The sequence below is a fragment of the Triticum aestivum genome, chromosome 7D, assembly GCF_018294505.1.
Source record: "Triticum aestivum cultivar Chinese Spring chromosome 7D, IWGSC CS RefSeq v2.1, whole genome shotgun sequence".
Lineage (NCBI taxonomy): Eukaryota > Viridiplantae > Streptophyta > Magnoliopsida > Poales > Poaceae > Triticum > Triticum aestivum.
The window spans coordinates 414,645,531-414,717,619 of NC_057814.1; the positions used below are offsets into that span (position 1 = coordinate 414,645,531).

At 45.0% G+C, this 72,089-nt stretch overlaps 1 protein-coding gene, 1 long non-coding RNA gene and 1 pseudogene across 4 annotated transcripts in view; 2 read left to right on the plus strand and 1 right to left on the minus strand.

Annotated features, from left to right (window-relative positions):
* Positions 1-1,063: 1,063 nt before the first annotated feature.
* Positions 1,064-2,860, minus strand: LOC123170059 (uncharacterized). Its single transcript, XR_006485029.1, has 3 exons — positions 2,088-2,860; positions 1,435-1,730; positions 1,064-1,343 (listed from the first exon to the last, which is right to left on the minus strand). It is a non-coding gene; the product is annotated as an uncharacterized lncRNA (long non-coding RNA).
* Positions 2,861-18,509: 15,649 nt separating this feature from the next.
* On the plus strand, positions 18,510-58,724 carry LOC123171138 (cationic peroxidase 1-like; annotated as a pseudogene).
* A 12,922-nt stretch (positions 58,725-71,646) lies between these two features.
* LOC123168636 (uncharacterized) overlaps positions 71,647-72,089 on the plus strand; it is a 3,309-nt gene continuing 2,866 nt past the window's right edge. Inside the window, exon 1 of one of the 3 annotated variants that reach the window (XM_044586516.1) lies at positions 71,647-72,014. In XM_044586516.1, coding sequence (XP_044442451.1) covers positions 71,662-72,014 — 353 coding nt within the window. In that variant the 5' untranslated portion in view covers positions 71,647-71,661. The remainder of the gene's footprint in view (positions 72,015-72,089) is intronic. The other 2 variants (XR_006484439.1, XR_006484438.1) reach the window with 2 other exon arrangements.

The window sequence follows — 72,089 nt, forward strand, 5'->3', positions numbered from 1 at the left end:
AACTTCATATATCACGAGTGCATTTACCTCCAATCCGTAGCGAGCCAAAGGGGCCCAGTGAACCACCCGTCCAAGTTTGCATTATCGCATCGGTGCATCATACTACATGTCACATCACCGACGCTCGTGCGCACTACATGAGTGCCCCATTGTAACCATCATACAGTACAAAAGAGAGGAATATCCGGAAAGTCTATTCTGAGCTCGAGCTCAGATGGACTCTATCTCAGCCGTGAGCTGGCGCAAAGATTAGCACTACCCCAACTATTTTACTATGTATTTGGAGATGTATGGACGCCTTTTTTCTAGACCCTGGCCCACTCTGCTACGGCATTTAATGCGACGTCCGTCATCCTCGCAGCGGCGGATCAGATGGGCCATCACGTTGTGAGCCACGGCTCAGACGTTAACCACCAGACGGCGGGCGTCCAACCCCGCCCATTTATTTTGCATGGCTATTCTGTGCTGACTCTTCTTGCCTTGCCACACCAAGAGGCGCCAGTCTTCCGGGTTCGTACCCTGTACGTCTATTTTAATCTCCATGCCCCTGCTGCTTTCAGCCATGAAAAATCATAGCTGCAGTCTTTAGATTCAGACTGATGCATACATTTTTAGATGGATAGATTCAAAGATTCAGACTAATGCATACTCCTAAAAGATTCAGACTAATGCATACTCCTAAAAATGGATAGATTCAAAGATTCAGACTAATGCATACTCCTAAACATGAGGCGGTATTTTTAATGCATGCAGAATAATGTACATGTTTAGATGGATATATTCCTAGTTTTTAAAACAATACTGCCTCGAGATTCATAGCCTCATAGTTTCGGTGTCATGACAGATGCATACATTTTTAGATTTTTTTTTCAATTCAAGGCTGGGTGTAGATGCATACCTTCATAGATTCATAAATCAAAAGATTCAGTCTTCCAAATCTATGCTGTCTCTAGTTTCATAGATTCATAGATTCAGTCTTTCAAAGCAGCAGCATTTGTACGGGACCTTCAGGATCCATTTTAACTTACTATTTGCAAACAGATAATGAGACAACCACTCATGGTAAATGCATAATATAATTTGTACTGGACCTTCAGGATCCATTTTAGCTTACTATTTGCAAACAGATAATGAGACAACCACTGATGGTAAATGCATAATATAACTAGTCTTTTGCAAACTCATGGTAAATGCATAATATAACTAAGCAGATAATGAGACAGCCACTCCGGTCTTCTTCGGAACAGCACTTCCTCGATCATGAAGCTTGGGTGCTCACCCTTGTTCCCCTTCATCGAGATCACCTCGTATGCAATCTGCTTCTTAAGATAAGCCAGCTCATACTGCAATACAGTTCAATTCCAGGAGTTAGCACCTATAGAACACAATCAAATTTTTACAACATCACTATTTGTTCTCCAACTATATACTCACCTCACCAATGTGCCTCTCAAGGTACAGGCCATGCAGTACCTCCAGTAGTGCGCGAGATAGACCCGGGTGTCCTCTTGAGATTCAGCCGGCTCTTCCCATATCGGATGACGAAACCTTTCTCCCATGAATACAAATTATAGAAGTAATAAGCCTCACCCAAAGAGTCAAAAGTAGTGCCAATCACTGGTGTGATCACATTCTCAGCCGGGTTGTTGGCATAACTCCTAGCCTTCTCAAACGCGCTGACATAATTTGGGCAGGGTGTTCTGCTCGGTGCGGCAGCCCCAATTCTCAGCCTGTAAAAACAGCCTCCACATATAAACTGTTTGGATTTCAGTAACCAGCATTTTCCATAGATGAAATGCCTCATGGGGCACTAAGCATGATTCCCTGAATATCACTACAAAATCATTATTTCTTCTCATGTGAATTGTATGGGTTCAGTAACTTCACATATTAAACTTACAAAATTCACATATTAACTCCCTCAAATCAGCAATCAGCAATTTTATCATATGAACTGACTTGGTTCGGCAAAGATGGTTCTACTTCCTAACCGAAGCATCACTAGTTGTTCTAATGGTAGGATTTATCCAATTCCAACTATAATGTAAATCCCTAGTATACTGACTGAAATACAATCCAACACTAACCTCTAGTTCCAACCAGGAGATTCATCTTCCTAGTTGACAGCTCTGACGTCGGAGGCGAACTATCCCTCCTCCCCACCAGGGCATCAGTGGCGGCGAAAACCTGAGCACCCGCGCTGTCCACCGCTCATGGCTGCTCCGCCACTTGCTGCTCTTCTACCGTACCATCTCCCCTCGAACAAGGCAGCACAGCGTCCGGCATCAACCAATCTCCTAGTTCCTCAAGGACAGTGGTTCTGACCGCCATATCCTGCTCCTCCAGCATACCGCCTCCCGGCGCCCTCAGCACAGGGGCCGACACCAAGCTCTCTGCTACTTCTTCAAGGACACTGGATCTCGTTCAAGCCAAAACCAAATCCTTTCAGCCACCAAAGCCATGCGGGTAGGATTTGCGACAAATCCGCCAGTCAAGCAAAGATCCACTGCTGAATGGTTGCATCAGAAACTCCATGTAGGATCGCCGCCGCTGCTCCTTTTCTCTCCGCCGGAGACCCCTGTTCCCACAGATGACCGCCGCTTGTAGCCAAAGAACACTCTGGATCCTGCCTGTCCCCACCAGGGCCACGGATCAGATGAGGACGTGCGATTCTGATCCACGTCCCACCTCCACTAGGATGAACGGATGCCCAACTCCACGTTAACTCTGGCCCACCACCAAGCTTTGCTGCGTACGTATTTATCTACAGTGTGCATTTTCCTAGCGACCCTCCAATGCCCGAATAAACAATTGGCTCAGATTCTGATGCGCTAGCGAACGTGCACGATAACGAGCTCATTTGAGCTCGAGCGCAATTACTCCGCTTCCAGGAATATCTCTCTTTTGCTATGCTAGTTCGCGGCCGCACTTCCACCCATACGAGCTCATGACGGCAAAATTTCGTGTTTTGACCCTTTTGGGATACAAATTTAGGATCTGACCCCGGTTTGTAAAAAATTCGGGATTTGACCATTTTTCTTACCGCCAGGGGCTCTGGCGGTAGGGTTAGACAGCCTACCGCCAAGGGCCCTGGCGGTAGGGTACTAATCCACGTCAGCACTCGGAGACAGCCGCCGTCCCCCTCCGTCGCACCCTACCGCCAGGGTATCTGGCGGTAGGCTGTCTAGCCCTACCGCCGGAGCCCCTGGCGGTAGGGTTTAGGGCAGTTATAAGTCGCGGGCCGCTCCACCCCTCCCCCTTCTCCCCCCAACTAGCCGCCCCAAGAACAGAGGAGTTCTTCCTCTCGCCCCCTCTCTCATCTCCTCCACTCCTTCCTCTGATCTTCGTCGTTTCTTCACCGTTTTTGCGGATCGAGATGGCCCGGAAGAAAGCAAATTAAGCTTCTTCGATCCCTTCAATTAGTTTTTGACAAAAAGCTTCCGATTCGTCGCATTATTTGATTCAAATCACTCCCCTTTTTGAACTAGATTTAATTATTTTGAACCCTAGGATTGATTTAGGTTGATTCTAGATGTTATATTTTGTTAGCTATCAACTCTAGTCACTAGTTGGTATGGTTATGTGAAGATGAACCCTAGTTCGTATTATTTTTGAAGGATTTTTTTATATGATGCATGTTGGAGGAATTTATTGTGATATGATGATGCATGTTGATATGCTATGATTCAAGTAGTGGATGTAGTTGGAGAACAAATGTTGAACTCTCAAAATGAACCTAGTGATAATGAATATTGGAGATATTTGTTTTGATATAGGATGCATGTGGATGTTATATGATGCAAGTAGTGGATTGTGTTGGAGTAAAAATGGTTAACCCCTCAAGATGAACCCTAGTTCGTGGTTTTTGTTTTTGATATGATGCATGTTGGATGTTGTTGGAGAAATATGATATGATATGACGCATTTGACCACATCGTGAATCCTATATGTTTAGGTACGAAAGCTTGGAGCAAGCACCTCCAACTCCATCACCGCCCCGCTCCTCCCACTCCTCTCCAGCACATTCCGTCAGAGATGCCGCTCCCGTACATGTACGAGACCTTCCCCGAGCTACTGCAGCCGGTGGGATCTATCTCAGACGAGGTCCTAGAGGCGACGAGGGCAAAGCGGTGGCACAAGAGGGCAGAGCGGATCCTCGACGATGTCACGGCTTGGTCGCAGAGCATGAAGGAGTGGAAGAAAGTGAAGGCAGAGATGGAGGCAGATCCAAGTATCTGCCGTGTTCGCCGGGAAGCGTGCATTGAAGTTGCGCAAAAGCACGCCAACTATCTCTTGAGCAATTTGGGCCGGAGAATCTACTTCAAGAGCACTGCGGAGGAGAGAGCCAGGATGCCGCCCCCAAGTGCATCTGCGTTCGATATCATCAACTGGGGAAGGGCGGAGGCGAAAACTCCAGCGGGCAGGGCAAGGTGGGAGTGCTTGAACGGTCGGATGCCGACCAGCGTTCTGCCTCCGCCTGAACCGGTGGACCCGCTGCCGTTTCTGTCTCCACGGCCCGGGCTAACATACGAGGAGCTCTGAAGATGATGATGTCTGCCCGCTCTTCGAACTTATCTGAAAATCGTCCTATTAGTTTGTCTTGTGTCTTTCAATTATATTCTCGATGAATAATGAAACTATGTGCCTCTTCTAATGCCATTTGTTCATTATCAATTCAGTTTGAACATTAAGCTAACTTCATGCCATTTGTTCTTGTCAATATGAGTATACTTTCATGGTAAAAGAAATGAGTATATACTTTCATGGTAAAAGACATGTCTATATATTTCAAGTTTTATTAATGTGTATGTGATGCCTAAGTTTAATTGTTTGAGATCTGTTTTTTAGCCTCTATATCATTGATGTGATATTGATTTTGAAAAGAAACAAGCAATTAAAGTTGAAATCATAAAACACAGGACCCTACCACCATGGACCCTGGCTGTAAGGTCACACAACCTACCGCCAGGGTACTTCGATATTTCGTTACAGAAACTTTCCGAGAGAAAAACCCAGCCACCACCTCCGCCAAGGGTTCTGGCGGTAGGTTTAGACAGGCTACCGCCAGGGCCCCTGGCGGTAGGTTACTTATCCACGTCAGCTCGGGCAAACGGCCGCCGTCCCCCTCCGTCGCACCCTACCGCCAGGGACCCTGGCGGTAGCCTGTCTAACCCTACCGCCAGATCCCCTGGCGGTATCGAAAGGGTCAAATCCCGAAATTCTTTCCAACAGGGATCAGATCCTGAATTTCTATGTGAAAAGGGTCAAAACACGAAATTTTGCCGCTCATGAGCAGACCAGGCTTGTGAGCAGAGTTTGAACAAACACAACACTTCTGAGCAGAGCCATCAAGTTCATTCTCTGCGCTCTCCTCGCGCTGCTCGTCCTCTTCTCCACCACCGACGGGCAGCTCCACCAGGACTTCTACGCCGCCACTTGCAGTGGCGGAGCTAGACCCAAAACATTGGAGGGGGTGCGAAACACAAAAGATGGAGAGTTCGGGGGGGCAAATGTTGGGGAACGTAGTAATTTCAAAAAAATTCCTACGCACACGCAAGATCATGGTGATGCATAGCAACGAGAGGGGAGAGTGTTGTCCACGTACCCTCGTAGACCGAAAGCGGAAGCGTTAGCACAACGCGGTTGATGTAGTCGTACGTCTTCACGATCCGACCAATCAAGTACCAAACGCACGGCACCTCCGAGTTCAGCACACGTTCAGCCCGATGACGTCCCTCGAACTCCGATCCAGCCGAGTGTTGAGGGAGAGTTTCGTCAGCACGACGGCGTGGTGATGACGATGATGTTCTACCGACGCAGGGCTTCGCCAAGCACCGCTACAGTATTATCGAGGTGGACTATGGTGGAGAGGGGTACCACACACGGCTAAAAGATCAAACGATCAATTGTTGTGTCCTTGGGGTGCCCCCCGCCCCCGTATATAAAGGAGAAAGGGGGGAGGTGCGGCCGGCCAGGAGGAGGCGCGCCAGGAGGAGTCCTACTCCCACCGGGAGTAGGACTCCCTCCCTTCCTTGTTGGACTAGGAGAGGAGAGGGAAGGAGAGAGGGGGAAAGGAAAGGGGGGGGGGCGTCGCCCCCCCTCCTTGTCCAATTCAGACTTGGGGGGAGGGGCGCGCGGCTGCCCCTTGGCCGCCTCTCCTCTTCCACCAATTGGGCCCATGAGGCCCAATAGCCTCCGGGGGGTTCCGGTAACCCCCCGGTACTCCGGTATATATCCGATAACCCCCGGAACCATTCCGGTGTCCGAATATAGTCATCCAATATATCAATCTTCATGTCTCGACCATTTCGAGACTCCTCGTCATGTCCGTGATCACATCCGGGACTCCGAACAACCTTTGGTACATCAAAACATATAAACTCATAATATAACTGTCATCGAAACGTTAAGCGTGCGGACCCTATGGGTTCGAGAACTATGTAGACATGACCGAGACACGTCTCCGGTCAATAACCAATAGCGGAACCTAGATGCTCATATTGGCTCCCACATATTCTACGAAGATCTTTATCGGTCAGACCGCATAACAACATACGTTGTTCCCTTTGTCATCGGTATGTTACTTGCCTGAGATTCGATCGTCGGTATCTCAATACCTAGTTCAATCTCGTTACCGGCAAGTCTCTTTACTTGTTCCGTAATACATCTGTGACGCCCTCGATTCAATTGTACACTAATCATACCCGCAAATGTGTACGATCAAGATCAAGGACTCATGGGAAGATATCACAACACAGCTCTAGACACAAAATAAAATAATACAAGCTTTATATTACAAGCCAGGGGCCTCGAGGGCTCGAATACATAAGCTCGAATACACAAGAGTCAGCGGAAGCAACAATATCTGAGTACAGACATAAGTTAGACAAGTTTGCCTTAAGAAGGCTAGCACAAAAGCATCTACGATCGAAAAGGCAAGGCCTCCTGCCCGGGAGCCTCCTAACTACTCCTGGTCGTCGGCGGCCTCCGTGTAGTAGTAGGCACCCTCGGGGTAGTAGTAGTCGTCAAAGATGGCATCTGGCTCCTGGACTCCACCATCTGATTGCAACATCCGAGAAGAATGGAAAGAGGTGGAAAAGGGGAGCAAAGCAACCGTGAGTACTCATCCAAAGTACTCGCAAGCAAGGATCTACACTACATATGCAACATTATCACAGGAAGGATGTATATGTGGACTGGGCTGCAGAAATGCCAGAATAGAGGGGAGAGCCTAGTCCTATCGAAGACTAGCATCTTCTGGAAACCACCATCTTGCAGCAATGTGAGGGAGTAGAGTAGCATAAAGTAAAGTAGTAGAAGTGTTATCAACCTCAGCCAGAGATCCTTTCTCGACTCCCTGCGAGAAAGCAATCCCAGAGCCATACTATCTAGTTATCACCTCATATCCATGTCTCATCTCAAGTATCCAGTTCTAGTTGTATCGATCGGGATACAACTCCAAGTGTCCGTTACCGTAGGACAGGCTATCGATAGATGTTTTCTTCCCTGCAGGGGTGCACCAACTTACCCACCACGCTCGATTAACTCCGGCCGGACACACTTTCCTGGGTCATGCCCGGCCTCGGCCAAACAATACGCCGCAACCCGACCTAGGCTTAATAGAGAGGTCAAGCACGCCGGACTAAACCTATGCCCCCAGGGGTCATGGGCCATCGCCCCGGGAACTCCTGCACGTTGCGTGGGCGGCCGGTGAGCAGACCTAGCTACCTCCTTAAAAAAGGCGGGAGCTTACCAGTCCAACCCGGCGCGCGCCGCTCAGTCGCATGATGTCTATTAAGCCTCGGCTGATGCATACGACGCAGAACGCCCATACTATGCCCACGTGATGGTTAGTGCTATCAGGCCAGAGGCCCCTCAGATCAAATATCCAAATCGTAGTGGATTAGGAACGCGCGGTAACAAACAGAGACTCACGAAAGATGTGACCCCGTCGCCCCGTCTCGAGGACTTGCGGCAAGGGCTAGGAATGTCCGGCCACGCCTCGTAATTATCTCGCGGGCACCTTCCAGGTCAACCCGACTCCACATCACTCGCAATTATGCTCGCGCGGGTACCCCTCAGGGTCGACCCGTCTTTAGTAACATGGTTCAGTGTAAAGTCATAGTAACCATAGTAACCGTGTGTCCAAACATCAAGGGGAAAACCCGAGGAATCACCCCCAGTGAATTCCACTCGATGTAATCATCAAGGTGAACGTAAGAGGGACCACCCTCGAGGTTCACACTTGAGGGGTTGCACAACAGAGTCGTATCGGAAGTGGTTAAGGCGGAATCACCCTCGATGACCACGACCGAATAACTACACTAGCGGGTTAAAATCAGAAGTGCTGATAAGGCCTCACCCTCGGCACTCGATAGTAACCCAGTAGTGTCGAGCAACTAAGGGGAAGTGATGTGCGGTGTCGGGGCCTGGTCTTCGATCCCGTTGATCGGGTCTTCGATGATGAAGCAAGGGCAACAAGGACAAGGTGGGGGTCACTGGTGGATCACTGACCAACCTATACTAAGCAGTTTAGGATAAGCAGGTAGGTAACAATAAGCAGGTTACAATAAACATGCTATGCATCCGAATAGGAGCACACAATAACAATAGCAAAATCTAATGCAAGCATGAGAGAATGGAATGGGCGATATCGGGATGATCAAAGGGGGGGGCTTGCCTGATTGCTCTGGCAAGGAGGGGGTCGTCGTCGACGTAGTCGATCACAGGGGCAGCATCGGTCTCGGGGTCTACCGGAGAGAATAGGGGGGGGACAGTAAATACATAGCAAGCAAGTGCATAACAGGACAACAGGCATAGCTAGACGTGTTCTAACGCGGTGCTACACGATACCGGCGAAGGGGGATAACATCCGGGAAATTTTTCCCAGTTCCGGACCTGCGTCAGACAGATGACCGGAGGGGAAATGTTCCATGTTCGCTATGCCATGAACATGTGGTGGGCGAACGGACCACGTATTTGGATTCTTCTCGTCGTTCTGAGCAACTTTCATGTATACAACTTTTTCATCCGAAATATGGATAATTTTATATGATTTTTCAAAGTTTATTTGAATTTTTGGAATTATTATATTTAGCTTGAACCGAATTGACTAAGTCAATTTTGGCTAGTCAAAGGGCAGTTGTGGCCCACATGTCATAGACTATTTACCTAAACAAATAAATAAATCTAACTTATTTAAAGGGGCTTACGTGTCATCTACTAGTATTAGACTAACTTAGCAGAACGCACGCACCTAGTAGTACTAAATCTAAGCAAGGGCCTGGCCACTACTGGGCATAGCCCAGCCGGCCACATGCACGGCGCACTCACAGACCACGCTGCACACACACACACACACCACGCTGCTCTCAGCACACACGGGCGCACACGGCCATGTCCAGCTGCACGGACACACACTATGCAGAACACACACACACTACACTCATAGCTCGGCCATGGCCGGCCGTAGCAGCGGCGGCAGCGAGCAGCGGCAGCGACAGACAGTAGCGGCAGCAACAGGAGCGACGCAGAAGGCGGCGGCGGCAGCAACAAACAGCAGCGACGGCACAAGGGGCAGCCAGCAGCAGTACAAGCAGCAAACAGTGGCGGTAGAGCGGCAGTGTAGGCGTAGGCGGGCACGGACGGCCAGGGGCGCGGCAGTAGAAGGAGCAGTAGCAGCTAGCGCGGGCAGAGGAGCAACGGCACAACAGCAACAGCATCATAGCGGCAGCAGCATCAGCAAACAACATAGCGGCAGTAGCATCATCAAAGCAGCAGCATGAGCGCGTACGCGGACGCCGAGATTCGGCCATGACGGAGGGTGGCGTGCATGGGTACAAATCGAAGCAGAGACATGGGGGAATCGAAGGGGATGCTCACCCTTGTGTTTGTGGTTGAGGTCAGCGAGCGCGGGGTGACCGGGATGCGTCGAATTTGACGACGAGAGGCGGCGGTCGTGGCGAGGGGACGACGGCGATGCAGAGTGTATGGGCCGCCCCGACTCGGTTTGGTGCTCAGGACGGACAAAGCAGGCCACACCGGACCTCCTTGATGTGCTGCCGAGCAACGGAAACGACGGTGGCCGCGATGATGACGGCGACGGCGAGGTGGGGCGGAGGAGGCCGACGAGGCCGAGCGTGAGGGAGGAAGATGGGGGCGAGAGGAGGAGGGCGCTAGGGTTTCGAGGGGGCGCCCGGTGGGGCTTTGTAGGCAGGGGCAGGGGACGGATGGCCGCCACGCATGGCCATCGCCGGCGGATGGCCGCCACAGCCCCCCTTGTCCCCTGTAGCGAGAGGAACAGGACAAGCGGGGGTGGGCTGGGTCTTTTGTGTAGCTAGTTGGGCCAAATGCCCAGTAGCACCTCTCTCTCTTTTCTGCTTCCTATTTTTTATAACTCTGTTTTGCATATTAATTTGTTAGCAAAAGAGTTTTGTAAAAAGTGTAGATGGCCACATAATTAGTATTGCAATATTTTGAGACCACACACAATGTTTCGCATCATTTGGAAAATTATAAATATTTGCTTATTTTGAAAAAGCCAATTTAAATGCTTTGGGCCACTTATTAATTTCCTAGGAATTTATTTGTGAGTCAAACCAAGTTGGTTTCAACATGGCATTCATCAGGGAAATTGTATAGAAATATTCGAACATTTTAGTTTTATAGCTTGAGGAGAAATAATTTTGACTTTTTTTTAAATTTGAATTTGAGGTAGGTTTGGGACAAAGTGATGATTAGCAAAATTTAATTATGATGATGTGGCACCATTAATAGGAGTTTACTGTAGCATGACACTGGAGGTGTTACAACATCATCCAACAACTAACTCATTAGTTGCAATGCTTGCAAGGCTTAAGTGATGTGGATTACCGAGAGGGCCCAGAGATACCTCTCCGACAATCGGAGTGACAAATCCTAATCTCGAAATACGCCAACCCAACAAGTACCTTTGGAGACACCTGTAGAGCACCTTTATAATCACCCAGTTACGTTGTGACGTTTGGTAGCACACAAAGTGTTCCTCCGGTAAACGGGAGTTGCATAATCTCATAGTCATAGGAACATGTATAAGTCATGAAGAAAGCAATAGCAACATACTAAACGATCGAGTGCTAAGCTAACGGAATGGGTCAAGTCAATCACATCATTCTCCTAATGATGTGATCCCGTTAATCAAATGACAACTCATGTCTATGGCTAGGAAACATAACCATCTTTGATCAACGAGCTAGTCAAGTAGAGGCATACTAGTGACACTCTGTTTGTCTATGTATTCACACAAGTATTATGTTTCCGGTTAATACAATTCTAGCATGAATAATAAACATTTATCATGATATAAGGAAATAAATAATAACTTTATTATTGCCTCTAGGGCATATTTCCTTCAGTCTCCCACTTGCACTAGAGTCAATAATCTAGATTACACAGTAATGATTCTAACACCCATGGAGCCTTGGTGCTGATCATGTTTTGCTCGTGGAAGAGGCTTAGTCAACGGGTCTGCAACATTCAGATCCGTATGTATCTTGCAAATTTCTATGTCTCCCACCTGGACTAAATCCCAGATGGAATTGAAGTGTCTCTTGATGTGCTTGGTTCTCTTGTGAAATCTGGATTCCTTCGCCAAGGCAATTGCACCAGTATTGTCACAAAAGATTTTCATTTGACCCGATGCACTAGGTATGACACCTAGATCGGATATGAACTCCTTCATCCAGACTCCTTCATTTGCTGCTTCCGAAGCAGCTATGTATTCCGCTTCACAAGTAGATCCCGCCACGACGCTTTGTTTAGAACTGCACCAACTGACAGCTCCACCGTTCAATAAAAACACGTATCTGGTTTGCGATTTAGAATCATTCGGATCAGTGTCAAAGCCTGAATCGACGTAACCATTTACGACGAGCTCTTTGTCACCTCCATAAACGAGAAACATATCCTTAGTCCTTTTCAGGTATTTCAGGATGTTCTTGACCGCTGTCCAGTGATGCACTCCTGGATTACTTTGGTACCCCCCTGCTAGACTTATAGCAAGGCACACATCAGGTCTAGTACACAGCATTGCATACATGATAGAGCCTATGGCTGAAGCATAGGGAACATCTTTCATCTTCTCTCTATCTTCTGCAGTGGTCTGGCATTGAGTCTTACTCAACTTCACACCTTGTAACACAGGCAAGAACCCTTTCTTTGCTTGATCCATTTTGAACTTCTTCAAAACTTTGTCAAGGTATGTGCTTTGTGAAAGTCCAATTAAGCGTCTTGATCTATCTCTATAGATCTTGATGCCCAATATATACGCAGCTTCACCGAGGTCTTTCATTGAAAAACTCTTATTCAAGTATCCCTTTATGCTATTCAGAAATTCTATATCATTTCCAATCAGCAATATGTCATCCACATATAATATTAGAAATGCTACAGAGCTCCCACTCACTTTCTTGTAAATACAGGCTTCTCCAAAAGTCTGTACAAAACCAAATGCTTTGATCACACTATCAAAGCGTTTATTCCAACTCCGAGAGGCTTGCACCAGTCCATAAATGGATCGCTGGAGCTTGCACACTTTGTTAGCTCCCTTTGGATCGACAAAACCTTCCGGTTGCATCATATGCAACTCTTCTTCCAGAAATCCATTCAGGAATGCAGTTTTGACATCCATTTGCCAAATTTCATAATCATAAAATGCGGCAATTGCTAACATGATTCGGACAGACTTAAGCGTCGCTACGGGTGAGAAGGTCTCATCGTAGTCAATCCCTTGAACTTGTCGAAAACTTTTTGCAATAAGTCAAGCTTTATAGACAGTAACATTGCTGTCAGCGTCAGTCTTCTTCTTGAAGATCCATTTATTCTCAATGGCTTGGTGATCATCGGGCAAGTCAACCAAAGTCCATACTTTGTTCTCATACATGGATCCCATCTCAGATTTCATGGCCTCAAGCCATTTTGCGGAATCTGGGCTCACCATCGCTTCTTCATAGTTTGTAGGTTCGTCATGGTCTAGTAACATAACCTCCAGAACAGGATTACCGTACCACTCTGGTGCGGATCTTACTCTGGTTGACCTACGAGGTTCAGTAACAACTTGATCTGAAGTTCCATGATCATCATCATTAACTTCCTCACTAACTGGTGTAGGCATCGCAGAAACCGGTTTCTGCGATGAACTACTTTCCAATAAGGGAGCAGGTACAATTACCTCATCAAGTTCTACTTTCCTCCCACTCACTTCTTTCGAGAGAAACTCCTTCTCCAGAAAGATTCCGAATTTAGAACCAAAAGTTTTGCCTTCGGATCTGTGATAGAAGGTGTACCCAACAGTCTCCTTTGGGTATCCTATGACGACACATTTCTCCGATTTGGGTTCGAGCTTATCAAGTTGAAGTTTTTTCACATAAGCATCGCAGCCCCAAACTTTAAGAAACGACAACTTTGGTTTCTTGCCAAACCACAGTTCATAAGGCGTCGTCTCAACGGATTTTGATGGTGCCCTATTTAACGTGAATGCGGCCGTCTCTAAAGCATAACCCCAAAACGATAGCGGTAAATCAGTAAGAGCCATCATAGATCGCACCATATCTAGTAGAGTACGATTACGACGTTCGGACACACCATTACGCTGTGGTGTTCCGGGTGGCGTGAGTTGCGAAACAATTCCGTATTGTTTCAAATGAAGACCAAACTCATAACTCAAATATTCTCCTCCACGATCAGATCATAGAAACTTTATTTTCCTGTTACGATGATTTTCAACTTCACTCTGAAATTCTTTGAACTTTTCAAATGTTTCAGACTTATATTTCATTAAGTAGATATACCCATATCTGCTTAAATCATCTGTGAAGGTGAGAAAATAATGATATCCGCCACGAGCCTCAACATTCATTGGACCACATACATCTGTATGTATGATTTCCAACAAATCTGTTGCTCTCTCCATAGTTCCGGAGAACGGCGTTTTAGTCATCTTGCCCATGAGGCACGGTTCGCAAGTACCAAGTGATTCATAATCAAGTGGTTCCAAAAGTCCATCAGTATGGAGTTTCTTCATGCGCTTTACACCGATATGACCTAAACGGCAGTGGCACAAATAAGTTGCACTATCATTATCAACTCTGCATCTTTTGGCTTCAATACTATGAATATGTGTATCGCTACTATCGAGATTCAACAAAAATAGACCACTCTTCAAGGGTGCATGACCATAAAAGATATTACTCATATAAATAGAACAACCATTATTCTCTGATTTAAATGAATAACCGTCTCGCATCAAACAAGATCCAGATATAATGTTCATGCTTAACGCTGGCACCAAATAACAATTATTTAGGTCTAAAACTAATCCCGAAGGTAGATGTAGAGGTAGCGTGCCGACCGCGATCACATCGACTTTGGAACCATTTCCCACGCGCATCGTCACCTCGTCCTTAGCCAATCTTCGCTTAATCCGTAGCCCCTGCTTCGAGTTGCAAATATTAGCAACAGAACCAGTATCAAATACCCAGGTGCTACTGCGAGCATTAGTAAGGTACACATCAATAACATGTATATCACATATACCTTTGTTCACCTTGCCATCCTTCTTATCCGCCAAATACTTGGGGCAGTTCCGCTTCCAGTGACCAGTCTGCTTGCAGTAGAAGCACTCAGTCTCAGGCTTAGGTCCAGACTTGGGTTTCTTCTCCTGAACAGCAACTTGCTTGATGTTCTTCTTGAAGTTCCCCTTCTTCTTCCCTTTGCCCTTTTTCTTGAAACTGGTGGTCTTATTGACCATCAACACTTGATGCTCCTTTTTGATTTCTACCTCCGCAGCCTTTAGCATTGCGAAGAGCTCGGGAATCGTCTTATCCATCCCTTGCATGTTATAGTTCATCACGAAGCTCTTGTAGCTTGGTGGCAGTGATTGGAGAATTCTGTCAATGACGCTATCATCCGGAAGATTAACTCCCAGTTGAATCAAGTGATTGCAGTACCCAGACATCTTGAGTATATGCTCACTGACAGAACTATTCTCCTCCATCTTGCAGCTGTAGAACTTATTGGAGACTTCATATCTCTCAATCCGGGCATTTGCTTGAAATATTAACTTCAACTCCTGGAATATCTCATATGCTCCATGACGTTCAAAACGTCGTTGAAGTCCCGGTTCTAAGCCGTAAAGCATGGCACATTGAACTATCGAGTAGTCATCAACACGTGACTGCCAGGCATTCACAATGTCTGCAGTTGCTGGCGCAGGTGGTACACCTAGCGGTGCTTCCAGGACGTAATTCTTCTGTGCAGCAATGAGGATAATCCTCAAGTTACGGACCCAGTCCGTGTAATTGCTACCATCATCTTTCAACTTTGCTTTCTCAAGGAACGCATTAAAATTCAACGGAACAACAGCACGGGCCATCTATCTACAATCAACATAGACAAGCAAGATACTATCAGGTACTAAGTTCATGATAAATTTAAGTTCAATTAATCATATTACTTAAGAACTCCCACTTAGATAGACATCCCTCTAATCCTCTAAGTGATCACGTGATCCATATCAACTAAACCATGTCCGATCATCACGTGAGATGGAGTAGTTTCAACGGTGAACATCACTATGTTGATCATATCTACTATATGATTCACGCTCGACCTTTCGGTCTCCGTGTTCCGAGGCCATATCTGTTATATGCTAGGCTCGTCAAGCTTAACCTGAGTATTCCGCGTGTGCAACTGTTTTGCACCCGTTGTATTTGAACGTAGAGCCTATCACACCCGATCATCACGTGGTGTCTCAGCACGAAGAACTTTCGCAACGGTGCATACTCAGGGAGAACACTTATACTTTGATAATTTAGTGAGGGATCATCTTATAATGCTACCGTCAATCAAAGCAAGATAAGATGCATAAAAGATAAACATCACATGCAATCAATATAAGTGATATGATATGGCCATCATCATCTTGTGCTTGTGATCTCCATCTCCGAAGCACCGTCATGATCACCATCGTCACCAGCGCGACACCTTGATCTTCATCGTAGCATCGTTGTCGTCTCGCCAATCTTATGCTTCTACGACTATCGCTACCGCTTAGTGATAAAGTAAAGCATTACAGGGCGATTGCATTGCATACAATAAAGCAACAACCATATGGCTCCTGCCAGTTGCCGATAACTCGGTTACAAAACATGATCATCTCATACAATAAAATTTAGCATCATGTCTTGACCATATCACATCACAACATGCCCTGCAAAAACAAGTTAGACGTCCTCTACTTTGTTGTTGCAAATTTTACGTGACTGCTACGGGCTTAGCAAGAACCGTTTTTACCTACGCATCAAAACCACAACGATAGTTTCTCAAGTTGGTGCTGTTTTAACCTTCGCAAGGACCGGGCGTAGCCACACTCGGTTCAACTAAAGTTGGAGAAACTGACACCCGCCAGCCACCTGTGTGCAAAGCACGTCGGTAGAACCAGTCTCGCGTAAGCGTACGCGTAATGTCGGTCCGGGCCGCTTCATCCAACAATACCGCCGAACCAAAGTATGACATGCTGGTAAGCAGTATGACTTATATTGCCCACAACTCACTTGTGTTCTACTCGTGCATATAACATCAACGCATAAAACCAGGCTCGGATGCCACTGTTGGGGAACGTATTAATTTCAAAAAAATCCTACGCACACGCAACATCATGGTGATGCATAGCAACGAGAGGGGAGAGTGTTGTCCACGTACCCTCGTAGACCGAAAGCGGAAGCGTTAGTACAATGCGGTTGATGTAGTCGTCCGTCTTCACGATCTGACCGATCAAGTACCGAACGCACGGCACCTCCGAGTTCAGCACACGTTCAGCCCGATGACGTCCCTCGAACTCCGATCCAGCTGAGTGTTGAGGGAGAGTTTCGTCAGCATGACGGCGTGGTGACGATGATGATGTTCTACCGACGGAGGGCTTCGCCTAAGCACCGCTACAGTATTATCGAGGTGGACTATGGTGGAGGGGGCACCGCACACGGCTAAAAGGTCAAACGATCAATTGTTGTGTCCTTGGGGTGCCCCCTGCCCCCGTATATAAAGGAGCAAGGGGGGAGGTGCGGCCGGCCAGGAGGAGGCGCGCCAGGAGTAGGACTCCCTCCCTTCCTTGTTGGACTAGGAGAGGAGAGGGAAGGAGAGAGGGGGAAAGGAAAGGGGGGGCGCCCCCCTCCTTGTCCAATTCGGACTTGGGGGGGGAGAGGCGCGCGGCTGCCCCTTGGCCGCCTCTCCTCTTCCACCAATTGGGCCCATGAGGCCCAATAGCCTCCAGGGGGGTTCCGGTAACCCCCCCGGTACTCCGGTATATATCCGATAACCCCCGAAACCGTTCCGGTGTCCGAATATAGTTATCCAATATATCAATCTTCATGTCTCGACCATTTCGAGACTCCTCGTCATGTCCGTGATCACATCTGGGACTCCGAACAACCTACGGTACATCAAAACATATAAACTCATAATATAAATGTCATCGAAACGTTAAGCGTGCGGACCCTACGGGTTCGAGAACTATGTAGACATGACCGAGACATGTCTCCGGTCAATAACCAATAGCGAAACCTGGATGCTCATATTGGCTCCCACATATTCTACAAAGATCTTTATCGGTCAGACCGCATAACAACATACGTTGTTCCCTTTGTCATCGGTATGTTACTTGCCTGAAATTCGATCGTCGGTATCTCAATACCAAGTTTTATCTTGTTACCGGCAAGTCTCTTTACTCGCTCCGTAATACATCATCCCACAACTAACTCATTAGTTGCAATGCTTGCAAGGCTTAAGTGATGTGCATTACCGGGAGGGCCCAGAGATACCTCTCCGACAATCGGAGTGACAAATCCTAATCTCGAAATACGCCAACCCAACAAGTACCTTTGGAGACACCTGTAGAGCACCTTTATAATCACCCATTTACGTTGTGACGTTTGGTAGCACATAAAGTGTTCCTCCGGTAAACGGGAGTTGCATAATCTCATAGTCATAGGAACATGTATAAGTCATGAAGAAAGCAATAGCAACGTACTAAACGATTGAGTGCTAAGCTAACAGAATGGGTCAAGTCAATCACATCATTCTCCTAATGATGTGATCCCGTTAATCAAATGACAACTCATGTCTATGGCTAGGAAACATAACCATCTTTGATCAACGAGCTAGTCAAGTAGAGGCATACTAGTGACACCCTGTTTGTCTATGTATTCACACAAGTATTATGTTTCCGGTTAATACAATTCTAGCATGAATAATAAACATTTATCATGATATAAGGAAATAAATAATAACTTTATTATTGCCTCTAGGGCATATTTCCTTCAGCAAATGCTAATTTTTTCCTAATCTAAGCCCTTCAAATAAAAAATTCTTCAAGGATATCTCCAAGGCTTGGGGGGGGGGGGGCACAGCCCCCAGCCCACCACATAGCTCCGTCGTTGGCCACCTGCACCAAGTTGCCGAGCATCGCACACGGCACCATGGTCAGGGCCGTCAGCGCCGAGCGGTGGATGGCTCCACTTCCACGACTGCTTCGTGCAGGTACGCACCGATAAACTTTTCTGCTCGTCCCGGATTGGCTGCTGGCTCAGACCAATACATTATGTAACGTGTCAGGGTGTGACGCCTCGGTACTCTTGGACGACATGCCATCTTCTCCGGGCGCTCCCGCTTTCGCCGGCGAGAAGACGGCGTTCGGCAATCTGAACTCGCTCCGCGGCTTCGAGCTCATTGACGTGATCAAGGCGAACGTGGAGGCTGTTGGAATTATGTGTCATGCAACTATATTTAATTACTAGGAATTACTAATATTCAGAATACCTCATTATGGAATTATACATGTATTTATGGAATTAATTTACTTGATTATCATGGAATTATCACATGTTGGAATATGCTTAAGGAAGTTGTTTGATTACCAGTGGAATACAATATACTATTTATATTGGAAAGACTATCCAGGTAGAGAGATAATCGAAAGGAGCTAGATATACTATTTACATAATTAGAGAAATTTATAATATAATATTTACATAATCAGAGGAATTTATACTCTATGACGCGTTGCTCACAAGCGCGTGCTCCGGCGACACAACGGGTAGAATCCGTTAACAGACAAATTAGATAGTGGTTGGTTTGATCTGAAGGCTATCCCAGTAAACTAGTTAAAAATACTAGGAATCTTATCTGTATAAGAGGTGTACTCTTTGGAAAGACAGTAAAAAAGTCTCCAGTCTCAATATTACGAATTATACGTGACACCACAAATAAGCACAGAGAAATAAGGATAGATCACAAACCTAAGAACTTCTAACATTGATGTCATGAGCAAAGGTTCGACCGCCACCGCTCGGATCCTAATCCGCTGTGCAACTCTGCCGTCATCGTCCGTCGCCGCTCGTGATTGCTTCCACTGCACAACTGTGCCGTCGTGGCCTTCCTCTTCACCGCAAGTCTTGATGCTTGGAATTTTCTTCTGCTATATTTTGCGCGGATGCTTCCTCGATTAGTGGTCCAAGTTCCTGATTCTTTCATGTTATACAGGAATCAATCAAGCTCTTCTAAGTACGTGTGCATCTTTGCTTTCGTCACCGGTCGCTCGTGCTACTTCGGCGAGTCGCATGCTTTGGCCGATTCGATCGGCTCACGGCGCGTTATGTAAGGAACCAAGAAATATCGTTGGCTGATTGCATCTGCTTCATGTGGATGATTTTTCTTCACGGAACTTGCCACGCCATGAACTCTTTATCGAACAGATCGGTTTCTATCCATCCCATCAACATCCGTCACACGCCGGTCTTTGTCAAAGTCAGCTGCAGTCGTCAACTCGTCGAGCCAATCATCGTTGCGTTCCTGCTACACCCTGTCGCCTGAGCTCCTCCAGCGCGCGACCCCATCACGTTCGGTCCCGTTCGTTTGGGGGCAAATTGGGGGCAAAACGGACAGACCTCATGGTCCAACGCGCGACGGCCTGAACCCATCTGATCCGTTTTGTATCTGGGCCGACCCATTTCGAGCACAAACATGCATCGGATTTGGGTTGCGGCGGACAGCAAACGGACGCGCCGCTCGTCCGCTTCGGAGCCGCGTGGCAAGCGGCCACCTATCTCCCACCGTCCAACACTAATGCGCACGCGCGGCCGGCCCCACCTGTCATCCGCCAAGGCGCGCGGTAGGCGTGCTTCTTAAATGGGAAGCCGTGGACCGGTCGCAGTCCACGCTCCACTCCAGTCGCCCGCTGCCTCCTCGAAACCCGACACCCAAACCCTAGCTCTCCCTTCCCCTTCCTCGAGGTCGCCGGCCGCCCGGAGCAATGTGCGGTGGAGCTTCGGCTGCAAGGGGGCGCACGACCACGAGGCTGGCTCGTCCTCGGGCCGCCGCCGCCGCGGCGTCAAAGAGGAGCCCGCATCACCACCACGAAGGGCCCCCACGCCTCCCGCATTCTCCATCGCCCCTGCGGCCGGCGGCGAGCGCGACCGGCACTACATTCACGCGGATGTTTGCCGTCGTTACTGGGAGACGAGGACGCCGCTCCCCTGGAGCGACGTGCACCTGCCCAATAACTGGCATTTGTCCGCGGATCGAGTGCCGATCCCGCTGGTCCCGACAAGCAGCCGTGCGCGCAGCGAGGAGATCGAACGCCGCCGTCGCCTCCTGCCAGACACGCTCTACTACGACCCCAGGTACGCCGTCGACTCCGCCCTCTGGGGCACGTGGTTCCGAGACGAGCATGACACACGGCGCGCCTCCTTCTTTGTCGGCACCTCGTCGGGGCCGCAGCGACCACGTGAGCGTCGCGCGCGTGCTCCGAGCCCTCCCAAGTGCGCGGGCGTAGGGTGGTGCGCGGCATTACGCCCACGCCGTCGCCACCACCACCTCCTCGCATGACAGAGGAGGAGGAGGCCCGGCTCCTCCAACGTGTCATGGAAGACTCCATGGACACGCACGATGAGCACCAGTGGGAGGGCCTGGTGAAGGAAATATGCCATAGAGGCAATAATAAAGTTATTATTTATTTCCTCATATCATGATAAATGTTTATTATTCATGCTAGAATTGTATTAACCGGAAACATAATACACGTGTGAATACATAGACAAACATAGTGTCACTAGTATGCCTCTACTTGACTAGCTCGTTGATCAAAGATGGTTATGTTTCCTAGCCATAGACATGAGTTGTCATTTGATTAACGGGATCACATCATTAGGAGAATGATGTGATTGACTTGACCCATTCCGTTAGCTTAGCACTTGATCGTTTAGTTTACTGTTATTGCTTTCTTCATGACTTATACATGTTCCTACGACTATGAGATTATGCAACTCCCGATTACCGGAGGAACACTTTGTGTGCTACCAAACGTCACAACGTAACTGGGTGATTATAAAGGTGCTCTACAGGTGTCTCCGATGGTACTTGTTGAGTTGGCATAGATCGAGATTAGAATTTGTCACTCCGATTGTCGGAGAGGTATCTCTGGACCCTCTCGGTAATGCACATCACTATAAGCCTTGCAAGCAATGTGACTAATGAGTTAGTTGCAGGATGATGCATTACAGAACGAGTAAAGAGACTTGCCGGTAACGAGATTGAGCTAGGTATTGAGATACCGACGATCGAATCTCGGGCAAGTAACGTACCGATGACAAAGGGAACAACGTATGATGTTATGAGGTTTGACCGATAAAGATCTTCGTAGAATATGTAGGAACCAATATGAGCATCCAGGTTCCGCTATTGGTTATTGACCGGAGATGTGTCTCGGTCATGTCTACATAGTTCTCGAACCCGTAGGGTCCGCACGCTTAAAGTTCTGTGACGATCGGTATTATGAGTTTTTGTGTTTTGATGAACCGAAGGTAGTTTGGAGTCCCGGATGTGATCACGGACATGACGAGGAGCCTCGAAATGGTCGACACGTAAAGATCGATATATTGGACGACTATGTTCGGACACCGGAAGGGTTCCGGGAGGTTTCGGACATATACCGGAGTACCGGGGGTTACCGGACCCCCCCCCCCGGGAAGCTATTGGGCCTTATGGGCCTTAGTGGAGAAGAGAGAGGGCAGCCAGGAGGTGGCGCGCGGCCCCCCTTGCCCCAATCCGAATTGGACAAAGGGAAGGGGCGGCGGCCCCCCTCTCCTTCCTTCTCTCCACCTCCTCCTTCCCCCTTCTCCTTCTTGGAATAGGAAAGGTGGGGGACAAACCTACTTGGAGTAGGATCCCCCCCCCTTGGGCGCGCCTCTCCCTTGGCCGGCCCTCTCCTTCCCCCCCCCCTTTATATACGGGGGCAGGGGCACTCCAGAGACACACAAGTTGATCATTGATCTCTCCCAGCCGTGTGCGGTGCCCCCCTCCATCATAATCTACCTCGGTCATATCGTAGCGGTGCTTAGGCGAAGCCGTGCGACGGTAGCTTCATCAACATCGTCACCACGCCGTCGTGCTGACGAAACTCTCCCTCGAGCTCTACTGGATCGTGATTTCGCGGGACGTCACCGAGCTGAACGTGTGCTGAACGCGGAGGTGCCGTACGTTCAGCACTGAGGATCGGTCGATCGTGAAGACGTACAACTACATCGACGATCTACAAGGGTATGTGGACGACACTCTCCCCTCTCGTTGATATGCATCACCATGATCTTGCATGCGCGTAGGAATTTTTTTGAAAGTACTACGTTCCCAACACCTGGAGACCATGATGGCCCTCTCTGCTGCCGGCGACGTCGCCTTCCCCGAGCTGGAGATGGTGGACGTCAAGGAGGAGGGAGGAGGTGCTGGAGGAGCCGCCCGTTGCCGCGGCCCACCCGGGCCTGGTGGGCCAGCGGTGGAGCTGGTCGTGCACAGCCACGGACATGGCCGACGCCGTGGGGGCGTGAACTGGTGCCCCACACCGCCGTGGTCACCGGAGCGTGAGACGTCGCCACGGGGGGAGGTGGTGCAGACACCTCCCACCTTCCTGCGAGCTCCCGTCTACCAGGCACCGCTGTCCCACCTTTGGACGCCGCCGGACTACGTCGACCTCGTCAGCGACGAGGACGACAACGACGACGCGTGAGAAGACGGCGACGGCCATGGCATCAACGGGCATGGCAGGAGCGCGGGGGCTGCGGTTTTCTTTTGTTTTTTATGTTAATTATATGTCTATGTGAACTATGGAACTGGACCGTTTTATGGCCGTGATGTTTAATTATGTTTATGTTTTTATGTTTGTGTTTATTTTATTTTTTTCGGTATTTTATTTTAGTTTTTGCGTTTTTTAATCACGTCCACCCGGATATGATTTGAGGTGCGGTCGCACGTTGGGCGCATCGGCAACCCAACTGCCTCAAGCGGACATAGGCGACCCCATTGCCGTCCCAAACAGACGATAATAAGCCAAAACAGACGTCTGTTTTGGCCTTAGAACCTTGTGGATATCGCTCACTTCCTGCGGCGCCTGCTTGTCCGATGACTCGCCAAGCCGAACGAGCTTGCTGCTCGGAATACTGCAGGTCGCGCCCACGCATGCTGCCCCTGCTACAACTTTCGAGTCTACGTCACGTGTTGCTTGTTATGCTGCCAAGTGCAGCTATGCTAGCCGACTGGAAGAACCACATGAACCTGTGCGGAAGTGCTTGCCATGAGGGAAGTGATGCTAATTACCAATCCTGACTAGCATCTATCAACTAGTTAAAGCTTACCGTCATTCGGCGGATCGTAGTGGCCGCGTCCGCCACTTCCATTGCATGACACGTGTCAAATGAAGGCTTGCATGTCGTTCTTTATCGAACACGCTTTCGAAACAGAGGCTATATTTCAGAAACAAATGTGGTGTTGCAATTGTTTACGACGGGTCTAGTTTTGCAACAAAGCAAAGCCCAAAAATATTTCTGCAACATGACATATGTTACAAATATTTTCCGCAACACAACTTCTGTTACAAATATTTTTACAATAGTATCTGTGTTGCAAATATTTCCGCAGCATCACCTATGATCTTTGTTGCAGAAAATATTTCTATAACAAACTCTGTTGTAAATAAAATTCTATAGATGTTTCCGCAACGCGATCTTTGTTGCGGAAAATATTATATAACAAACTTTGTTGCAAAAAAATCTACAGACGTTTCTGCAACATGCTCTTTGTTGCAGAAAATTCTACAACATAATCTATACTGAAAAAGTTAAAATGCCTGTCAGACATTTGATGACATTGGTGTGAGGGGAATTTTTTTGTTTGTGCAACAGGCCTCTTGTTGCCAAGGGAACGAGCGCACAACGCTACGTTTGTTGCAACAGGGAAAGAGCAAAGGTTTTTTCTATAACAGAAATCTTGTTTCTAAAACACAGGCCTTGTTTCAGAAAAAAAAAAACGTTCGGCAGGAGCGCAACACAAGCTTTGTTGCAAAGGTTGATGCACGCTCAATGAAAGAAGATCAGACGGTTGGCTTCCTCATGATCCTACGGCTACTAAGGCGGCGGATGTTTTCTAAATATCACCCGGCAGACGCGTAGCTGCCCCCTTATTTTATAGGATTGTAGGTTAAAGGACAAACTTGCTTGGTTGCTAATCCACTGCATGTAAATCGAAAAGGTTTCTACTCCTTGGAAGAAATTTAGGAGGACTCCACATCATAAATGCGTGGATGAACTGCAACGAGCAAAATGGTTATGCGAAAAATTATGCATAATCCGGAAAGGGATTTCACATAAATGTTATTATTGAGCATCACTTGTTTATGGAGGAATATGGGAGCCACTCGGAGGACAAGAAAATTTGCTCTTCATTTGTCGGTATGTCTATTAATGATATATATTTGGGGCTACTTTTTCAAATAGTTGAATTATGGTGTTTGTTTATATACCTCATATATTGTTAGAATCCAATGAGTTGGCATAGAACAATTCCAAAGGAAAATTGATGTACTTGGGAATTAATGCTAACTTTGATGTACTTTGGAATTGAAAATTTTGCTATGAAACCCCATTATGGAGGAAAAATATTATTGTTATAGGACACTCTATGAAACTTCAGTGTGAAGGATTTAATTATTGTTTTATATTGAAACACATTGATTATGAAATACTATTTGGAAGAGGAAGAGAGGGAATATTATTCAATGATAAAATTAGTGCTATGGAATTTCATACAATGGTCTATTCTTTCTTGATGGTCCACTAATTGGAAGTTAGCAACCCAAACTGTTATTTGGGGAAGATAACTCCATCGAGAGGAATACTGATAATGGGAACACATGCTTGGAGTTTATTATTTTTTTCATGACGACTTGGTCACATATCATGGAACTGGATCGAGTGGCTTACTAATTCTGGAATTCAAAACTTTAGTGGGAGGAATTTGTTTTTCTGAAGCGCATATATAATGTGCATTTGACTTGCACGCCTTTTCTTAAGGTGGAAGGAGATAAAAAGTTTCACATCATTTTTTTCTTCTGATATACTTATGGTATCTTTTGGACACTCCCACTAGAGGTAGATTGCTTATTTCATTTCACTCATCGATGGTTACACTTTATATGGTTATGTTTACCTTTCATTATACAAGTCAAAAGGTCTTATATTGCTAGTCACATGTTGTACTGAAGTGGAAAATCAGTTGATTAAAGATTACCAAAGTTTTAACAACCGATTGGTGGGGGAAGTACACTTCAGTATTATATCAATTGAACATGTAAAGAGCATGGAATTATTCACTACTGTAATACACCGTACACTCCACAATTGAATGGAGAAATTGAAGGTCTTTTATACTCCTTTGTTTTTTTGAAAGAAGCATTGCATACTGCCGTTTGTTGATATCATTCTTCACCTAGCACAGTCACTATGTCTTTTAGACTGGAAGGAAATCTTATATTTTGGCAGGAAATTCTCAGTTACTACAGAGTGCACGCCAGGAATTTTTCATGGTTATTCTAGTGGATCAAAGGGTGTTTAAAAAAAGGAAATATGGTGGAAAGTAGGAAAGAATTATTTTTATGATCCAGGGTGGAATTATTGACAATCATATTGGAATATAATCTTGACCCCAAAGGAAACAACAAGTGAAACTCCCGCACTAACATGCTTAGGATAAGTGGGAGGAATTAGCTTGGAATATCATGTTTGGATAATTGTTATGTGATGTTGGGGGATGTCACTCTAAATTTTAGAGGAATCACTAAATTCTCTTAAGAAAGTTCTTTTTTCATCAATGCCAACTATGGGTGGAAAAATTGTGAGAAGGAATAAACTCAAATGAGGAAGAGCATAGTTTGGGAACTTAAGGCGTGTTCGGGAGCCCTCCAACTCCTGGCTCCTTCGCCTCCAACTCTGGAGTTTGACCGAACGCTCCAGCTCCTAGAGTTTAGCGAGAGAAGCTGGCGGCGAGCGCAGTGTAGAAAACGAGGATTCGCGGAGCTGGACAAACCGAGCTCCCAGAAAAAAGAGAAGCTGGAGTTGATGGATATTACCAGCCCCTGCCACCGCCAAGTGAGTTCCTAACGTACCGGTTCGCTCACCAAGTGAGTTCCTCACGTACCGATTCGCTAGCCGACCGGGCCTATTGAAAGATCGTGGATGTCGCCTAGAGGGGGGTAATAGGCGCTTTAAAATAATTACGGTTGAGGCTTGAACAAATGCGGAATAAACCTAGCGGTTAATTTGTCGCACAAAACCTACAACAACTAGGCTCACCTATGTGCACCAACAACTTATGCTAAGCAAGAAAAACTACTTAGGTGATAGCAAGATATATGACAAGAAACAATATGGCTATCACAAAGTAAAATGCATAAGTAAAGCGCTCGGGTAAGAGATAACCGAGGCACGCAGAGACGATGATGTATCCCGAAGTTCACAACCTTGCGGATGCTAATCTTCGTTTGGAGCGGTGTGGAGGCACAATGCTCCCCAAGAAGCCACTAGGGCCACCGTAATCTCCTCACGCCCTTGCACAATGCAAGATGTCGTGATTCCACTAAGGGACCCTTGAGGGCGGTCACCGAACTCGTACAAATGGCAACCCTTGGGGGCGGTCACCGAACCCGTACACTTTGGCAACCCTTGGGGGCGGTCACCGGAACCCGTCAAATTGTTCGGGGCGATCTCCACAACCTAATTGGAGACCCCGACGCTTGCCCGGAGCTTTACACCACAATGATTGAGCTCCGAACACCACCAACCGTCTAGGGCGCCCAAGCACCCAAGAGGAACCAGCTCAAGGGTACCAAGCACCCAAGAGTAATAAGCTTCTCAAATTGTAACTTCCACGTATCACCATGGAGAACTCAAACCGATGCACCAAATGCAATGGCAAGGGGACACGGGGTGCCCAAGTCCTTCTTTCTCAAATCCCACCGAAGCAACTAATGCTAGGGAGGAAAATGAGAGGAAGAACAAGAAGTAGAACACCAAGAACTCAAAGATCTAGATCCAAGGGGTTCCCCTCACATAGAGGAGAAAGTGATGGGGGAAGAACACAAGCTCAAAGGATAAGGTTCATTGGGGAAGAAGACCCCCTTTTATAGGTGGGGGAAAATCCAACCGTTATGGTCACAACCCGCACCGAGCGGTACTACCGCTCCAAGGAGCGGTACTACCGCTAGGGCGGTAGTAGCCCTTTGAAACACAACAGCGAGGAAGCAAAAAAGCCAGAAGAACCGTCGGAGCGGTAGTACCGCTTGACCTCACGGTACTACCGCTAGGGGTAGCGGTACTACTGCTTGCGAGCGGTACTAAAAAATTACATCCGTGCCTACCACCGCTGGACTTGTGACGAGTTTTTGGTCCCAAGCGGAAGTAGCCACGGAAGTAGCCGCGGTAGTCCTGCTCCAAGCGCTAGTACCGCTCCCAAGAGCGGTAGTAAAAAATTACATCCGCTCCTGTCCGCAGTAGTGCCGCTGCAGCCTTTTCAGAACACCAAAACTGACACAACTTCTGCAAACGGACTCCGAATTTGACGAAACCAAGTTTGTTGGAAAGCTAGCGACAAGGGATAACACAATCTTGATAGAAATACCAATAAGAAGCAAATGAGAAAAGGCCCAAAATAAAATGGTGAGAACCCTTCCTCGGATATGACCGGTAAAACCTCCAACATCGAAAACATCATAGAAGACGCATGCAAACTCCGTTTTCGATGAACTCAAGCTTGTCATCAAGATGACCATAAGCTCTAAGACTCACAAAGAGAACCAAACAAGAACCAAGAAACATGATGCAAGGATGCAATGGTTTGAGCTCTCGACGAACGATACGATCAAGCTACTCACTTGAGAGCCCCCTTGATAGTACGGCTATCGATCCTATAACCCGGTCTGCCAACTACCACCATGAGACCGGTAAAATAGAAAACCTATCAAGGGCAAACCTTTGCCTTGCACATGGTCCACTTGAGCTAGATGATGACGATCTTGACTCCCTCAAGTTGGACCACTTTTCTTGATTGCGTTGGCTCAATGAAGACTAGATGATTACTCCCCCATAGTCCACTATGGGTGAGCCACTCTTCGGCACATCTTCACAAGTCCATTGTGACCACAATGGACGGCAAGCTTCAAGCACTTGATCTCTTCGTGATGCTCCACTTGAACTTGCACACGACAATCTTGATGACGATCACCACTTGATGTCATCCTCTCCATGGGTTGAGTGATATCTTCCTCTTGACGCAAGCCCATGAACACGTACCTAACCCCACATAGAACTCTCACATAGACCATGGGTTAGTACACAAAGCACAATGGACAATGCTTGCCATACCATGGGATCACCTGATCCCTCTCGGTACATCTTCTACGCTTTGTGAGTTGATCAACTTGATTCACTCTTGACTTAGTCTTGATCAACCTAGAATCTTTCCAAGTCTCTTCATTTGGATGATGTCTTGAAGGTAAACATGAATGATCACACAATCTTCTTCTTCAAGACATGCTTGCAATAAGCTCAACTCTCACATGACCAATCTTTGGATAATTCCTTAATAGCACCTTGGTCAACACAAACTCTCCTTGAAACCAACACATGTACTCCAAGAAAATCCTATGGACAAAACCTTCAAATATAACTCAAGGCAACCATTAGTCCATAGAGATTGTCGTCAATTACTAAAACCAAACATGGGGGCACCACATGTTCTTTCAATCTCCCCCATTTTGGTAATTGATGATAATCACTTTCAAGACAGTTTATATAAGGAATTATGCATCACCATGCAATGCAACAACCAATGATGCATGAGTAAGAGATGCAAATGCTTAGGAACAAAACCAAAGCAAGAGGAGAGAGTTCTCTAAACTTCTCCACAAAACTCTCTGAAACTTCTCCCCCATTGGCATCAATTGCCAAAATGGGAGAAAAGCTTAGAAGGCCAATATAAATTGTGTTCCTCCATAATTTGTGTATTTCTCAACAAGAGAGTGGAATGCAATACACAAGTTTGACGGTAAATACTAGGAGGAAAACAAACTATATTCAGGCCCAAAGTTTACAAAAGAAAGATATGCCACAAAGACAGAAGAAAGAGAGAAACAAGCAAACAAGCAATCAAAAGATACCAATTGAAGCAAGCAATCAAGGAATATCAATTGAGCCAACTAGACCAATGATCCTACGTGCCACATGAATGAAATAAATTATGATATGAGCAAAGGAGTGTTCTAGAGAAACTAGAGAAGCTCCCCATGATTTGTGCACAATTTAGTTGTAACTGGATACAATGAGCACAAAATAGGATCGTCACTGCCCCAAGATCAATAGAACCTCACGACAAGTGCAAGAGAGCAACAGAGTGTTCTAAAGACATTAGTGAAGCTCTCCATGATTTGTGCACTTCTTACAATATTTGCATTAGGATACCGAGTGCACAAAATAGGATCATCACTCCCCGAAAATCAATAGAAACTCACAACAAGTGCAAGTGAGCATATAGGAAACAAAGCCTAGCACTTGCAACAAACAAATGGTTGAGCAACATATAAAAGAGGCAACTTAAGAGTAGGCTCAACCAAAATGATGTGTGTGAGTCATGGCAAAGCACTTGAGAAGACTAATGTACGAATGAGCATTAAGCATCAACATAGTCTTGGATAGTGGAGATACAAGGTGCATGACATGTCCTCCCCACACACACCAAGCAAAAGGGTTCACAAGCACACTAAAAATGCAAAATGAATAACCAACACTTGTGACAACCCATGGTGAAGATAGAAGATGAAAGCCTCATCAAGACGAGGGATACCAATTAAGATGGCAAAAGCCTCGTAGAGATAAGCATGAGGAAAATAATCTTCACCACACAGGAGTGCATCAAGATGCAACGAGATAAGACATGCACTCAAGGCAAAAGCTTTCACGGAGCCACCAAAGAAATAACAAGAAAGACAAGGTGGACGTGAAAGAAAGGATATCATCTAGAGATGTAATTTCTCTCAAGTGTATAAGGTTCTAGGTAGACAAGATCATGATGATATATATCTACAAAGAAGGATGTACACCCGAAATAGTTACAACACGAAGGAACAAGATATCCAAAAGGAAGTCATAGATATACCAATAAGATATTTGCTTGGAAGCATAGCACATGGCTAGATATGGTATTATTGTACATAAATGAATTCCTACCACACAACCATCAAAGACATCACAACTAGCAACAAGAGATCACTGTTGGGATGCTTTGAGAAAGGAAACAAGTATCACAAGAGAAAATGAATAACATGCCATGATACAACCTACACAAGGTTGATGCAAGAAATGTGTGCATGAAGTATATGAAGATACTTGTTACCGAGTTAACGTTGGAAGGATGTGGTAGATACCAATTGTAGGTACAAAGTAGTTCATTGATCATCCTAGCTTGACTCCAAAAAGCACATGGTGACAACACCTTCCTTGTGAGTGAGCCGAGCATCCAATGCATCTCCAATTGTTCCTAGAACAACAACACAAACAAAATGGTACCCAAACTCATTGGGACCAAAGAGTTAGAAATACCAACAATACATAGGACAAACTCCACATAAATATGTGCATATAGATATGGAAATGAAATTTATGCACATCTCATCCAATTTGAGACTTGGTGGAGTTTCCCCTATATATTGGGTCAAAGAGAGAAAGCATGCCACGGAAACTACATGAAGTTAATATGCATGCTCAAGACTTTCAAGAACCGATACCAAAATACAAGGAAATACCAAGTGAAAAGTGTTGGGGAACGTAGTAATTTCAAAAAAAAATCTACGCACACGCAAGATCATGGTGATGCATAGCAACGAGAGGGAGAGTGTTGTCCACGTACCCTCGTAGACCGAAAGCGGAAGCGTTAACACAACGCGGTTGATGTAGTCGTACGTCTTCACGATCCGACCGATCAAGTACCGAACGTACGGCACCTCCGAGTTCAGCACACGTTAAGCTCGATGACGTCCCTCGAACTCCGATCCAGCCGAGTGTTGAGGGAGAGTTTTGTCAGCACGACGGCGTGGTGACAATGATGATGTTCTACTCACGCAGGGCTTCGCCTAAGCACCGCTACGATATTATCGAGGTGTAATATGGTGGAGGGGGGCACCGCACACGGCTAAGAGATCAATGATCAATTGTTGTGTCTATGGGGTGCCCCCCTGCCCCCGTATATAAAGGAGCAAGGGGGAGGCGGCCGGCCTAGGAGGAGGGCGCGCCAAGGGGGGAGTCCTACTCCCACCGGGAGTAGGACTCCTCCTTTCCTTGTTGCAGTAGGAAAAGGGAAGGGAGAAGGAGAAAGAAGGAAGGGGGCGCCCCCCCTCCCTAGTCCAATTCGGACTAGTCCATGGGGAGGGGTGCGGCCACCCTTTGGGCCCTTTCTCTCCTTTCCCGTATGGCCCATTAAGGCCTAATACGAATTCCCGTAACTCTCTGGTACTCCGAAAAATACCCGAATCACTCGGAACCTTTGCGATGTCCGAATATAGTCGTCCAATATATCGATCTTTACGTCTCGACCATTTCGAGACTCCTCGTCAAGTCCCTGATCTCATCCGGGACTCCGAACTCCTTCGGTACATCAAAACACATAAACTCATAATATAACCATCATCTAACTTTAAGCGTGCGGACCCTACGGGTTCGAGAACTATGTAGACATGACCGAGACACGTCTCCGGTCAATAACCAATAGCGGAACCTAGATGCTCATATTGGCTCCCACATATTCTACGAAGATCTTTATCGGTCAGACCGCATAACAACATACGGTGTTCCCTTTGTCATCGGTATGTTACTTGCCCGAGATTTGATCGTCGGTATCTTAATACCTAGTTCAATCTCGTTACCGGCAAGTCTCTTTACTCTTTCCGTAATACATCATCCCGCAACTAACTCATTAGTTACAATGCTTGCAAGGCTTATAGTGATGTGCATTACTGAGTGGGCCCAGAGATACCTCTCCGACAATCGGAGTGACAAATCCTAATCTCGAAATACGCCAACCCAACAAGTACCTTTGGAAGCACCTGTAGAGCACCTTTATAATCACCCAGTTACGTTGTGACGTTTGGTAGCACACAAAGTGTTCCTCCGGTAAACGGGAGTTGCATAATCTCATAGTCATAGGAACATGTATAAGTCATGAAGAAAGCAATAGCAACATACTAAACGATCGAGTGCTAAGCTAACGGAATGGGTCAAGTCAATCACATCATTCTCCTAATGATGTGATCTCGTTAATCAAATCACAACCCATGTCAATGGCTAGGAAACTTAACCATCTTTGATCAACGAGCTAGTCAAGTAGAGGCATACTAGTGACACTCTGTTTGTCTATGTATTCACACATGTATTATGTTTCCGGTTAATACAATTCTAGCATGAATAATAAACATTTATCATGATATAAGGAAATAAATAATAACTTTATTATTGCCTCTAGGGCATATTTCCTTCAGTCTCCCACTTGCACTAGAGTCAATAATCTAGTTCACATCGCCATGTGATTTAACATCAATAATTCACATCACCATGTGATTAACACCCATAGTTCACATTGTCATGTGACCAACACCCAAAGGGTTTACTAGAGTCAATAATCTAGTTCACATTGCTATGTGATTAACACCCAAAGATTACTAAGGTGTGATCATGTTTTGATTGTGAGATAATTTTAGTCAACGGGTCTGTCACATTCAGATCCGTAAGTATTTTGCAAATTTCTATGTCTACAATGCTCTGCACGGAGCTACTCTAGCTAATTGCTCCCACTTTCAATATGTATCTAGACCGAGACTTAGAGTCATCTAGATTAGTGTCAAAACTTGCATCGACGTAACCCTTTACGACGAACCTTTTGTCACTTCCATAATCGAGAAACATATCCTCATTCCACTAAGGATAATTTTGACCGCTGTCCAGTGATCTACTCCTAGATCACTATTGTACTCCCTTGCCAAAATCAGTGTAGGGTATACAATAGATCTGGTACACAGCATGGCATACTTTATAGAACCTATGGCCAAGGCATAGGGAATGACTTTCATTCTCTTTCTATCTTCTGCCGTGGTCGGGCTTTGAGTCTTACTCAATTTCACACCTTGTAACACAGGCAAGAACTCTTTCTTTGACTGTTCTATTTTGAACTACTTCAAAATCTTGTTAAGGTATGTACTCATTGAAAAAACTTATCAAGCGTCTTGATCTATCTCTATAGATCTTGATGCTCAATATGTAAGCAGCTTCACCGAGGTCTTTCTTCGAAAAACTCCTTCCAAACACTCCTTTATGCTTTGCAGAATAATTCTACATTATTTCCGATCAACAATATGTCATTCACATATACTTATCAGAAATGCTGTAGTGCTCCCACTCACTTTCTTGTAAATACAGGCTTCACCGCAAGTCTGTATAAAACTATATGCTTTGATCAACTTATCAAAGCGTATATTCCAACTTCGAGATGCTTGCACCAGTCCATAGATGGATCGCTGGAGTTTGCATATTTTGGTAGCACCTTTAGGATTGACAAAACCTTCTGGTTGCATCATATACAACTCTTCTTTAATGAATCCATTACGGAATGCAGTTTTGTTTATCCATTTGCCAGATTTCATAAAATGCGGCAATTGCTAACATGATTCGGACAGACTTAAGCATCGCTGCGAGTGAGAAAATCTCATCGTATTCAACACTTTGAACTTTGTCAAAAGCCTTTTTCCGACAAGTCTAGCTTTGTAGATAGTAACACTACTATCAGCGTCCGTCTTTCTCTCGAAGATCCATTTAATCTCAATGGCTCGCCGATCATTGGGCAAGTCAATCAAAGTCCATACTTTGTTCTCATATATGAATCTCATCTCAGATTTCATGGCCTCAAGCCATTTCGCGGAATCTGGGCTCATCATCGCTTCCTCATAGTTCGTAGGTTCGTCATGGTCTAGTAACATAACCTCCAGAACAGGATCACCGTACCACTCTGGTGCGGATCTTACTCTGGTTGACCTACGAGGTTCAGTAACAACTTGATCTGAAGTTTTATGATCATCATCATTAACTTCCTCACTAATTGGTGTAGGTGTCACAGGAACCGGTTTCTGTGATGAACTACTTTCCAATAAGCGATGAGGTACAGTTACCTCATCAAGTTCTACTTTCCTCCCACTCACTTCTTTTGAGAGAAACTCCTTCTCTAGAAAGGATCCCTTCTTAGCAACGAATGTATTGCCTTCGGATCTGTGATAGAAGGTGTACCCAACTGTCTCCTTTGGGTATCCTACGAAGACACATTTCTCCGATTTGGGTTTGAGCTTTATCAGGATGAAACCTTTCCACATAAGCATCGCAACCCCAAACTTTAAGAAACGACAACTTTGGTTTCTTGCCAAACCACAGTTCATAAGATGTCGTCTCAACGGATTTAGACGGTACCCTATTTAACGTGAATGCAGCTGTCTCTAATGCATAACCCCAAAACGATAGTGGTAGATCGGTAAGAGACATCATATATCGCACCATATATAATAAAGTACGGTTACGATGTTCGGACACACCATTACACCGTGGTGTTCCAGGTGGCGTGAGTAGTGAAACTATTTCACATTGTTTTAACTGAAGGCCAAACTCGTAACTCAAATACTCTTCTCCACGATCAGATCGTAGAAACTTTATTTTCTTGTTACGATGATTTTCCGCTTCACACTGAAATTATATGAACTTTTCAAATGTTTCAGACTTCTGTTTCATTAAGTAGATATACCCATATCTGCTCAAATCTTCTGTGAAGGTCAGAAATTAATGATACCTGCTACGAGCCTCAATATTCATCGGACCACATACATCTGTATGTATGATTTCCAACAAATCTGTTGCTCTCTCCATAGTTCCAGAGAACGGCGTTTTAGTCATCTTGCCCATGAGGCACGGTTCGCAAGCATCAAGTGATTCCAAAAACCCATCAGCATGGAGTTTCTTCATGCGCTTTACACCAATATGACCTAAACGGCAGTGTCACAAATAAGTTGCACTATCATTATTAACTTTGCATCTTTTTGGCTTCAATATTATGAATATGTGTATCACTACGATCGAGATCCAACGAACCATTTTCATTGGGTGTGTAACCATATAAGGTATTATTCATGTCAATAGAACAACAATTATTCTCTAATTTAAATGAATAACCGTATTGCAACAAACATGATCAAATCATATTCATGCTCAATGCAAACACCAAATAACACTTATTTAGGTTCAACACTAATCCCGAAAGTATAGGGAGTGTGCGATGATGATCATATCAATCTTGGAACCACTTCCAATACACATCGTCACTTCATCCTTAACTAGTTTATGTTCATGCAACTCCCGTTTCGAGTTACTACTCTTTAGCAACTGAACTAGTATCAAATACTGAGGGGTTGCTATAAACACTAGTAAGTACACATCAATAACATGTATATCCAATATACCTTTGTTCACTTTGCCATCCTTCTTATCCACTAAATACTTGGGGCAGTTCCGCTTCCAGTGACCAGTCCCTTTGCAGTAGAAGCACTTAGTCTCGGGCTTAGGTACAGACTTGGGCTTCTTCGCTTGAGTAGCAACTTGCTTGCCGTTCTTTTTGAAGTTCCCCTTCTATCCCTTTGCCCTTTTCTTGAAACTAGTGGTCTTGTTAACCATCAACACTTGATGCTCTTTCTTGATTTCTACCTTCGTCGATTTCAGCATCGCGAAGAGCTCGGGAATTACTTTCGTCATCCCTTACATACTATAGTTCATCATGAAGTTCTACTAACTTGGTGATGGTGACTAGAGAATTCTGTCAATCACTATTTTATCTGGAAGATTAACTCCCACTTGATTCAAGCGATTGTAGTACCCAGACAATCTGAGCACATGCTCACTGCTTGAGCTATTCTCCTCCATCTTTTAGCTATAGAACTTGTTGGAGACTTCATATCTCTCAACTCGGGTATTTTCTTGAAATATTAACTTCAACTCCTGGAACATCTCATATGGTCCATGACGTTCAAAACGTCTTTGAAGTCCCGATTCTAAGCCGTTAGCATGGTGCACTAAACTATCAAGTAGTCATCATACTGAGCTAGCCAAACGTTCATAACGTCTGCATCTGCTCCTGTAATAGGTATGTCACCTAGCGGTGCATCAAGGACATAATTCTTCTGTGCAGCAATGAGGATAATCCTCAGATCACGGATCCAATCCACATCTTTGCTACTAACATCTTTCAACATAATTTTTCTCTAGGAACATATCAAAAATAAACACAGGGAAGCAACAACGCGAGCTACTGATCTACAACATAATTTGCAAAATACTATTAGGACTAAGTTCATGATAATTTTAAGTTCAATTAATCATATTACTTAAGAACTCCCACTTAGATAGACATCCCTCTAATCCTCTAAGTGATCACGTGATCCATATCAACTAAACCATAACCGATCATCACGTGAAATGGAGTAGTTTTCAATGGTGAACATCACTATGTTGATCATATCTACTATATGATTCACGCTCGACCTTTCGGTCTCAGTGTTCCGAGGCCATATCTGCATATGCTAGGCTCGTCAAGTTTAACCTGAGTATTCTGCGTGTGCAAAACTGGCTTGCACCCGTTGTAGATGGACGTAGAGCTTATCACACCCGATCATCACGTGGTGTCTGGGCACGACAAACTTTGGCAACGGTGCATACTCAGGGAGAACACTTTTATCTTGAAATTTAGTGAGAGATCATCTTATAATGCTACCGTCAATCAAAGCAAGATAAGATGCATAAAAGATAAACATCACATGCAATCAATATAAGTGATATGATATGGCCATCATCATCTTGTGCTTGTGATCTCCATCTCCGAAGCACCGTCATGATCACCATCGTCACCGGCGCGACACCTTGATCTCCATCGTAGCATCGTTGTCGTCTCGCCAACTATTGCTTTTACGACTATCGCTACCGCTTAGTGATAAAGTAAAACAATTACATGGCGATTGCATTTCATACAATAAAGCGACAACCATATGGCTCCTGCCAGTTGCCGATAACTCGGTTACAAAACATGATCATCTCATACAATAAAATATAGCATCATGTCTTGACCATATCACATCACAACATGCCCTGCAAAAACAAGTTAGACGTCCTCTACTTTGTTGTTGCAAGTTTTACGTGGCTGCTACGGGCTTAGCAAGAACCGTTTTACCTACGCATCAAAACCACAACGATAGTTTGTCAAGTTGGTGTTGTTTTAACCTTCGCAAGGACCGGGCGTAGCCACACTCGGTTCAACTAAAGTGAGAGAGACAGACACCCGCCAGCCACCTTTAAGCAACGAGTGCTCGCAACGGTGAAACCAGTCTCGCGTAAGCGTACGCGTAATGTCGGTCCGGGCCGCTTCATCTCACAATACCGCTGAACCAAAGTATGACATGCTGGTAAGCAGTATGACTTATATCGCCCACAACTCACTTGTGTTCTACTCGTGCATATAACATCAACGCATAAAACCAGGCTCGGATGCCACTGTTGGGGAACGTAGTAATTTCAAAAAAAAATCTACGCACACGCAAGATCATGGTGATGCATAGCAACGAGAGGGGAGAGTGTTGTCCACGTACCCTCGTAGACCGAAAGCGGAAGCGTTAACACAACGCGGTTGATGTAGTCGTACGTCTTCACGATCCGACCGATCAAGTACCGAACGTACGGCACCTCCGAGTTCAGCACACGTTCAGCTCGATGACGTCCCTCGAACTCCGATCCAGCCGAGTGTTGAGGGAGAGTTTCGTCAGCACGACGGCGTGGTGACAATGATGATGTTCTACCGACGCAGGGCTTCGCCTAAGCACCGCTACGATATTATCGAGGTGTAATATGGTGGAGGGGGGCACCGCACACGGCTAAGAGATCAATGATCAATTGTTGTGTCTATGGGGTGCCCCCTGCCCCCGTATATAAAGGAGCAAGGGGGGAGGCGGCCGGCCTAGGAGGAGGGCACGCCAAGGGGGGAGTCCTACTCCCACCGGGAGTAGGACTCCTCCTTTCCTTGTTGGAGTAGGAAAAGGGAAGGGAGAAGGAGAAAGAAGGAAGGGGGCGCCCCCCTCCCTAGTCCAATTCGGACTAGTCCATGGGGAGGGGTGCGGCCACCCTTTGGGGCCTTTCTCTCCTTTCCCGTATGGCCCATTAAGGCCCAATACGAATTCCCGTAACTCTCCGGTACTCCGAAAAATACCCGAATCACTCGGAACCTTTGCGATGTCCGAATATAGTCGTCCAATATATCGATCTTTACGTCTCGACCATTTCGAGACTCCTCGTCAAGTCCCTGATCTCATCCGGGACTCCGAACTCCTTCGGTACATCAAAACACATAAACTCATAATATAACCGTCATCTAACTTTAAGCGTGCGGACCCTACGGGTTCGAGAACTATGTAGACATGACCGAGACACGTCTCCGGTCAATAACCAATAGCGGAACCTGGATGCTCATATTGGCTCCCACATATTCTACGAAGATCTTTATCGGTCAGACCGCATAACAACATACGGTGTTCCCTTTGTCATCGGTATGTTACTTGCCCGAGATTCGATCGTCGGTATCTTAATACCTAGTTCAATCTCGTTACCGGCAAGTCTCTTTACTCGTTCCGTAATACATCATCCCGCAACTAACTCATTAGTTACAATGCTTGCAAGGCTTATAGTGATGTGCATTACTGAGTGGGCCCAGAGATACCTCTCCGACAATCAGAGTGACAAATCCTAATCTCGAAATACACCAACCCAACAAGTACCTTTGGAAGCACCTGTAGAGCACCTTTATAATCACCCAGTTACGTTGTGACGTTTGGTAGCACACAAAGTGTTCCTCCGATAAACGGGAGTTGCATAATCTCATAATCATAGAAACATGTATAAGTCATGAAGAAAGCAATAGCAACATACTAAACGATCGAGTGTTAAGCTAACGGAATGGGTCAAGTCAATCACATCATTATCCTAATGATGTGATCTCGTTAATCAAATCACAACCCATGTCAATGGCTAGGAAACTTAACCATCTTTGATCAACGAGCTAGTCAAGTAGAGGCATACTAGTGACACTCTGTTTGTCTATGTATTCACACATGTATTATGTTTCCGGTTAATACAATTCTAGCATGAATAATAAACATTTATCATGATATAAGGAAATAAATAATAACTTTATTATTGCCTCTAGGGCATATTTCCTTCAAAAAGAATACCAAATGAAGAAATCATCACTTGGAAGATATCATTGAAAGATACATCAAGGAATGAGATATCCATTGGAACCCACAAAATGATATCAAACTCCCAAAAGAGAGGATGGTTCCAAACAAACCAAGCTCTCTACAAAGTTTCATGATGGCACAAGTACCAAAAAGAAACGGCTTGCCGTCCACCAACACACACTTAAAATGGATCACAAGTTTAGTGTTTTATAGAAAATAGGATAGCTCCCCCACGAGTTGTGCATTATAGAGAATTTGCATTTGAATACAAAATGCACAAGGTAGGATCACCACGTTCACTATATCAAGGAAAACACTAGACAAGATCAAGAAAACAACAAGATCCTCAAGTGGCACGGAAGGCAATGGGAGTTGACACAAACTTGGCAAGAGATAAGGAAAATAAAAAGCAAACGCCAACGTGAAGATGATCAATAATTTCTACCACACATAAGTGAGTACCAATTGTCAAAAGACAAGAAGTATTTGGAAATAATTCCCGGTGGTAGATAGCAAGGATATCCGACATCATCTTCACACCAAACACAAGCAAATTGCAACTTGTAGAGCTAAGATGCCACGTAGGAACAAGATAATTTACAATATCAATTCTAGGTGACAATATCTCAAATGTACACATTTTCTAGGCTAGTAATATACATAGCATATTACTTCCCCATAATGTGATACCAATTAAAGAAAACTTAACAAGAGGCAAAAAGAGGATCCAACAAGAGATAATTAATGGACTATTTAGAATTTGAATTTCTCATGAGAAGACATACCACATAGTGACTAGATAAGCTTGCAATATCAATACTAGGTGGTATTCCTCATGTAAACACATTATGGGACCGTGAGGTGCACAAAGCACATCAATCCCCCAAAATGGGATGTTCCATTAATCTCTCACAAGAGCCAACTAACATACAAACAAGATGCACAAAGGCTCAACACACATGTACATGAAGTGCACACCAACATACATAAACTTGATTACTCAAGATAAGCAATTTGGAGACACAACATATACAAACACATGCAAGGAACAAAACCAATACATGCAAGGGGGCAAGTAACTTTCAATGTAAGCAGTTTAAGTACAAGTTACCGCAAGGAGGCACATTGGATATAAGATATAAGCTTGATGATTTGATTGACTTGGCTTGAGACAATAAGAGTGATTAAGTCCCCTTAATTCTTCATAATGTAGCCAAGTCTCCAATGTCCTCCAACAACACCTATTGATCAAGTATGGGCTAGTTGGTCCCCAATCAAGTTGGGTCCTAAGAGGTTAGTCACAATAGTCTTGGCTACCCAAATGGTTCTTTTCTTGACACCACTTTGAGTACCAACAAATTTGGCAAACACATTGCCAACCTTATCCTTCCCAAGAGAATAGATATCATCAATTAGAATAGGGTTGGATAAGGTACCATTCGTGCATGAAGAAGCGACGTGACCTTTTTCACGACATAGGTAGCAATGTCTACTCTTCACTTTCTTCTCACTTGATTTCTCAACTTGAGAAGCATTAGCTTGAGTCTTCTTGGGAAGAGGCCTTTCTTCAACTTGAGGTTGAGCATGAGATTGCACTTGTAGCCGCTTCCCTTGTTGCTTGTCACTAATGGCCTTCTTCTTCAATGGGCAAGTTCTAACATGGTGCCCTTCAATTTTGCACTTGAAGCAAATAATCTTGGCCAAATTCTTGACGTGTTCTTGGCCCTTCTTCTTGTTCATCTTGGACTTCTTCTTCTTGTTGGAGTTGAATCCAAGTCCACCTTTGTCATTGGGGGATTTTTGCACACTCAAGATATTGTTGAGTGTGGATTTCCCTTCATGACACTTTTCCAAGTCTTTCTTCAAAGAAGTGACTTGGGCCTTGAGCTCTTTGATTTCCTCTACATGGTTAGTCTCAACACAAGTACTAGAGGAAGTATAAGCTTCATCATTGGAGCAACAAGGCAAGGAAAGCAATTCATCACAAGATATACCAATGTTATGCATAGATGAATTACGAGGACTAGCACAAGGCAATATAGCATTTTGACTAAAAGTAGTGCTAATGTCCACATGAGGCTCACTAGATGTTACCTTAGCAATCATAGCCTCATGAGCTATTTTTAGCACATTATGGGATACAAGAAGATCATCATGAGAGCTAGAAAGCTTTTCATGACTTTCTTCCAATTTCCCATAATTGCTAGATAGCAACTCAAGTTGAGCCCTTAGCTCAACATTCTCCTTTAAAATGGATGCTTCACAAGAAATAGAGTTAGTAGCACAAGCATCATCATTAACAACAAGAGGAGTGTAACATCCCAAATTTTCAATTTGGAATGTTATACATAGATCATCATTTGCATATCATGTTTTGTTGCATTTTGACAAATCCTCGATAAATCCTAAGCAACTCAAGGACCCTCGGAGAGAGTTGGGGATTTTCCTGAATTTTTCAAATTAATTTTTCCAACGAGGATTTTGGTTTTAATTATTTTTCTCTCCGGAAAAATATTTCAATTTTAAATAAACGAGAGGAGAAAATATGACTTCTCCAAAACAATTGAAATACTGGAGGAAAAATGTTAAAAACAATATTTGGGATTTATTTGGATTTTATTTGCAATTTTTATTGCATTAAAAATATTGCATGTTTCCAAATATTTATTTTTGATTTTAAAAATGTTCACCCTATTCTAGATTTTCTAACAAGACGGGGAAAATTTATTTCATATTTTTCTAATTTTTATTTATTTTTATACGCAATATTTTTCGCGGAACTTATTAAAAAAAAACGCCCGCGCCGACTGGGCCAAAGGCCCAGCCGACGGCCCGCCCGCGGCCTCTCCTCCTCCCGCACGGAGCTCGCCGCCCGAGTCCGGCCGCCGCACGACACCGCCGGCTGACCCCTTCCCCAAGCCGCCGCCGCCCCCCCTCCTTAAATACCCCCCTCTCTTCTCTCCTCACCCCGAGCCGCCGCCGCCGCCGACATCGCCGCCGCCGCCCGCCCGCATCTCGCCCGCCGCCGCCGCCGGTTGCCTCGCCCGCCGCCCCGCCGGAGCCCGGAGTCGCCGCCCCTCGCCGCCTCCCCGAGCCCCGACCCCGCCGCCGAGCCCCGCCCCGCCGGAGCCCCTCGCCGGAGCCCGCCCGACGAGGTACTGCCGCCGGCCGTTTTCCCTTCGTTGACCGGTTTTTTGTAAAAAAAAAACCCCCCTTCGTTCAAAAAAAAACCCTAGATCAGTTTTTTTTGGTTTTCTTATTTCGCGAGCGTTCACCGAACCGTTCGTTCTAACGAACGCGTTCGTCGGTTTTTCTCTGTTAACGAACGTCCGTTATTTAACCGTTCGTCCGTTTTTCTTTTTCGTCGGATTTTCTCGTTATTTTCTCAGATTCGATTTCTGATCGAATCTTCGATTCTGTTTAACTTCTCGCTCGTTTATCGGAATCAGGCGATTCAAGCACCTAGAGTTTCGTCTCGAAATTCTATTTCCGTTTAACCTACTCAAACAAGTTTTTGCTACAGTAAAATTTGACCTAGATCCAGATTAGCAAACGAAGTTTCTTTCTTTCGCCGTTTGACTTTCGTTGCTTCTTTCGAGTTGATTCTTTTTGCAAACCGGGGTTCTTAAGTTGAACTTTCTGGTTGGATCTTTCATTCGAGTTTTACCTGTGCATTAGTTAAGTACTGATTGTATGCTTGTTTGTTTGCGATAGAGTACCCGGAGTGTGCCGCTTGTTACTTCGACTCGCTAGGTTTTGCGGATCATCAGCAAGGCAAGTAACACTTTGATCATACCCCGTTCATACCCAGTTTTATTGCATTAGATCTTTTTCCTCAAACACATTGCATGATTAGGATCTAAATAAATTGTGGGTATCTGGGAAGTAGTTGAGGTAGTACCTATTGCCCTGTTTACTATCAAACCCTTGGGAGTTACTTCTACGTTGCTATTATATTGCCATGCTATGCTCGTAGACGTGGATTGGGTTTGAGTGATATTCATGACAGATGTGAGATGTTTAATAATGGTTCAACTTAAGGTGGCAACTAAAACTCACATCTGGGTGGATTGAGGCACCTGGAGAACCCAGTGTTGTCTGTATGTATAAGGTCCGCCACCCAGGCTCAAAGGGATCATAAGATTATTCATGCTAGAAACTTCCGTGTGCAGCCACAAGCTATTATGGGCTCTAGCATAGCTGAGTAGGTTTCAGGATCTCTTGAAGAGGTGGACTAGCAGATGTAGGGGAAAGTAGGTGTACCGGTCCATCCAGAGTAAAGAGTGATTGTTTCTGAAAGACTGTGTCTCGGTCATCCGTTTCTCAAACATCATGCAGTGCGAGAATCAAGCGGAGGCGATCGAGTCTTGTGGGGAAAAGTGCACAAACCTCTGCAGAGTGTACAAACTGATCATGATTAGCCGTGTCCCCGGTTATGGACAACTTGAGTATCTAGTACCTGGATTATCATTTGAATCTCATCATCGTGATACTTATAATTAATTTTGTTGGGTTAATGATGATACTTAATTGGGATTGAGTTGGAGGTACCTTCTCAATGTTTCAACCACCATGATAGTTAAATAAAATTTATTCCTTTTGAAGTAGGATAAAATTGGCTTTTCGCAAAACTGTAACCATAGAGCTTTCCACCAGCCATAAATGCATATAGTATAGCATTATCATTGTTCATTGTTCTCTATGTGTTACTTTGCCAGCATATTCTATGTGCTGGCCCGTTTTCGGGCTGCAACGTTTCATGTTGCAGACTTTTCAGACGACGAGTAAGGTGCCTTAGGTCGTGGTCTTATATTCAGTGATGCCGCTGGAGTTGATGGACTCACTTATCTTCCAAGTCTTCCGCTGTTATCGTTATTAGATGGTCTTAAGCCATGTTTATCATACTTAAACTCTTCGGAGTCTTTCGATGTAATAAGTGTGTGATTGCTACTCTGTTATAAACCCTCCATTTGTACTGTGCGTGTCAGCATTACTGATCCAGGGATGACACTGGTGCACAGCAGCACAGGCCATTTGAGGACTGGTCGCTACAAAGTTGGTATCAGAGCACACGCTGACTGTAGGACACGACCACTAAGCTTAAGCCCTAGAAAACTTCTCTCTTCTCATTTATGACCCCTCTCCACTTTCTACTCTTTTAGGAATGGCGAATGCAAGGAGCAAGTTCATGCAACCAGATGAAGACACGCCGTTTGGTCGACACTTGAAGGAAGTCACCAAGTACTTGAACATAGGAATACCAAGCATCACCGGAACCTACAACGCCACCTTACCTGAAGAGGAGAGCTGGAAGATTCAAGTTATCATTCCAGGAAGAACGTTTGCGCCAATTACGGAACCCATGAGATTGGTTTTCGAAGCACCAACTTGGAGTTTAGGGAAGAGCATGGCCGCACATATCGCCATGGGACGCATTGGAGAAGTCTACCACCAGGAGCTTAAGGATACAATTTACCAAATTTGTGGACGTCGAGACGCGCAGTGGGAGATGATCAAGACCAAGAAGGATGGATCAATTGCAGCTTTCATCCAGGAGCAGAACCAACATATTCGACGCCAGGAGAATCAGATGTGCACGGACAAGGAAGAACTGAAGAAGGCATTCACGAAGATCAAGGAACTCCAAGAAGAACTCAAGACTACACGCGAAGATTACTTGGAGGAAATCAACGCACTAGTAGGGAAGATTGACGACTTGGAGAATAAGATTGGAGCATTCGTGGGAAATCCAGTGCCAAAAGCAGAAGTCGACGAATGCACTTGTCCGGATAACTACATCATCATCGACGACACCGACTCGGAACCAAGTGAAGACGAATGGATTAATGAAGTTGGAGCAGACATCATGGAGTCTTCAACGGATCAGAATTTTTAGTAGACCACCATATCAGTAGTAGTTTTCCCCCATTTAGTAGTATAGTTCAAGCACTTTGTAACGCTAGCTAGATCGATTGTTTTGCCTTGTTTGGATTGATTGAGTGATATTGATTGAATTTGTCTCATGATCATATGGGTAGTGTTTTCTCTCTAGACCTCATTCTATTCTTATTTCTCATCTTTTCTAAACCTATCAGATGCCTCCGAGACGCGACACCGGATTTGTTTTTCCACCAGAGATCACCCAGTTGATTTAGCAACAGAATGCCCTAATGCAAGTGTTAGTGCAGAACCAAGGCAACAACAACAACAACAACCCACCACCACCTGTTGATCACTTAGCCCGTTTCTTAAGGCTAAACCCGCCGGTGTTTTCTAGCAGCACTGAGCCGATTGTTGCAGATGATTGGCTCCGCAAAGTTGGAAGGGAGTTGACCACTGCAGGATGCACAGATGCGGAAAGAGTGCGTTTTTCCGCACATCAGCTTGATGGACCCGCAGCATCATGGTGGGAGAATTATACAGCCACGCACCCTATTGACACTGTCACATGGGACCAGTTTCAGCAAGCTTTCCGTACAGCTCATGTTTCAGCAGGAGCTATGGCTATGAAGAAGCGTGAGTTTCGCAACCTACGCCAAGGAGGACGCACCGTTGGCCATTGGTAGGCATGTTTTCCCCTCAGACCTCATTGTTTTGGAATCGCAAGGTTTGGATGTGATTTTGGGAATGGTTTGGCTATCGTTGTATGGAGGAAACATCGATTGTGCCAGCAAGATGATTTTGCTTACCACCCTGGAAGGAAAAAGGATCAAGTATGTATCCCGGCATATGCCGAAGAGGACTCAAGTGAATTCCTTATCAGGAGTTGTACAGGAGGAAGTACCAGTGGTGAAGGATTATCCGGATGTATTTGCAGAAGAATTGCCAGGCATGCCACCAGATAGAGACATTGAGTTTTTGATTGAACTTTTGCCAGGCACAGGGCCAATATCTAAGAGACCGTACAAGATGCCCGCAAAGGATTTGGAGGAAATTAAGAAGCAGATCAAGGAGTTACTGGATAAAGGCTATATTCGCCCAAGTTCGTCACCTTGGGGTCACCAGTACTTCTAGTGGAGAGGATAGATGGATCACTAAGGATGGTTGTTGATTACCGAGGATTGAATGAAGTGACCATCAAAAACAAGTACCCACTGCCGATGATCAATGATTTGTTTGACCGCTTGCAAGGAGCTAAAGTATTTTCCAAGATCGATCTACGATCAGGATACCATCAGTTAAAGATTCGAGAACAGGATATACCTAAGACGGCATTTACCACCAGATATGGATTGTATGAGTATACCGTTATGTCATTTGGACTGACTAACGCACCGGCCTATTTCATGAACCTGATGAACAAAGTGTTTATGGAGTTTTTGGATAAGTTCGTCGTGGTGTTCATTGATGATATTTTAATCTTTTCCAAGGATGAAGAAGAGCATGAGGAGCATTTACGATTGGTACTTGAGAAGCTCAGAGAACATCAGTTATATGCCAAGTTCAGCAAATGTGAGTTTTGGTTGAAGGAAGTTGGATTCCTTGGACATGTTATTTCTGGAGAAGGAATAGCAGTAGACCCTGCCAAGGTTGACACAGTGACAAGTTGGGAATCACCCACGACAGTTGGAGAAATCCGGAGTTTTCTTGGACTTGCAGGATACTACCGGAGATTTATCGAGAATTTCTCAAGGATTGCTAAGCCCATGACTGAGCTATTGAAGAAGGACACCAAATTCAATTGGACTGAGGAATGTGAAGCTAGTTTCCAAGAGTTGAAGAAACGATTGGTTACATCACCAGTGTTGATTCTGCCTGATCAACGCAAGGACTATGAAGTTTATTGCGACGCTTCTCGTCGAGGACTTGGAGCAGTGCTTATGCAGGAAGGAAGAGTTGTTTCGTATGCTTCACGACAACTTAAACCCCATGAGAAGAATTATGCTACGCACGATTTGGAATTAGCAGCCGTGGTGCATGCATTGAAGACATGGAGACATTTTCTCATCGGAAACCATTGTGAGGTGTACACGGATCACAAGAGTTTGAAGTACATTTTCACGCAGAAGGAGTTAAACCTCAGACAGAGGAGATGGTTGGAGCTCATCAAAGACTATGATATGAGATTGCATTATCACCCTGGAAAGGCTAACGTAGTAGCAGACGCGTTGAGCCGCAAGAGTCATGTCAACACCCTCATGACAGGAGAGTTACCTCAGGAGTTAGCCGAGGACCTACGTGAGCTATGTTTGGAGATAGTCCCTAGAGGCTATTTAGCGACATTGGAGATTCAGTCTACCTTGATGGAAAGGATCAGAGAAGCTCAGAAGACAGACAAGGAGATTGAAGAGATAAAAGAGAAGATGAGCAAAGGAAAAGCCAAGGGATTTCGTGAGGATGAGCACGATACCTTATGGTTCGAGGACCGCGTATATGTGCCAAATGATCCGGAGATCAGGAAGTTGATTTTGCAAGAAGCCCATGATTCACCGTACTCGATTCACCCAGGAAATACCAAGATGTATTTGGATTTGAAGAATATTTTCTGGTGGACCGGAATGAAGAAGGATATTGCGGAGTATGTAGCAGTTTGTGATGTATGTCAGAGAGTGAAGGCAGAGCATCAGAAGCCAGCAGGATTGCTACAGCCATTGCCGATACCCGAATGGAAGTGGGATAAAATAGGCATGGATTTTATCACAGGATTACCCAGGACTCATTCAGGCTATGACTCGATATGGGTTGTAGTCGACCATTTGACGAAAGTGGCTCATTTCATTCCAGTGAAGACCACTTACACCAGTGCTAAGTTGGCAAAGATATACATGACCAGGATAGTATGTTTGCATGGAGTTCCGAGGACCATTGTATCAGACAGAGGAACCCAATTTACCTCGAAGTTTTGGAAGCAGTTACATGAAACATTGGGAACCAGGCTGGAATTTAGTACAGCTTTCCACCCACAGACAGATGGACAGACCAAGAGAGTCAACCAGATTTTGGAGGACATGCTGAGAGCATGTGCGCTAGATTATGGATCTAGTTGGGACGACAATTTGCTATATGCGGAGTTTTCATATAACAACAGTTATCAGACCAGTTTGAAGATGGCCCCTTTCGAAGCCTTGTACGGAAGGAGGTGTAGAACACCGTTGTTGTGGGACGAAGTTGGAGACCGTCAGTTGTTTGGACCAGATTTGATTAAGGAGTCTGAACAGAAAGTAAGGTTGATTCGCGATAGGCTCAAGGTAGCCCAGTCCAGGCAGAAGAGTTATGCCGATTCTAAACGAAAGGAGACAGTTCACGAAGTCGGAGACGGAGTGTATCTTCGAGTATCACCACTTCGAGGAGTGAAGCACTTTGGAGTTAAAGGAAAGTTAGCGCCCCGTTATATCGGACCATACAGAGTGTTGGAACGTATGGGAGAAGTTGCCTACAAGCTGGAATTGCCCGAAGGATTGTCTGGAGTACATGATGTATTTCATGTTTCGCAGTTGAAGAAGTGCCACGCAGAGATGGCTGAGATACCACTAAGAGATACTGTGCCACTAGAAGCGATTCAGTTGGAAAGTGATTTGACTTATGAGGAGAAACCAGTTAAGATTCTCGAGTATGCCAGCCGAGTTACCCGCAGCAAGGTTATCAAGTTTTGCAAAGTCCAGTGGAGTCACCACACGGAGGATGAAGCCACCTGGGAGCGAGAGGAAGATCTACGGAAAAACCACTCCCACCTGTTTTCTAGCCAACCCGAATCTCGAGGGCGAGATTCATCTTAAGGGGGGTAGGTTTGTAACATCCCAAATTTTCAATTTGGAATGTTATACATAGATCATCATTTGCATATCATGTTTTGTTGCATTTTGACAAATCCTCGATAAATCCTAAGCAACTCAAGGACCCTCGGAGAGAGTTGGGGATTTTCCCGAATTTTTCAAATTAATTTTTCCAACGAGGATTTTGGTTTTAATTATTTTTCTCTCCAGAAAAATATTTCAATTTTAAATAAACGAGAGGAGAAAATATGACTTCTCCAAAACAATTGAAATACTGGAGGAAAATGTTCAAAACAATATTTGGGATTTATTTGGATTTTATTTGCAATTTTTATTGCATGTTTTCAAAATATTTATTTTTGATTTTAAAAATGTTCACCCTATTCTAGATTTTCTAACTAGACGGGGAAAATTTATTTCATATTTTTCTGATTTTTATTTAGTTTTCTACGCAATATTTTTCGCGGAACTTATTTAAAAAAAAACGCCCGCGCCGACTGGGCCAAAGGCCCAGCCGACGGCCCGCCCGCGGCCTCTCCTCCTCCCGCACGGAGCTCGCCGCCCGAGTCCGGCCGCCGCACGACACCGCCGGCCGACCCCTTCCCCAAGCCGCCGCCGCCCCCCCCCCCCTCCTTAAATACCCCCCTCTCTTCTCTCCTCACCCCGAGCCGCCGCCGCCGCCGACATCGCCGCCGCCGCCCGCCCGCATCTCGCCCGCCGCCGCCGCCGGTTGCCTCGCCCGCCGCCCCGCCGGAGCCCGGAGTCGCCGCCCCTCGCCGCCTCCCCGAGCCCCGACCCCGCCGCCGAGCCCCGCCGGAGCCCCTCGCCGGAGCCCGCCCGACGAGGTACTGCCACCGGCCGTTTTCCCTTCGTTGACCGGTTTTCTGTAAAAAAAACCCCTTCGTTTAAAAAAAAACCCTAGATCGGTTTTTTTTGGTTTTCTTATTTCGCGAGTGTTCACCGAACCGTTCGTTTTAACGAACGCGTTCGTCGGTTTTTCTCTGTTAACGAACGTCCGTTATTTAACCGTTCGTCCGTTTTTCTTTTTCGTCGGATTTTCTCGTTATTTTCTCAGATTCGATTTCTGATCGAATCTTCGATTCTGTTTAACTTCTCGCTCGTTTATCGGAATTAGGCGATTCAAGCGCCTAGAGTTTCGTCTCGAAATTCTCTTTCCATTTAACCTACTCAAACAAGTTTTTGCTACAGTAAAATTTGACCTAGATTCAGATTAGCAAACGAAGTTTCTTTCTTTCGCCGTTTGACTTTCGTTGCTTCGTTCGAGTTGATTCTTTTTGCAAACCGGAGTTCTTAAGTTGAACTTTCTGGTTGGATCTTTCATTCGAGTTTTACCTGTGCATTAGTTGAGTACTGATTGTATGCTTGTTTGTTTGCGATAGAGTACCCGGAGTGTGCCGCTTGTTACTTCGACTCGCTAGGTTTTGCGGATCATCAGCAAGGCAAGTAACACTTTGATCATACCCCGTTCATACCCAGTTTTATTGCATTAGATCTTTTTCCTCAAACACATTGCATGATTAGGATCTAAATAAATTGTGGGTATCTGGGAAGTAGTTGAGGTAGTACCTATTACCTGTTTACTATCAAACCCTTGGGAGTTACTTCTACGTTGCTATTATATTGCCATGCTATGCTCGTAGACGTGGATTGGGTTTGAGTGATATTCATGACAGATGTGAGATGTTTAATAATGGTTCAACTTAAGGTGGCAACTAAAACTCACATCTGGGTGGATTGAGGCACCTGGAGAACCCAGTGTTGTCTGTATGTATAAGGTCCGCCACCCAGGCTCAAAGGGATCATAAGATTATTCATGCTAGAAACTTCCGTGTGCAGCCACAAGCTATTATGGGCTCTAGCATAGCTGAGTAGGTTACAGGATCTCTTGAAGAGGTGGACTAGCAGATGTAGGGGAAAGTAGGTGTACCGGTCCATCCAGAGTAAAGAGTGATTGTTTCTGAAAGACTGTGTCTCGGTCATCCGTTTCTCAAACATCATGCAGTGCGAGAATCAAGCGGAGGCGATCGAGTCTTGTGGGGAAAAGTGCACAAACCTCTGCAGAGTGTACAAACTGATCATGATTAGCCGTGTCCCCGGTTATGGACAACTTGAGTATCTAGTACCTGGATTATCATTTGAATCTCATCACCGTGATACTTATAATTAATTTTGTTGGGTTAATGATGATACTTAATTGGGATTGAGTTGGAGGTACCTTCTCAATGTTTCAACCACCATGATAGTTAAATAAAATTTATTCCTTTTGAAGTAGGATAAAATTGGCTTTTCGCAAAACTGTAACCATAGAGCTTTCCACCAGCCATAAATGCATATAGTATAGCATTATCATTGTTCATTGTTCTCTATGTGTTACTTTGCCAACATATTCTATGTGCTGACCCGTTTTCGGGCTGCAACGCTTCATGTTGTAGACTTTTCAGACGACGAGTAAGGTGCCTTAGGTCGTGGTCTTATACTCAGTGATGCCACTGGAGTTGATGGACTCACTTATCTTCCAAGTCTTCCGCTGTTATCGTTATTAGATGGCCTTAAGCCATGTTTATCATACTTAAACTCTTCGGAGTCTTTCGATGTAATAAGTGTGTGATTGCTACTCTGTTATAAATCCTCCATTTGTACTGTGCGTGTCAGCATTACTGATCCAGGGATGACACTAGTGCACAGCAGCACAGGCCATTTGAGGTCTGGTCGCTACAAGGAGAAGGCAACTTGGCAAGCTCTTTTAAATAAGAAGCTTCAAGTTGAGCATGAGACTCGGTGAATTTGATGAGCTCACCCTTGATGACCCTTGAGCCATTTTCGAGGTGCTGAAAATCCTCAAGGAGTCTAGCATGAGCAACTTCAAGCTTAGCATTTTTAGTTTCAAAAACATTGGCCACCTCAAGAGCTCTATCATGAGATTCCTTCACTCTAGATAACTCTAGAGCAAAAGTCTCCTCAAGAGATTCCTTGGTGGTTTGTTCAAGTTCAAGAGCTTGAGAGAGGTCCGCAATCTCATTAGTGTAATCACGCTCATGACCTTCCATTTTATCAATGGTGACCTCATGCTCCTCAAGACGAGATTCCAACTCATCAATATATTTCTTGCCCTCAATAGCAATAGACATGATTTCCATGAAGTTGGAACGAGCAATTTTATTCTTAAGAAGAGCTTTAAAAATTATTTCCCCCTTAACTTTTAAGAAGGCAACATCATCATTCTCTTCATCATAATCGACATCATCATCACTCTTGCCATCATCAATATTATCACAAGATATATTGGGATTCAAAGTTTGAGATACCTTTGAAGCCTTGGCCATAAGGCAAAAAGCAATCGATGATGATGTAGGATCCCTTGAAGCACCGTTCAAGACCACATCTTGTTCCATGGAGTGTTGGGTTTCCTCTACATTGTTAGCACAACAACTCGAGGAAATAGATACATTTTTATCATGGCAACAAGACATAGCAAGCATATCATCATGAGATTTGAGCAAGCAATTTCTACAAGATATGCAAGAACTTTTAACACAAGCATGTGAAACATTTTGAGTGCTCGAAGTGTTAAAGTCCAAAGGTGAAGCATTGCAATAATAAAGTGATGGAGGATCATCAATAATAAGCTCACTATAATCATTGCAATGAACAGCACTACTCACCATATCATTACCTTGTGGCAAACCACATGTAGGTGAAGTAGAAGAAGTTGATAATACTATACGACCGGAGGTGGAAGGAGGACAATCATCTCCACAAATCTCGGACACGCCATATTTTTCTTGAAGCTTTGTCCACAACTCATGAGCATCCCGAAACGGCATGAGTTGAAATATAACTACATTGCTCAAAGCATCAAAAAGCACATTAGAAGCTTGAGCATTGAGATAAGAGTTTTTCTCATCCTCTAAAGATAATCTTCGTGGATCCTTTGGAGGAGAAAACCCCATATCTACAATTCGCTCTAAATTTGGGTCCATGACCCTAAAGAGATTAAGCATGCGAATTACCCAAACATCAAAATTTGTGCCATCGAAACTAAGAGTGTCAGAGAATCCTAAACCCCTAGTCGACATCCTTACTCTCTAACCGGTTAAGCCCTATAAAGAGAGACGAGGCTCTGATACCAATTGAAAGATCGTGGATGTCGCCTAGAGGGGGGTGAATAGGCGCTTTAAAATAATTACGGTTGAGGCTTGAACAAATGCGGAATAAACCTAGCGGTTAATTTGTCGCACAAAACCTACAACAACGAGGCTCACCTATGTGCACCAACAACTTATGCTAAGCAAGAAAAACTACTTAGGTGATAGCAAGATATATGACAAGAAACAATATGGCTATCACAAAGTAAAATGCATAAGTAAAGGGCTCGGGTAAGAGATAACCGAGGCACGCAGAGACGACGATGTATCCTGAAGTTCACACCCTTGCGGATGCTAATCTCCGTTTGGAGCGGTGTGGAGGCACAATGCTCCCCAAGAAGCCACTAGGGCCACCGTAATCTCCTCACGCCCTCGCACAATGCAAGATGTCGTGATTCCACTAAGGGACCCTTGAGGGCGGTCACCGAACCCGTACAAATGGCAACCCTTGGGGGCGGTCACCGAACCCGTACACTTTGGCAACCCTTGGGGGCGGTCACCGGAACCCGTCAAATTGTTCGGGGCAATCTCCACAACCTAATTGGAGACCCCGACGCTTGCCCGGAGCTTTACACCACAATGATTGAGCTCCGAACACCACCAACCGTCTAGGGCGCCCAAGCACCCAAGAGGAACAAGCTCAAGGGTACCAAGCACCCAAGAGTAATAAGCTTCTCAAGTTGTAACTTCCACGTATCACCGTGGAGAACTCAAACCGATGCACCAAATGCAATGGCAAGGGCACACAGAGTGCCCAAGTCCTTCTCTCTCAAATCCCACCGAAGCAACTAATGCTAGGGAGGAAAATGATAGGAAGAACAAGAAGTAGAACACCAAGAACTCAAAGATCTAGATCCAAGGGGTTCCCCTCACATAGAGGAGAAAGTGATTGGTGGAAATGTGGATCTAGATCTCCTCTCTCTTTTCCCTCAAAAACTAGCAAGAATCCATGAAGGGATTGAGAGTTAGCAAGCTCGAAGAAGGTCAACAATGGGGGAAAACACGAGCTCAAAGGATAAGGTTCATTGGGGAAGAAGACCCCCTTTTATAGGTGGGGAAAAATCCAACCGTTATGGTCACAGCCCGCACCGAGCGGTACTACCGCTCCAAGGAGCGGTACTACCGCTAGGGCGGTAGTAGCCCTTTGAAACACAACAGCGAGGAAGCAAAAAAGCCAGAAGAACCGTCGGAGCGGTAGTACCGCTTGACCTCACGGTACTACCGCTAGGGGTAGCGGTACTACTGCTTGCGAGCGGTACTAAAAAATTACATCCGTGCCTACCACCGCTGGACTTGTGACGAGTTTTTGGTCCCGAGCGGAAGTAGCCGCGGTAGTACTGCTCCAAGCGGTAGTACCGCTCCCAAGAGTGGTAGTACCGCTCCCAAGAGCGGTAGTAAAAAATTACATCCGCTCCTGTCCGCGGTAGTACCGCTGCAGCCTTTTCAGAACACCAAAACTGACACAACTTCTGCAAACGGACTCGGAATTTGACGAAAACAAGTTTGTTGGAAAGCTAGCGACAAGGGCTAACACAATCTTGATAGAAATACCAATAAGAAGCAAATGAGAAAAGGCCCAAAAGAAAATGGTGAGAACCCTTCCTCGGATATGACCGGTAAAACCTCCAACATCGAAAACATCATAGAAGACGCATGCAAACTCCGTTTTCGATGAACTCAAGCTTGTCATCAAGATGACCATAAGCTCTAAGACTCACAAAGAGAACCAAACAAGAACCAAGAAACATGATGCAAGGATGCAATGGTTTGAGCTCTCGACGAACGATACGATCAAGCTACTCACTTGAGAGCCCCCCTTGATAGTACGGCTATCGATCCTATAACCCGGTCTCCCAACTACCACCATGAGACCGGTAAAATAGAAAACCTATCAAGGGCAAACCTTTGCCTTGCACATGGTCCACTTGAGCTAGATGATGACGATCTTGACTCCCTCAAGTTGGACCACCTTTCTTGATTGCATTGGCTCGATGAAGACTAGATGATTACTCCCCCATAGTCCACTATGGGTGAGCCACCCTTCGGCACATCTTCACAAGTCCATTGTCACCACAATGGACGGCAAGCTTCAATCACTTGATCTCTTCGTGATGCTCCACTTGAACTTGCACACGGCAATCTTGATGACGATCACCACTTGATGTCATCCTCTCCATGGGTTGAGTGATATCTTCCTCTTGACGCAAGCCCATGAACACATACCTAACCCCACATAGAACTCTCACATACCATGGGATCACTTGATCCCTCTCGGTACATCTTCTACGCTTTGTGAGTTGATCAACTTGATTCACTCTTGACTTAGTCTTGATCAACCTAGAATCTTTCCAACTCTCTTCATTTGGATGATGTCTTGAAGGTAAACATGAATGATCACACAATCTTCTTCTTCAAGACATGCTTGCAATAAGCTCAACTCTCACATGACCAATCTTTGGATAATTCCTTAATAGCACCTTGGTCAACACAAACTCTCCTTGAAACCAACACATGTACTCCAAGAAAAGCCTATGGACAAAACCTTCAAATATAACTCAAGGCAACCATTAGTCCATAGAGATTGTCGTCAATTACCAAAACCAAACATGGGGGCACCACATGTTCTTTCACCTATGGGCCATCCCCAGGCCAAGTACACTAAACGAGGCCAGCCCAAACAAACAGGACGCTGGCTCCAGGTTTTGGTGCACCGAATAGATCGTTGGCTCCAGAATTTCACATGAGAAGCTGGCGCTCGGAAGCTGGCGGTGGAGTTCGGGATTTTGCGGCCACGGAGGAGTACGGAACACGCCCTTAATATCATACCAAATAACCGCAAGCCTATTCTCTGGAAGTGATTTTTTAAAGGAAATTTGGTTCACTGAAATATTATAATGTCACTCTTGTTATTCAATTCTTCACACAAAGTGAAATATGCTTTGTGGAAACTCTCTCTCCTGGAATTTTGGGAAAGAGGACTAAATACATGGTTTGCTAATTGAACATATTAATGTATGATCTTATAACAAGCTTCACATCAATGGAATAGCGGGTCATATGGTTTTCTAAATGAAGCAAGGCGGTCATCTACAAATGTAATTGTAAAATATTTTGCATTATTATTGTATATGTTAACATTGTTTTGTTTGTTTGCAATGATAAAGTCACATTGATGGAAGTGAAAGCTTGGTAGTGTTTTAACTTTCATATGAAAGGAACGTTTGAAGCTTCCTATGTTTTAGGGGTGAAACTACATAGAGTATGTTTTGAAACTTTTCCTATGGAAAATTGCAAACTTATTAAAGTACCCAAACTCAGCGAGGAATTATGTTTGAACTCCTGAGGACAAATGGATAATAATGGTGTTTGAAATTTACTATATCTTTGTTATACAATCATACCTTAGATTTCGGAATTTATGCCACATTCAAGCAGTGGGAGGAAAGACGAGCAGCTAAGGGAATCTCACACATCATATAAGATTGTGGAAAGTGCATCACAACTTGCCGCTTCTCGAATTTTATATTAAAGGTAAACACATTGAGGGAGCTATTACTGTATCTGCGAGATGAGAAATAAGTCCAGGTACGCATATTCAATTTCTTTTGTAGTACTAATATGGTGCAGGTTCACGGACAAAAGTTAGGAATTTCTTTCAAACATGGTTACTTATGGAACTTCATTTACTAATTGGATTTGATATTTATGTGGTTTTGAAAACTTTATTCAACATGGTTATCTTCTATTTTACCCGATGTGGAATTAATCATATTATTGATACATGTGATGGAAAATAATTGATGCGGAATTTCACTTGAGGAAGCAAAATACTCAAGGTGCCTATAAAGGTGGAATTACATTCGAGGAAATAATACTCGAGGCGCCGAGGACAGCTAAGCTGGAATAATTAGGCGGAAACTAAAGGTCTCATGTGATCTTAAGTGTCACAACACGGAAACATATTGAAGGGAAGTATCATCGTATATAATTTTTTGTGGTTTTTCAATGTAGTGTTAATATGATTGTTGATCCCTTGACTAAGCCTCTTAGTCAAGAGGTATTTGGCAAGCATGTTAAGGCTATGAGTTCACGAATATTTGAATGATCGTTCTGATAAGTGGGAGATGTTGGAATTATGTGTCCTGCAACTGTATTCAAATTACTAGGAACTACTAATATTCAGAATACCTCAATTTGGAATTATACATGTATTTATGCATGGAATTACTTTACATGATTATCATGGAATTATCACTTGTTGAAACGCACTTGGGTTATATGCTTAAGGAAGCTGGTCAATTATCAGTAGAATACAATATACTATTTATATTGGAAAGACTACCCGGGTACAGTGATAATTAGAAGGAGCTAGATCCTACAGTTAGATTACAACCCTAATGTTGATCTACATAATTAGAGGTTTACACTATATTATGACGCGTTGCTCACACGCGCGTGCTCCGGAGACACAACGGGTAGAATCCGTTAATAGACAAATTAGATCGTGATTGGTAATTTGATCTGGAGTCTATCCTGGTAAACTAGTTGAAAATACTAGGAATCTTATCTGTATAAGAGGTGGACTCTTTACAAAGACAGTACAAGAAGGTCCCTACACCCTAGGATCAGTATTGCGAATTGTGAGCGGCATCACAGATAAGCGTAGAGGAATAGGTGGTAGACCACAAACCCTAAGAATTTCTAACAGAGGCCGCGTGCCCTGGCGTCGTCTCCTGTGCCGACATCCTCGCGCTCGCCGCACGGGACGGCACCGTCCTGCTCGGCGGGCCAACGTAAGCGGTGCCGCTCGCCCAGCGAGATTCCACCAACGCTAGCCTCAACCTAGCGAACGTGGAACTCCCGCCGCCGTCCGCCAACGTCAGCGGCCTCATCGTGGTGTTCGGCAGGAAGGGCCTCACGCTGCGCGAGATGGCCGTGCACACCGTCGGCTTCGCGCAATGCCGGAACTTCCAGGACCGTGTCTACAAGGAGGCCAACGTCAACCCCGTCTTCGCCGACAAGCTCAAGGCCAACTGCCCCACCTTGATCACCGCAGCTGCGAAGTGCAAGTTGGTCAACCACTGATCAACGGGACTACCAATTGTTCGTGCCACTAGCGGAGCTTGAGGAGAATCAAAGGGGGGCCAAAGAGAAAATATGCATATTTGGGGGGGGGGGGCAATGCCCCCCTCAGAACTACACATAGCTCCATCGCTGGTTCGTGCCAAATGATCATACTAGTTCATGTCATTCGAAGTTTTCGTGTCACACAAAAGTGGCACAAAGACGAATGATGGTTCAGAGCCAACAATCAGTAGAAGAAAGAAAAGGAAGGTGAATATAAGTCAGTTTGTTGTGAGCATGTCATGATGTCGATGTTCAACATTATGATTTTTTTACATGGTCTTGTAGTTCCAGAAACATGAAAGATCATGGTCTTCTATGACAAGCATGAAGGCTATTTGGCACCACAAAAAGTGTTGACACATTTCTCATGTTTACTTATGTATGGTTTTTCCAAAAGTTCCTTTATATGCTCTAATTCTTGATTTTATGTGTCCACGGTGTAGAAAGAAATCATGATGTTTACAGTTGGCATACCAGGTGATAATCGTACTCTGAATGTTTATTCTGCTGTTGGAGGATAAAACTACACATGTTCTCTTAGGTATACAGTTTGCAAATTAAGATCATACTATCCATATTGTTCATCTGATATGTTGAGTTTGTCATTTTGCTATGCTGGTAGCATGTGATATTTCAAATGCTCAATAGGATAACACATGGGAGTTATAATGTGATTGCATAATATTGTGATATAGTAGTTTAAAGTTTGCTAGCAGTGAAAGGTATCCAACTAGCCAGTGTATAGATACAGATATAAACGGAATGTTGAATAGCGTTATCTGATAATCTATAGATATACTTTATACTGATACGAAATCAATTATGTTTTGATGAAAATAGCAATATATGATAATTTATCAGTGGTCATCTTCTTCGCACCACCTCTTGAGCATATTACTTGGATTATTTTGATTACTATTCTAACCTCTCGCCTCTGTCACTTGGTTCCAGCCTTCCAGGGCACGACCGACTGCGGTTTCGAGATCTTGATGCTGAACAAAAAAAAGGATAGGATCAACCAAGAACTCCACCACTGGATAGTACCATCAACATGCCCTCAATTTGACAGTAGAGTGATGGCCGAACATCGATTAGCAGTTTACCTTGGTTTCTCTGAACATTTCATACAATTGTATACAGTTTCCTTGAGAATGGCCATTCAGTTTAAAGTAGTGCTAAGTGATCAACCCTTCTTTGGGACTTGACATTTGTAGCACTGGGAGACAATGTTGTTTGTTCTAGTGTTTTGGAACTTCACACAAATAAAACAGTGCTTCTTGCTTGTGTAGAAAGTGGTTGGCGAAATGAGATTTTGCAACATCCATCATAATATGCTTTACTCTACGCTGCTGCTTACGAAAATCCGTCAAAACATGCTGTCTTCAGTGTTTGTGTTTTGCTGATTACCTTTTCAGAGTCAGGAGCATCGCATCACCCCACGGGCTGGAGCACTGGATATTTTCCCGTAGCAAACTTGCGAATGTTTTGTCCACTCGTTTGGCTCTGCTCAGCTGGTAGCCTTCCTTCACCAATGCCGCCAATTCCTCTTCCTCCAACCCCGTGCGCTGCCGATTCGACCCCACGCCCCGCCGGCGACGCTGTTCCTCACCGGAGCCGAAAGCCGATAACGCGCCGCCAACGCTGCCGCATCACCACCACGTCCTCTTCATCCGCCTTGTACGCCGCCCGGGTCCTCATCGCCGACGCCCCCACGCCCCGCGCATTCTCCGCGCTTTTCAAGGCCGCCTCATCCTCCTCCCCCTCCCCCTCCCCCTCCCCCTCCCAATCCCTTGGTGCGCAGCTCCACGCGCAGGCCGTGGTGCGTGGCTTCTTGGGCGATGTGGATAACACCATCCTCTCCACCGCCATCCTCAACTTCTACGCCTCATGCCGGGAGCCCGACCTCGCGCGGCGGGTGTTCGACAGAATGGCACGCAGGAGCGCCGTCACCTGGAACGCGCTCATCAAAGGGTACGCGCAGGCGGGCCGCCGGGACGAGGCGCTGGCGCTGTTCCGCTGCATGAGGAGACAGGACGGTGTCGCCCCCGACAAGTACACGTTCCCGGCGCTGCTGTCCGGCATCGGCAGGAATCGTAGTGGCGGCTGCGTGCAAGAACTCGGGGCGGCCGTGCACGCGCAGGTCGTCAAATCCGGGCTGGACAAGGATCCGTTTGTGGGCGCTTCCCTACTTTCTATGTACGCGGCTACAGGAGCACTGGAAGATGTGAAAGCCGTCTTTGATGATATGGATACTTTGGACCCGGTTGTCTGGTCTTCTATGATCTCCGCGTATGTCAACTGCAAGGAGGAAGAAGCTGCTCTCCTTACATTCTACAAGATGTTGTGCCAAGATATTACGCCGAGGCAGTTTGTCTACTCCAGCCTGTTTGCCATCTGCGGGAGCATGTCGATGCTGGAGATGGGTAGGCAAGTTCATGCCCACAGCCTGAAGAACATAACTGACAACGATGCCGCCATGACAAATGCACTTTTAACCATGTACTCTGATTGTGGATGCATTGATGATGCATGGAGAGTCTTCGATTCAAACGACATTGTAGATGTAATATCCTACAATTCCATGATTCTGGCTCTTGGACAGCATGCACACCCGAAAGAAGCAGTTGAACTCTTCAAGCGGATGAAGTTTTCTGGTTTGATACCTGATGAGGTTACCTTACTGAATCTTCTTTCCGCTTTCAACCATGCTGGTCTTGTTCATGAAGGTTTGCATTTATTCAATTCCATGTTGGATATAGAAGGCATAAAACCGTCGTATCAACATTATGCCTGTGTTATTGACATGTTGGCGCGATCAGGAGAAATCGAGGAATCCATGAAAACAATTAAGGAAATGCCCTTTGAAGCTGAAACACCGTTATGGAGGATTGTTCTTGGTGCTTGTAGCAAACATGGTGATATTGAAACTGGCATGAAGATTGCAGAAATGCTGTTTGAGAAGGAACCTTATGAGCCCACAAATTATATACTACTTGGTAATATCTACGCAAGATTAGGAAGGTGGACAGAGACAGAAAATATTAGAAGTTTGATGGAAAAGAGCGGTATAGATGGGGATGATGCCTTTAGTTGGATTGAAATGGGCCAAAGGACACACAGATTTGGTGTTGATGACCGTGCACACCCCATCTCCGAGGAGATATATAGGAATTTGGATAGGTTGATGGGTAGTATCAAGGCTGCAGGTTATGTGCCTGATACCAGTTTTGCCACACACAGCACAGGAAAAAACAGAAGAGAAGAATCACTACGTTATCACTGCGAAAAACTGGCCTTTGCTTTTGGGGATTTGGCTTCCCCTTCTGGAGACACTCTCCGCATCATGAAGAACCTCCGTGTTTGTGGTGATTGCCATTCTGCATACAAATACTTCTCCCTCGTCACAGGAAGAAAAATAGTACTGAGAGACAACCACAGGTTTCATCATTTTTATAAGGGGGCTTGTTCATGTCGTGATTACTGGTGATGGATCAATAAATTGTTCTGTTATACTCCAGTAATGCATCATAGCATTGGTATAATCATCTAGTATTGCCTAGCATACAACAGAAGTGTAACATGCCCTGAGGTTTCCTTCTACAACTAGATTACTCAGAAGCCCCTTGACGACTCACACTTCAACACCTCTGGAGTACATATTTATCCCTTTGATCCTTTCTACATTTGGTCAACAATTTTTGCTGCATATTAATAATATGTTACATCTATCGTTATGATTGCAATTACTTGAAGAATTGGTGAGAAAAATTGACAAATTATCTTGAGAAGGTCGTGTATACGATAGGTCTGACATGCTATTGGAAATTATATAATATCTTGGGTATAAGCTCTTCCAAAATTTTAGGAGAAAATGAGAAGAAATATCACAAAGTATCTGATTATTGACAAAACTGGAAATCACAATCTTTGCTGTTTCAAGGGCAACATAATTCTTTGCTAGAAATGAAAGTATGCCTATTAAATATATATTTTTGGCTTGTTTTATTTTAGTTTATCACTCAATATGCAGTTGGCTTATTTTTCATTTATGTAAGTAATAGTCAGTTACTAGCTGAATAGTTTACTGTGGTTTTAGGCTCTACTGTTGAGTAATCTTGTTGCAGTGCTAGGATTTTTTGTTTCCTGAAAATGTCTAAAGCTCCAAGCTTTACATCCCCAACGATTTCTTTACACCAAGCTGGTACATAGATTTTTTCCCCATGGTAATTTGTAATTTCCTTTTTATTTATTAAACTTATGATATGCTATGATCATTAGTTTCAGGTCTTTTCGAGCTTGAGTCTTCCACACTGCAACAAAGAAAATATTCTGCAACCATATACAGAGTGTAAACAATCATTGGAAAGGATGAGTGGAAAAGAAGATGAACATATTAAAGTTTGGGATATGTTAGAGGCCTGGATATTAACATATAATGGATCTTTGATCTATTGGGTTCTAGAGAAAAATTGTCTACATTTAGTTGTTTGTATTGGGGTGAGAATCATAGCCTCGTGAAATGATTATTGGTGCGAGATGTACAAGTGACGTTAATAATATGCAGACAGTAATCACAAGTTTAGAAATATTTCCATTGTGATAATATTTTTCTTTCTTTCTAATTTGATAAGTGTACTTCCGCAAAAGTAAGTTTCTAATCTAGAAGTTTCATATTTGAGGCAGATACATGGCAGTAGATTTATGGATTAGAAAATTCACATCATCTATCTAGTTAAAGATTGATAGTTTCAGTAAAAGGTGCCTATAAGATTATTGTAGTCTGCCAGTTTTGAAAGTTTGAATACAAGCTTTGGAATGCATTATCAATCTTTGTATGAGCTTCATACAAGGGCCTACAACTGCTTTGGATTCATGGCTACGGTATTGTTCACAGTCATCTGGGTCATTCTTACCACTAGGCCCTATGAAATATACTGGTGCCATGACTTGACGAAATAAAAACATTATGTAACTCGGATGCTATCCTGGCCGAGTGTGCCAGTTTCAGAACGGAAACAAGAAGAACAACCCATCTCCCTCTAACCATCATGATGATGCCACATCCTGGAGTTTTGAGCAGTCGCAAATCCTGATGCTTCCAAGTCCAAAGATGTTTGTGGCCTTGTGGGTTTCTACAACATTCAAAAGCAATTCCTACTAACTGTAAAATTTTATGTGGTACACTGTGTACATGATGTATTTTTTTTTTTGAAACGAGGCAAAAGATTTGCCATTTCATTGATTAAGAAGAAGGTTTCAGACAAAGCCGCAAGCGGCAAAAGGTAAAAGATTATTCTCGCGGCATTACAATACCCAAGTGCTTGGCACCTGCCAAAGCCCAAAGCGACACCTCTTGCTTGATCTTGTTAATGATTACCACCGGAGGGACTGCAACGTTGCGAAAGACTCTCGCGTTGCGCTCAGACCAAATCTCCCATGAGATGAGCATCATCAATGAGGCAAGGGCTTTGGGCGAGCCGAGACGAATCTGAAGGTTATCGTTCCACCATCCTTTGACCGAAGCGCTCGCCGACCAAGAAGAAGTAGAGATGTGGTGCATTCCGAGCCACGGGAGAATGTCGTTCCAGATGCGCAAAGAGAAGCGGCATTGGAAGAGAAGGTGGGCCGCGGACTCCTGCACTTGCTTGCAGAGAGGACACAAGCCGCAGTTGGGCCACCCACGACGGATCAAGCGGTCTGATGTCCAGACCCTATTTTGAAGAACCAGCCAAGCAAAGAATTTGCACCTCGGCGGAGCCCACACTCTCCACACTGACTGGACAAGATCAGAGGAGGTGAGGCCTTCGAATTGCGTCTTGTAAGCCGAGGAAGCTGAGTACGTTCCGTCCTTAGAAAACTTCCATATAATCGAGTCTTCCACTTCATCCTCGAGGGCCACCGTTGAAACCTTTTCCCAAAGGTCAGAAAATTGCTCAATCTGCGCGAGGGACAGACCGTTGGCGACGTCAATATTTGCGATCCAAAGATTGCTGGCCATGGCTTGCCGGACTGAGGAGTTTTTCTTGCGAGAAAGATGGAAGAGGTCCGGTGCAATGTCACGGGGGCGCAAGCCGTTGAGCCACGACGAGTTCCAGAATTGCGCAGTTCGTCCGTTCCCAACAGTGACCGAAGTGGCAGCCGCAAAGAAGTGGCGATCCTCATCAGTACACGGAGTCCCCATGCCAATCCAGGGCTTGCTCCTATCAGTCCATTCGAACCAAAGCCATCGGAGCCGTAGAGCCTTAGCAAACTTGTCCAGATTAAGCACTCCAAGCCCACCCTTTTCCTTAGGTTTGCAGACAAGCTCCCAGTTAACCTTACATTTTCCTCCAGAGATCTTGTCCGAGCCCGCCCAAAGGTATGCACGGCGAATACTATCAATTTTCTTGAGGACCTCCACCGGGATGTCGAGGGGCGTGAGGTGATAGATGGCAATGGCGGTTAGGACAGCCTTAACAAGAACAACACGGCCGGCAGAGGCCACAAGCCTTCCTTGCCATGGAGGGAGCTTGCCTGCAATTTTATCCTCAAGGTACTGGAAGTGGATTCGTTTGAGGCGTTTAACAGCAAGCGGGAGTCCAAGGTAACGCATTGGGAACGAGGTGCGCACCGCCGGGAAAGCATGAAGAACCTCATCAAGGTTGATGTTGTCGCATCGGATGGGGGCAACCAAACTTTTTGCACAGTTGGTGACAAGGCCAGTTACCGCTCCAAAGGAGGTCAGAGTTGCAGCAAGGAATTGGACATCTTCCTTAATGGGCTTAACAAATATGGCTGCATCGTCGGCATAGAGCGAGGCCCGAACGGGGGAAGATCTGCCACACAGAGGGTGAAGGTGCCCTTGGGTCGTGGCCTTGCAGAGGAAGTGGTGGAGCGGATCGATGGCCAAGACGAAGAGTAGGGGAGAGAGCAGGTCTCCCTGACGAAGACCACATCCATGCTTTAGCGGATCACCCAACACTCCATTGATCAACACCCTCGAAGTGGCTGTAGAGAGCAAAGCTGAAACCCAGTCGCGAAATCTGTCCGGGAATCCAAGGTGCTTCAACAGATCCATGAGAAAGTCCCAACGCACAGAATCGAAAGCCTTTTTGATGTCAAGCTTGAACAATAGCGTCGGGGAGCGGCTGCGATGGAACTTTCTCGCCAAGTTTCTGACATACATGAAGTTGTCGTGGATGCTTCTCTTTTTGATGAAGGCACTTTGAGCATTTGAGACAAGGTCGTGCATGTGAGGGGCCAGCCGGTTTGCCATCATTTTTGCAATAATCTTCGCGACGGCGTGGATGAGGCTAATGGGACGGAAATCCGAGATACACTCCGCCCCATCCTTCTTCGGGATGAGAGCAATGTTCGCCGAGTTGAGCCAGCTTAAGTTTGAGGAGCGCAGGTTTGAGAAGTGATTGACAGCAAGCAAGATATCATCTTTTATGATCTCCCAACATGCCTTGAAGAAGGCCCCAGAGTAGCCATCCGGACCCGGTGCTTTGTCGCTGGGGAGATCAAAAATCGCCGGTGGTTTGGAACAATCGAGCTCTACTCCTTGCTTGCCGTTAGGTATGCAGGATGGTTTCTTTGAAGATTATGATCTTGCTTCATCTCTCTTCTTGTGTTTAAATAGGACACTATACGTCAACATTTAATATCATGTGGTGGAACAACCATCCAATGAATGCGTTCATGCAGTTAAATACTATGACAAGGTGCATGGGCATTCTAGTACACTTGTAGCATCTCCTTCCTTAATAAAGTACCCCCCCTCCCCCCTTATAATAAACATTTTGATCGTGGCAATTCAAGTCATTGTATAGATTTTTGTAGCTGACCACATTTTAGGAAAGCATTTTTGCATTTGCCTCTCAAGTTGTAGCATTACTAACAAGGGGAAAATGTTTTAAGAAACGAAAATGCCAAATTGAGACCGAGCTCCATGGAGGCTTAATTTTGAAAAATTCAAAATTCCTACTGTTACTATTACGTTTCAACTTATTTTGAAAAAAATAAACATAAATCCAGAGACATAATGTACATGGGTGTAAATTTTCATGATGAAATAAGTTAAAATGAGAGCTAAAAAATATAAAAATGTGGCTTTTCAACATGTGCACTGCTCATTCTAAAAGTCCAAGATTTTTTTTATGCAGCTCGCAATTCAAGGTTTTTCATATTGAAATTTTACAACCTGGCGCCCTTCGATCTACAAATGGGCATCTTCTTTGACAACGTATAACAGGGGCAAAGCTACATGTGAGTGTGTGCGTGTGTGTGGTGGTGGGGGGGGGCACCGCCCGAACCCAAGAACCAAACCTCCACATATAGATGGGGATGATGCCTTTAGTTGGATCGAAATGGGCCAAAGGACACATAGAATTTGTGTTCATGACCATTCACACCCCATCTCTGAGGAGATATATAGGAATTTGGATAGATTGATATGTAGTATCAAGGCTGCGGGTTATGTGCCTGATACCAGTTTTGCCACACACAACACAGAAAAAGACAGAAGAGAAGAATCACTACGTTATCACTGAGAAGAACTGGCCTTTGCTTATGGGGATTTGGCTTCTCCTTCTGGTGACACTCTCCGCATCATGAAGAACCTCCGTGTTTGTGGTGATTGCCATTCTGCATACAAATACTTTTCCCTCGTCACAGGAAGAAAAATAGTACTGAGAGACAACCACAGGTTTCATCATTTCTATAAGGGGCTTGTTCATGTGGTGATTATTGGTGATGGATCAATAAATTATTCTGTTATACTCCAATAATGCATCGTAACATTGATATAATCATCTTGTACTGCCTAGCATACAACAGAAGTGTAACATGTCTTGAGGTTTCCTTCTGCAACTAGATTACTCAGAAGCCCCTTGACAACTCGAACTTCAACACCTCTGAAGTACATATTTATCCCTTTGATCCTTTCTACATTTTGTCAATATTTTCTTGCTGCAAATTAAGAATATGTTTACATCTATCATTATGACTGCATTTACTTGAAGAATTGGTAAGAAAAATTGACAAATTGTCTTGAGAAGGTCGTGTATACGATAGGTTTGGCATGCTATTGGAAACTACATAATATCTTGGGTCTAAGCTCTTCGAAAATTTTAGGAGAAAATGAGAAGGCATATCACAAAGTTTCTGATTATTGGCAAAACTGGAAATCACAATCTTTGTGGTTTCGAGGGCAACATAATTCTTTGCTAGAGTTGAAAGTATGCCTATTAAATATATATTTTTGGCTTGTTTTATTTTTCTTTATCACTCAATATGCAGTTGGCTTATTTTTCATTTATGTAAGTAAATAGTTTACTGTGGTTTCAGTCTCTACTTTTGAGTAATCCTGTTGCAGTGCTAGGATTTTTTGTTGCCTGAAAATGTTTAAAGCTCCAAGATTTACATCCCCAATGATCTAAAAAAATGAAACAGCAAGAAGAACAACCCATCTCCCTCTAACCATCATGGTGATGCCACATCTGTACGATTTGCGATCTTCGCAGTCGCCAATGCTAATGCTTCCAAGTCCTAGTATTTCTGTGGGTTTCTACATCATTCGAAAGCAATTCCAACTAACTATAAAACTTATGTGGTACACTGTATACGTGATGTATTTTGATATGAACATAGGAACAATCGAGCTCTACGCCTTGCTTGCCCTTAGGTACGCAGGATGGTTTCTTTGGGAATTATGATCTTGCTTCATCTCTCTTCTTTTGCTTAAATAAGCCACTATACGTTAACATTCAATATCATGTGGTGCAACAACCATACGATGAATGCTTTCTTGCAGTTAAATAATGTGACAAGGTGCACATGGGTATCCTTCCTCAATAAAGTAACCCCCCTAATAAACATTTTGACCATGGCAATTCAAGTCATACTATAGTATCTTTAGCTGACCACATTTTAGGAAAGCCTTTCATTTGCCTCTTGAGTTGTAGGATTACTAACAAGGAGGAATATGTTTAAGTAGCAAAAATGCCAAATGGAGACCGAGCTCCACGGAGGCCAAATTTTGAAACTTTCAAAATTCATACATTTACGATTCAGTTTTTTTTGAAAAAAAAAACACGTACCCAGATTCATATTGTACATGTGTGTAGATTTTCATGATGAAATACATTAAAGTGAGAACTACATACAAAAAATAAAATTGTGGCTTTTCAACACATGCAGTTTACATTCTCAAAGTCCATGATTTTTTTTGTGTGTTGTTCATAATTCAAGTTATTTCATCTTGAAATTTTGCAACCCTTCGATCTACAAATGGGCCTCTTCATGGACAATACCTACTAGGGGGGAATCTACATGTGTGTGTGTGGTGGGGGCACGGCCCCCATGCCATTAAAATCATTGAAGATTTGTTGGCAATGACTATTAGTCACAGATCTTTCTGAGCTTGGCGCCTTCCACATTGGAACAAAGAAGGTATTATGCAACCATATACACAGTGTAAACAATCATCGGAAATGATGAGAGGAAAATAAGATGAACATATAAAAGTTTGGGATTTCTTAGAGCCCCGAATAATTGATCTTTGATCTGTATGGTGCTGAGAATTTTTTTCTTTGCGAATGCTATATGTAGTTGTTTGTATCTGGGTGGGAATCATAACCTCCTGAAATAATTATGAATGCAAGATGTACAAGTGGTCATACAGTATTCACAAGTTTAAAAATATTTCCACTGTGATAATCTTTTTTATCTTCTGTTTCATAAATGTACTTTTGCAGAAGTAAGTTTGTGAACCTAGAAGTTCCATATTTGAGGGAGGTACATCACAGTAGATTTATGGATTCAAAAATTCACGTCATATTGGGTAAAATAGAATTACTAGTTCCATTAAAAGGTACCTATACTACTCACTTTGTTTCTAAATATAAATTGTACTAGTTTTTTTTTTTTGAAAATCAAACCTTGTTTGACCAAAGTTTATAGCAAAATATGTCAAGAATACAATACTAATAAATAAATAAAATCTTAAAATATATTGCATGACGAATCTAGTGACAATGATTTAGTATGCTAGATAATGATGTTTTTCTCTATAAATTTGGACAAAGTTAGAGAAGTTTGATTTAAAAAAAAAACAAAACACTAAAAATCCGACATCAAGCATGACAAATCAAATATTTTTATGGCAATTTATATAGGCACGATGATGGCAAATTTAGTTTTCAAGCACAACAATTTTCCGATAAAAATTAAACTGAGACGATTTTGCCATGCTCGTCAACTAAACTTGTCATCCTCGAAGAACATAATTTGCCATGAAAAAGTTTGATTTGCCATGGTAAAAACATCTGACGTCGGCTTTATAGTGGAGTCCTAGAAAAATGATACACCTTGTACTTTAGAACATAGGGAATATTATTTATCTGCAGAGTGCCATTTTTTGAAAGTTTGAATACAGTTTTCCTTTAGACAAGTTTGAATAGGTACAAGCTTCGGAATGCATTATCAGTCGTTCAATGGGCTTCATTCGATGGCCTACAATCGCGGTCATTCTTACTTTCTTAGCACTGGCCATATTCTAACCTATAAGGATCCGGGACGACCCGCCCTTTCGAGCGATCCATCATTTTCGCCTCGTTGTGGCCGTTTGATTCAGCCTGGTCGGGTCAACGCGTCCCTGTCGGCCGCACGTTTTTTACTCTCTGTTTTGACCAAGTGATCGAGCGTGGGCTACGATGACTGGTGGGCTCACAGCGGTCTTCCATTGGCGGGGTTTGAAATTCTCGAGTGAACCGTCCCTGGCGCGCCGCGTGGGCCGCTGACCGCGGCGTGCGTCGTGGGAGGACGTGGACGGTTCGCCGACGCATGCGTACCCGCTTTGGGAGCCCCCCTCGCGATGACAGGCGGGCCGGTGCCGCTCCTGGGCCCGATCGTCGGTCGGACTGGCTGGATGATCCTCACGGGATGGGGTGGGTGAGCATTAGTGCGTCGTGGGGTTGGCTGCGCAGGAACCGCGCAGGGTGGGCAGCCGCATGTCTCGTCCCGTCTCGTGTGGGATTCGTCGTAGCAGGGTCGTCGCAACCCGGGTGGGCCGGTCCGTGCGTACCCGTTGCGTGCATACCCATCGCTGCGTGTGCCTCATCCCTTCACTGGCCGCATTCGTCGGCCTCTTCTTTTGTTTTCTTTTCCATCAGTTAGGCTGGTCATGGTGGGGAGTAACATATATTAGTATCATGCATATAATATTAATGTATGATACTATATTCATAATGCATAGTATCATAGGTGGTCTTATTTATTGTCATGCATGACACAGAATAGCATTACATTTATTATGTTACGGTATCTACCTATGTTATTATAATCATCTCTCTTCTCTTTAATTGTCTGTCATATAAGCATGTTTACGAGTCCGAAGTGCATGTTACTATTTAGGTTAGCCCACTGTGGCTAGCCTTATGGAGTGCCATCGGGGTGGGTTCGCCGGGTCGCGGAGAGATAGGTTTGCTGATGGAGATATACCCGCTGGTTCTTTGAAGGGATGACATGTGGGACGCCCTGCTACCTGGTCCCGTGCGTCGGCGTGTGGTGTTTATTCGGCCTATGTGCAGCCTCTCCGCCGGAGTTGGAGGGGGTTGTTGGCCTTCACTGTTGGTTTCGTCATGCTGGTCTGGCTCCTCCTCTGGGTCTGGTCTCTGGTCTTGCCCTTCTTTTGTTCGTTGCTGGTCGCTGCTCCTGGGCCCGTGACGACGGACGGTCCCATTGCTCTGTGGGACGGTTGTATGCTACGGCCGTTTGTCCCCCTCGATCCCGGCTCAGGCTGAGGCATGGTTCGACGCTGTGGCTGATGCGCGGTTCGACCAACCGGACGTGCGAGCGGCACGCCGTGGAACGCTATGGCTGATGCGCGTTTCGACCAACCGGACGTGCGAGCGCCATGCCGTGGGACCCGCTGCTGCGAGGCGTGCGCCAAACCTGCGCAACCCGTTGGCCTGGTGTCTCTATGACGGTGGGGTTGGGTCGGCCGCTTAGGCCACGTGCCTTCGCCGCGTTGGTGGGTCTGCCTCCGTGCTGCCTGTTGTGGAGAGAGGCCACGCCCGTCCCTTGTTCATCTTTCCTTCGTCCCTCCTTTTGCCTCTCTCGGTTTTCGCTGTCCACCGTTCTCCTCCTTCGCTCCACTAGGCTTCACTTCCTTTTCGCCTCGCCGCGGTTAGCTGATCTTCTTCGTCGTCGCCGCGTGCATGCCAGCGGCAATGGCGTCTGCGCATTCGGTCGGTGCTGCTGGTTAAGGTCAGTGGTTGCATTCCTTGGCTCCTGCTCTTTCCCTTTGGTTCCTCTGCGCAATGCATCCTGCTTACCACGGTA